This window comes from Macrobrachium rosenbergii, chromosome 2 (assembly GCF_040412425.1).
Source record: "Macrobrachium rosenbergii isolate ZJJX-2024 chromosome 2, ASM4041242v1, whole genome shotgun sequence".
NCBI classification, from domain to species: Eukaryota; Metazoa; Arthropoda; class Malacostraca; order Decapoda; family Palaemonidae; genus Macrobrachium; species Macrobrachium rosenbergii.
The window spans coordinates 86,051,467-86,122,088 of NC_089742.1; the positions used below are offsets into that span (position 1 = coordinate 86,051,467).

The window sequence follows — 70,622 nt, forward strand, 5'->3', positions numbered from 1 at the left end:
TGTAAGAGAAGAAGGCAGTGGAAACAATGTTACATGTATTTTACGATTTTCTGGTAAAAGTGTTTTTTTTGCAGATGGCAATGAACGTATTGTTTGAGAGCACATGGCAATTGCATCATGTTTAAGATTACATTTCTGGTCAAAATGTATTGTCCCGATTGATGACGTCAAAACGTCTTGCTAGAATCTCATATCTCATTCCCAAAATGCCTTAATGATGTAATCTTATTGTTTTCATAACTGGAATCCCTCAGATTTATTCTTTCTAATTTCAGAGACCGTTCAGATTGGTTCCCCTCTCTCTTCGTTTTGAAAAGAGAGGAGTTATTAATGTAAAATTTTATTTGTGGTCACTGGTATTAAGTCTTAGCTTTTGAGATCTGAGTGTAGGAAAAGTGTAATAATTCATTGCGCCCAAATAAAAAGTTTGTTTTGTGAATCTAAAGCAGCTGCAAGTGATTTCACAAAGGTTTTCACAAGCCTGTGTAAGGTAAAGTGAATTTTACTTGTTATTACCATGGTATAATAAGGTGTGTTAAAAGAATTTTTGCTTAAGTGAAATTATTATTGATAAATCTTTTGTGTATTTTTGCATGTTCTTGTGTTTGCAATCTCTTGATTTTTCATATTTTATATATTTGTGATTTAGCATTTATTTGCTTAGCATTTTAAATATTTGTTGATAATTTAACATTGAATACTTAATTTAATTTTCATTTATTAAGATTTTCTTTTCAAATCTTGAGTAATTCTTGATAGTTTAAATTTTGCTTGATTAATTTAATTTAATTAAAGTTTTTGTGATTTAGTTTTGTTTAATAATTTAACTAAAAAATGAATTAAATTTTTGTGTTGTTTTTATGTAATAGTAAATTTTTCAGATTGTGAATTCTAATTATAAATTTTGAATTTAACAATAAATTTTTGTATTAAAATTTTCTAAAAAAGTGTTTTATTTATTGACCACCAGTGAATAGGATTAACTGTGTGCATAGGGCAAAGTGATAAACATTTTTTTTTCCCTTTAGTTTAGCTGAAGTGAATTAAGACCAGGGCAACAGTTAAAGTTGTTTGATGGAGTGATGCTCTTTTACTTTAGTATATTTATTGTTTAATTGTTGATACCTCACACTAGTCTTGATAAACTTAATTTGATTTTTCATGTGATTAATGAGTTTTTTAATGGGATCATTGTTACCTTTTGTTATGAGAGTTCAGGTATCTGGCTGAAGTGAGGTAAATTTTCGAAATCTGTGATTAGTTGTGTAATAACCAGGTACTTGGCAAAAAGGTTTAGACAATATATATTATATATATATATATATATATATATATATATATATATATATATATATATATATATATATATATATATATATATATATATATATATATATATATATATATATATATATATATATTTAAAGTTTTCAATTGTAGAAAATTTAATTTTTAACTTGGAGACAATTTTTATACCAAATTGAAGCTATCAAGAAGCACCCTCTTTATGACTGTCATGAAAAATTAATAAACTGCATTCTGTTTATTAATAACCAGTGAATAATATTTACAATTAACAGGTTTTATATTGTGAGAGGAGAGAGAGAGAGAGAGAGAGAGAGAGAGAAAGAGAGAGAGAGAGAGAGAGAGAGAGAGAGAGAGAGAGAGAGAGAGAGCGGGGCGGGGGGCCATCGATCATGTTACTCACACATTACTGATTATACTCAAAGTCTAGTATGCAATGTCTGTTGTTTATCTGTGAATTGCCTGATAAGTTTCAGTCGATAAGGCAGCCGGCAACATAGTGCACCGTAACCCGTCGCCAGATGATGACTCGAGTGAAAGGCGTGCCAAGATTCGTCACCGAGAAAAATCGATACTGCATCCAGATTTTGAGAGAAAAGATAGCGTTGCCATACATTGAGAATTTAGAAGGTAAGCAATAATAGACTGGAATATAAGTCCACATTGAAATGAAAAGAGAGTAACTGAAAAACTGAGAAAGTGGTTGTCTTCATATGTTATTGTCTTAGGTTCAGATCACTCGTGTGACATCACCTCAGCAAATGTGATTTTGTGCTGCTTTCAAAGGCACGTATTATCTGTAAGATTCTTCAGTCACATTTTTCATGTTGGAGAATACTATTCGTTAAACACCACAAGAAATATGTTTGCCATTAGACGAATAACAGATGTAATAAGCTCAAAACTAGACAATTTAGAATTATTTTGGCATTTGCTAAAAATTCTACACTCAAAATGTTTCAGATCTTTATCATGAGGATCCATCAAGATTTAGGCAAACTTTTCTCCTTATTGTATAGTGATAGATATACTGAAAACTAATTATACAACCGTCTATGCCATAAGCAAATAATGATATCCAAGTGTTAGTTTACTCTCTTATAATAAAGGCTCAAAATACTAAAATAAGATATTGTTGTAATTTTCACGATTTGAGAATTGTAATGATATGCTTTGTGACTGTATCAAATAACAGTAGTGATAATAATAATAACATAAACAACTAACGCAATCATGGAACTGACCGTGCCACGAACACGTCTCAGACGTTTTGATAAGAAAAAAAAAAAAACACGAGTGTCGCACGGAGCGTATCCAAACATCGCATACGTCTACGGGACTCCATTTTGTATCCAACTTCGAAGTTCGAGTTATACATCAGTAAAGGTATTCAGGGTCGACTTTCGGAGATGAATATACAAGAATAACAGCAATGACAATATAACTCCACATCCACTGTACAGCATTTTTAGTCCTCTGTAAAAGAAAACTATTGTGCCGGCTTTGTCTGTCCGTCCGCCCTAAGATCTTAAAAACTACTGAGGCTAGAGGGCTGCAAATTGGTATGTAGATCATCCACCCCCCCTCATCAAACATACCAAATTACAGCCCTCTAGCCTCAGTAGTGTTTATTTTATTTAAGGTTAAGTTAGACATAATTGTACTTCTTACAGCGCTATAGGTGCCAATAACGTAGGCCACCACCGGACCGTGGCTGAGTTTCATGGGCCGCGGCCAAGAGTTTTATGGGCCGTGGCTCAGGCCAACACCGGACAGAAAACTCAATCGCGCTGAAGAAATTTCGGCGTAGTTTTTACTTGTTATTTTATTGTGGTTAACGTTGGAAGTCTGTAGGTATTTGAGGCAATATTTAGAGTTTCCGTCATCGACCCCGTCCTAGCCTCTCTCATAACCGGTCCCTATAGAAGCAAACAGAATGAAGATACCTTGTTTAGAGATTTGCAACGGTACGTAATGTCCCAAAGGACGGAAAATATAGTATAGTTGAAGATATCTGTGCAATGATATTGGCCTGTTTTCCGCAAATTTTCTCACTATAACAATCTTTTTTCTTTCTTAAATACTGGTTGTAGCGATAGAGTAATGCTTTGGGAAAATGATTCGTTGTCGCCTCTTCTATTACATAGAAATGGCACATGCGGAGCTGAAATGAGTGTCCAACGCATCACCCTTTGTATTGTTTACTCGCTTTCAAGAAGAGAGAGAGAGAGAGAGAGAGAGAGAGAGAGAGAGAGAGAGAGAGAGAGAGAGAGAGAGAGAGAAATTTCTCGGGAAGTTTAGAAAAATCCGGAAAGGCCTGAGAGTCTAGGTGTTGGGCAATATGCACTGTAACTGTGTTTGGATAATTTTTCAAGTATGGGCAATTTCAGGACAGTTTTCAGACCATATAGCCTGCTACGACACCTAATCACAGAAGTATGTTTTCTGATATTATTTAATATTTTGCTGCTTCTCAAATCTTAACCAGTTTGAAGGACTTTTTATATTTAGCTGCATTTACTGCAGAATTTTTTGTACTTTGACAAAAATAATTTAAAATGAGTCGTTAGCCGTTAGGAAGCTAATTCTAATCCTTTAATTGCATTGGCAAGTTTCTAAAATTTCAACTGACCGTGTTGTGTTCTCGCTGAAAAAGTAGACGTATGCGATGTTTGGATACGCTCCCTAAGACACTCCTGTTTTTTTTTTTTTTGTTATCAAAACGCCTGAGACGTGTTCATAGCACGGTCAGTTCCATGATTGCATTAGTTGTTTATTGTTATTATTATTATCACTACTGTTATTTGATACAGTTACAAAGCATATCATTGCGATTCTCAAATCGTGAAAATGACATCATCTTATTTTAGTATTTTGAGCCTTTATTATAAGAGTAAACTAACACTTAGATATCATTATTTGCTTATAGCATAGACGGTTGTATAATTCCGGTTGAGAGAGAGAGAGAGAGAGAGAGAGAGAGAGAGAGAGAGAGAGAGAGAGAGAGAGAGAGAGCAGTCGAAACATAGCATACGAAGAGATTACTGTCAGCCTCATAAATGGATGAGCCACGTGGCGTCGATTCTTATCTCGCATTTATCGAAACCTCTGCGGCCAACCGGAAATTCTTGATATTTCTTCTTCCTCGAACGCGCATTTCCATGTATATACATATTTTTTGTTAACTCAAACAACATTGATATATATATATATATATATATATATATATATATATATATATATATATATATATATATATATATATATATATATATATATATATATATATTTTGTCAAGGATTTTTCCATTTTCCTCCCTCATAGTTAATTGCCATTTAATTGATTTCTAATAAAATCCATCATCTCAATTAACTGATAGTCAATCCAATATGGCGGAACCAAGATGTTTTCCTACTTATTTTTAACCCAGGACGCATTCCATTCTAGCCTTTAGGAAATGCCTGGGCCTGTTACACAATAGATCCCCTCCTTCAACCCCCCTGCTACCAGCACACACCTAGATTTCCCCCCTTCTGGGGTAGTGTTTTTGAGTTCAGCTCAGAGAGGTTATAGGTATTAGGGACGCAAACTGCCAAAGGGAAGCTAGGATCTTAAGCTTTAACCTTCTAATCTATAAGACCATTTTCCCTTGGATTCCCGACTGGCGGCAGACTATTCTTTCAGAGACACCTGGATGCACAAATACTGCAGCCTGCATCATTTTGAAACAGAAGGGGAGAGACTTCCTAACTGGACTCCCAGGCCGACGTCTGTTCCCTGTTCTCTGGGAGCTGATCAGTGATGACTCAAATGGCCACTGACGCTGTATTCAGAGCTCAAACATATGTCTAAGATAAAGTCTGAGAGTTAGCCTGCGCCAGTAACCACTGTCCCCCTTTTCAGTCTATTTAATCCTTTCTTAGTGCATCTCCAAGACTTTCACATTCTCATTTCTACTCAGGCGTTCCCTTTGTATAAGCCGCGCCATCCCCACTCATCCTTTAAAGCACATTTGTTCAGTATCCTCATAACCTGCAATCAAGTCCTCCCTTTAAAGTGTTAAATTGGGCTAACTAAGATTTAGAAGGTAAGATTGTTCATTGTGCTTTGTTTAGTAACAAGGGAGATTTCATTTGCCCCTACGTGTTTGTACTAACTCCGTAACTCTCTTCCAGGAGACGGCATAGCCTGCCCAGTTCGCAAATCTATGCCAAGATACCCTTTACTGACTGCCATCCAAATTTTGCAACTATTCCTGGTCACAGCCTGATTGCAAGAATCCGTTGCCCACACAGAAATCATCTTGATGAACTAATTTCCATTGTCCTGGAATTTACCCCTTTCATTGTATTGTTGCCTGTGAATTGATGCATTTTGGCCCTACAGAGTTACTTGCTTTCATGTGAACTGCTGCATCTGTGGCCCCTCATACTTGCATTACGTGTCTTTAAATTACTGCATTTATAATTTATCATATGTGATTTATGTGTCTGTAAATTGTTACATTTTGGTCTCGCATACATGCCCCGTTTTCTGTAAATAAACCCATTTAAATGTAAAAGAATTCTAATTCCAAATTGGCGACCTTAAGTATCTGGGTAAATCAATGAAAACTTTAAGGTAAGTTCCAAGAACATTCCTTTTGTTTATAATCGGGGACCCTCCTTGGCTGCTAAGGCAGTCCCTAATAATAAAATATTCAAAATCCCGTCTCCCAAGGACCCCGTTTATGACAATATATATATATATATATATATATATATATATATATATATATATATATATATATATATATATATATATATATATATATATGTATATATATATATTTATATATATGTTTGTATATATATATATATATATATATATATATATATATATATATATATATATATATATATATATATATATATATATACAAACAAGTGTTCATCAAGTGTTACAGTGACTTGAAAAATGATAATGATCTGCATATTACGAAGGCTGATAAATCCCAGGTTCTGGTGATAATGGATAAAGATGAGTATGTTAGAAAAATGTGTAATCTTTTGTCAGATAATGTAACTTACTCAGAACTACGAAAAAATCCCCTAGCGACTGTTAATAGTAACTTTAATAAGAAATTAAAAATTGTCTTAAAAGGAAATGATGCTCTAATCAAACAGTTTTCTTCGCAGTGTGCAACTTTACCGTATATGTATGGTCTTATTAAAACACAAGTTTGGTAATCCTGTCCGCCCAATAATCAGTTCTGTTGGTAGCGTTTCATATAAACTGTCTAAATGGTTGGTTCGGATTCTCACGCCTATTGTCGGAAACATATCGCAATCGCATATAAAGAATACAGATTTTGTTGAAAAAATTAGTAATTCTCGCATAAATTACGACTTTAAAATGGTCAGTTTTGATGTAACTTCTTTATTTACCAATGTCCCAGTTGACGATTTATTGACCTTTTTAGCTGACGAATTAACAGGGCATGATTTACCTTTAGCTTCTGACAAAATTTTAGAATTGATAAAATTATGTGTTAAGGATTGCAAGTTTGTTTTTAACGGAAATTATTACCTTCAAAAGTTTGGGATGGCTATGGAAATCCTTTCCCCAGTTCTTAGCAACCTATATATGGAGTTTTTGAAGTAAAAATATTGCCTGCTATTTTGCCTTAGGGGTTCTTTGGTTTCGATACGTTGATGACATATTCTGTGTTTGGCCCATGTGCGAAAATTTGAACAGTTTTTGGACAAGGTAAATCATTTGGTCCCTTCTATTAAATTCACCGTTGAAGAGGAAAATAATTGTTCATTACCATTTTTAGATGTTTTGGTTCATAGAAGGGATAGAAGTTTTGTGTTTGATGTTTACAGGAAACCTACCAACGTCTGTTCTTATGTCCACTATTATTCAGATCACCACGTTAATGTAAAACTCTCAGTTTTTTGTAGCATGTTTTTAAGGGCATTAAGGATATGCAGCCCGGAATTATTAGACTCGGAATTTTGTAAAATTTACGACGTAGGAATTATGTTAAAATACCCAAATTTTTTAATCGACAAATCTTTATAGAAAGCTAGAAACATTTTTTATTCCAATAACAATAGGGAGCCTTTGGTGAGAGAAAATATTTTGACACTTCCATATAACGTAAATCTTTGTTTCATTAAAAAATTAATGAAAATTTTCAAGATAACTGTCGTTTACAAGAATTCAGGGACACCTCAGAATATCATTGTTCATAACTCCCCAAAAATTAATGGCTGTATTTACACGATTCCTTGTGCTGGGTGTAGTAATAAATACCTTGGTCAAACTGGTAAAGAACTAGATTATCATCTAAAACAGCATCGTTACGCAGTTCGAACAGGCCAATTGACAAGTGCTTTATTTGTACATATGAATGATTTTAACCATTGTATAGACTGGAAAAATTCATCCGAGATAATTTTTGTAACCACATTGTTTAGAGAAATATAATTGAATCTGCCTTTATTAAGCATTTTAACAATCAACTTATGAATATTAGTTCAGGTCTTTTAAATTAGATAGTTACCTTGTTCATAAAATTGTATTGAAGTACAATGTTACCTTTTAGCATTAGCCTGTTCTAACTGTAGTTTCAGTTCTTGAAGTATTTTTAAAGTATTTTTGTTTGGTATGTGACAATTTGACTTCAAACTAGTGATTGCATTCAGTAATGATATTTAGCTTGTTAGTGGCTTTGATCTTTGTTTTGTGAAGTTTTCTTGTTTATGTCTCTATTTATTTATTTTACTTTGTACCCCAAAGAAGTGTCGCAATAAAGCGCTTGGTACCTGGTCTTTAATTTTCACCTTTCAACGTATATACTTGTCACGTGCAGTTTGGTGACTTATTGCTGATATGTATATATACTGTATATATATATGTATATATATATAATATATATATATTTTTACGTTTTTTGGTTTTATGAGACAGGTAGCAACAATTTAAGGTAATTTAGCCTTGTGATTCTGACTTCGTGGGTATGGGAAAACGTAAAAAAGAGGAAAACAAAGAGAATTTCATATGAGCATAGGGCTCTTGTTACTGAGGGAAATATTACGTAAAACACGTGGGCAAATTTAAAGTAGTGTATTTACATTGATATTGTTCATTTGAGATTACTATCCTGAAGGAGATCCCTACTGGATTGAATGAAACTGGGGATTCCAGACACATAGAAGCTTCCCAGAAACAGGATCCCTCTGAAATAGATATGCACATTATACGCCAGTTTGATCAAAGAAGTAATAAAGAATTAATACTTTGCACGGACATTAGACAAGGGAGATTTCTGGCTTTCTCTTTTTTCTTGTTTATGTCTCAGTCCGTGGATGACTTATTTATTTAGTTTCTTTTTAGGGCTTTGTGGGGACTCCTCGAAACTCCAAGCAATGGGCGTGTGGACTCGAGGCAGGCCAGCGGTGGAGAGAACACTGGAAAGCGAGGAAAAGCGTGGTTAGGTACATCTGTGTTCGTTTCCATATTCTTCCAGCCCGTGTGTGTTCGACCTGTGGTTTCGCTTTTTATCCCCTCCTATGGGGCAGGGGTGCGTCCAACACAGATGCTTTGACTCACCTGCTGCAGGGGAGTTTTTAGGAGAAACACCAAGCCAGATTACTTTTTGCCTCGAAGGAAAGATCTTTATCAAAAATGCCTTTAATCTTTTAAACCCCTGATATGTATAAATATACTGTATAATCATAATAATATATATATATATATATATATATATATATATATATATATATATATATATATATATATATATATATATATATATATATATATTGTTTGAGTTAAAAAAACAATATGTATATACATGGAAATGCGCGTTCGAGGAAGAAGAAATATCAAGAATTTCCGGTTGGCCGCAGAGGTTTCGATAAATGCGAGATAAGAATCGACGCCACGTAGCTCATCCATTTATGAGGCTGACAGTAATCTCTTTGTATGCTATGTTTCGACTGCCGTCTCTCTCTCTCTCTCTCTCTCTCTCTCTCTCTCTCTCTCTCTCAAACGGAATTATACAACCATCAATGCTTTAAGCAAATAATGATATCTAAGTGTTAGTTTACTCTCTTATAATAAAGGCTCAAAATACTAAAATAAGATGTTGTCATTTTCACAATTTGAGAATCGTAATGATATGCTTTGTAACAGTATCAAATAACAATAGTGATAATAATAATAACAATAAACAACTAATGCAATCATGGAACTGACCGTGCTATGAACACGTCTCAGGCGCTTTGATAACAAAAAAAAAAAAAAAAAAAACAGGAGTGTCTTAGGGAGCGTATCCAAACATCGCATACGTCTACTTTTTCAACGAGAACACAACACTGTCAGTTGAAATTTTAGAAACTTGCCAATGCAATTAAAGGATTAGAATGAACTTCCTAACGGCTACGACTCATTGTAAATGATAATATTTATATGTATATATGTATTTCTTTACATATACGTTATATATATATATATATATATATATATATATATATATATATATGTATAGATATATATATATATATAGATTATATATATAGATATAGATATTACATATATAGATAATATATATATATGTATATATATATATAGATAGATAGATATTACATATATGTAGATAATATATATATATATATATATATATATATAATACATATATATATATACATATATATATATATATATATATATATATATATATATATATATATATATATATATATATATATAGACATTATATATACATATATAGACATTATATATACATATATATATATAATATATACATATATATAGATAATGCATATATATGTATACATACATATATATATATATATATATGTGTAGTATGGATATATGTGTATATATATATATATATATATATATATATATATATACATACACAGTATATATGTTTATGTATACATGTATGTATATACTGTATATGTATATGTATATATGTGTGTATATATATATATATATATATATATATATATATATAGTATATGTGTACATATATATACTGTGTATATATATATATATATATATATATATATATATATATATATATATATATATATATATATATATATATATATATATATATATATATATATATATATATATATATATATAGCGAAGTTGAAGGCAGTTGCTATAAAACCCAATAGACAACGGCAAGCACGGCGGGGCCTGGGGGTGGGAAGGACAATTCCTCGTTCCTTTCAAAATGCTCATTCAGCTGATGTTTCAAGACTTAATAGTCCCATTTTCAAAGCTATAAAATAAAAAAAACAAACATTAAAAACATAATTAGGTTAAAAACTGAAAAGTTAAAAAAATGCAAAAGTTGAAGTACGATAGGAAGGAACAAAGTTTATGAAAGAGTGATGAAGGCAAAGGCCGAGTGACAATCAGGGTCCGGTTCGGCTTCAACGGAAACTCACGAGACGTATAAAGGTGTTGACGTGGACTGAGTATTTAGTTGGGGAACAAGCTGCTTCATGAGAAATGATTCCAAAATTGCTAGTTGGTGGTCATTCGGAGCTCTGCCTACGATTTTAAAATCTTTGTAGCTGATATCATTTTGCATTTCTTTGCGTGATCTCAATGAGAGAGTCTAATCTCACCTTTAGCAACCTACGGGTGGAGCCAACGTACTTCCCCAGGTTACATCTGGGGCAATTAAACAAGTAAATGACTCCTGAGGTCATCAAAGGGTGAAAACCCTTTATATTTGAATGGAGGTCTAATTGTCATTGGATTACAAAGTATTAATTTCAATTCAATATCTGGCAGAAGTTTGACTATTCTCTGCCGTAAGTCTCGGCAGAAGTTTTTATCATAAATTAGCGAAATATTTGTATACAAAGGTAGTTTGAGTACCGTTGGTTTTTCAAGTTTTGGATGGAAAATATTATTTAGGAATTTGTAAAGATGTTTGTAAATAAGCTTAGATAGGAAACAGTTATTAATAAAGTACTGATGGAGATAAAGAATTTCATTATGAAAACTGTTCCAGTCAGATGTTAAGATAAAAGCCCCGGAAGCGGGTAGACAAAGAGTTAAGCTTAAAAAAAATGACTACAAAAATTAGAACCCGGAGCAGTAAGTTTTCTTTCAAAAAACCGCAGTATTAAAATTATCATCACGTCTAAAACCCATTACATCTAAGAAGGGCAGTTTGTTTTCATTTTCATATTCAATCGTAAACTTGATATTTGGATGCATATTAACCCTCTCACCCCCGCCGTATATGGCAATTTGGGAAGCCTTACCCCCGAACTATTTTGGATTGCAAACGCATTTTGTAATATTTTTTTCAAATCGCGGTGGCGGACTTAATTTTCGTCAGAAAGAGGTCAGGTTGGTAGCGTTCTTTTGTAAAATGACGGAATTTTACGATGCAGGCATAAAAAATAAAAAAAAAAACTTGTGTAAATAGCCTTTATCATTTGGTGAACTTTGCCGATAACGAAAATTTTTTCTTTTATCGTATATATTGAGATATAGCACCAAGGCTACATAACACAGGAATTTCATATCTTACCATTGCATAGAGCAATTATTTAGCTACAAAACGGTATATGTAACTTTGTATTTAGATGTAATGAAACAGAAAAAAATGGGATAAGTAAGATTATCGAAAGCAAAATTTTCTTTAGCGGGAGTAGTGCAAACCAGCGATCGCAAAAGTTTTTTTTCAAATCCTCACCATCCGGTTATTTTTTGAGTAATTTGGGTGACTTTGCTGTCATTAGGAAGCTAAATGATTGTTAATGACTGGGTAAGCATTAAAAATGGCATATGAGATGTTTAAATGCCCTTGCATTGAGAGGGAAGATAAAAAAAAGAAAAAAAAGCGAATAAACGTACAATAATTGACTGTAGTAAGTAAGATGTTGCACAAACATTTGAATATAATTCTGTTGTAAAGCTCAAGTCATTAGCTTTAAAATAGTATAAAAACTTTGGTAATTACGAGAAAAAGTGGAGAAAAAAATTGTCAAGCGCACGTATATTAAAAGTCAAGTTTAGCCGCTGGCTTGGCCAAAAACACGCAAAGTAGAAATTTTTTTAAATCCTTACCATACGGTTATTTTACGAGTAAGTTGGGTGATATTGCTGTCATTGTGAAGGTAAATGATTATAAATTACTGGGTGAACATCAAAAATGGACTATGAGATGTCCAAATGACCCTTGCATTGAGAGGGAAGATAAAAAAAAAGAAAAAAAAGCGAATAAACGTAAAATAATTGACTGTAGAAAGTAAGATGTTGCGCAAACACATCTGAATATAATTTTGTTGTAAAGCCCAAGTCTTTAGCTTTACAACAGTATAAAAACTTTGATAATTACGAGAAAATAAAGTGGAGAAAAATATTGTCAAGCGTACGTATATGAAAAGTCAAGTTTAGCCGCAGGCGTGGCTGAAAACACGCTATGTAGAAATTTTTTTCAAATCCTTACCACAAGGTTATTTTTCCAGTAATACGGGTGATTTTTCTGTCATTGTGAAGGTAAAATATTGTAAATTACTAGGTGAGCATAAAAAATGGCCTGTGAGATGTCTAAATGCCCTTGCATTGAGAGGGAAGATAAAAAAAAGAAAAAGCGAATAAACGTAAAATAATTGACTGTAGTAAGTAAGATGCTACACAAACACATTTGAATACATTTTTGTTGTAAAGCCCAAATCTTTAGCTTTACAATCATATAAAAACATTGGTAATTACAAGAAAAAGTGGAGAAAAAATCTGTAACCGCACCCACCCGTTACTCAATTTGAAATTGTGGCGGGCTAACACAAAAACCCAAAAAACACAAAAATAAAAAACATACACACTTACCTTGCACTTCAGACTCAGGACGAGGCTCGGCTGCTGGGAGGTAGATGAGGCTGTCGTAATAACCACAATCGCAAACAACCATAAACATAACACGGAAATATAAAAAAAAATAAAAAGGAAATAGAACCATATGCACACAATAAAATAGCACACCAACAAGAAAAACTAACAACTCTCGGAAAAACATACAAAAAACTGTCCAACACGAAACCACTGACTGGCACTAGCTCTGACTAAAGACTGACCCCGATTACACAACACTCAGGCGAAGACAAACGGACACGCAGTCACACCCAAACAAACGACCAACTCCCGAACAGCCGAATGACTCGTCAACAATTACGCTCTCTCTCTCTCTCTCTCTCAACTTAGGTTTCATCTCTCTCTCTCTCTCTCTCTCTCTCTCTGTCGAAACCTATTAACTTACGAAACTCTCTCTCTCAAATATAATTTGTGTAATGGCTAGTTACTCATGCATAACTATAGAACACGTAAGCGTACGTGGTTGGGGGTTAAAGGGTGAGTTTTGCTACACGTACAGTTACGTGCTTTGGTGGCGAGAGGGTTAATAGTGAATTCGAGGAATTCACCTGCTCGATCTTTGTTCCTAAACAGCAGAAAGGTTTCATCGACATATTTACTGTAGAAAAGGGGGTGGCAAGACAGTGGGCAGTCATCTAGCAAACGCTCCTCCAGGGAGCACATAAATATATTTGCAAAAGTAGGGCCCAATGGAGATCCCATAGCCATATCATCAACCTGAATGTAGGCTTTTCCATTAAAAACAAAGGCTGTGTCCAGCACAGCTAACTGCAACAGCTTTTTAAAATCCGTGATGTTAAAATTATTAAAAATAGTATCTGGGTTAGTAAAAATTCGATCTAAAATTATCTCGATTACTTCTTCCACAGGGACATTGGTAGAGTGATTCAACATCCATACTAACCATGAAAAGTTCTGAGTCCTGGGGCAAAATCCTCTCTTTGAAGTTATCAGTATTTTTAATGCCATAATTATTAGTTGTTAGGGGTGCTAAAAGTGGAACAAGAAATTTAGCCAGTTTGTAATTGGGAGGGTCATATAAGGTGAGTATAGGTCTCATTGGGATACCTTCTTTATGAATTTTAGGTAGTCCGCACATCACTCCGCAGGAAGCACCTGTGCTATATAAAGAAAGGTATTAACGCTAATAATATTTCGATCTATCAAATACTTCAGAAATCGGTTTATTCGATCCTCGACTCCAAAGATAGTGGAATATTGAGGTTCTCCTATTTTTTGAAATTCCGTTTCATCTCCCAAGATATTTTCCATTTTCTTTACATATTCTTGTTTTTTTAAGATTACCCTACCTTTTCCTTTGTCTGGTTTAGTTATTATCAATTCATCATGTTTACTCAGTTCTTTGAGAATATTTAAATAATTTTTGGAAAAGAATGGAGTTCATCTTGCAGTTAAATTGTTGTAAGTTTTTTGGGCTTAGCCTTGTATTTGAGTGCATAAGTTTGCCACGTCGGTGTCGAGGCGGAGATTAAGTAACCTTAAGAACAGTGCCTCTGTAAAGTCACCACATCGGCGCCAGCGTAGTGTTTCGGCGGCGCCATTAATTAAGTCTCCGCTGAGCATGTTTTCTTTGGTGATTTCCCATTTTCTTCAAACTCAATTAGTCACGCCTAAAATGTGCCAGGTCACGCATTTTTAATCATTTTTACTTTATGCGTATTTATACAAATGTCACATTGTGTATCACATGTTTCTTCATTCACAGGCATCAAGACTGTATCCATATTGTAGTTCTGTATGTTTTGTATTGTAATTTGTACTCGTTCACTGCATATTATTGTATATTGTTTCGACCTCAGGTCACAGTCAATTCCATTGTCTCGCGGGCGGCGTCAGTCGGCCGCTATATAAACTGCCTGGGTCTGTAATAAAGTAGCAGTAACTTTTACCTGCTCGTTTCTTTGACACCTTACAGTGGTGACCCCGGAGTATCCCGGAGCCATTAGCGGACTGACACGGCGACCTAGTCTTGGCTCCAGGATTTCTCCAAAACGCTCTTAGCGGCCTAAACACGGCGCTGTAACCAGCGTTTGAGCGTGCTGACTCGTCGGCGTACCCCACCAGCGTCACTAGTGGAACCACACGGCGCATGAAAGTGCATACTGACGCGAGTACCCCACTCCAGTAAGGGGTCAAAGAAGCGAGCATGGACGCGGATATCCCCTCCTTCATGCAGTTAAACGCGGACCCCGCGGACTCGGAGGATTACCTACCTCCCATCACACACGCGCCCGCCCCTGCATCGAGGCCCTCCCGCAACTCCACACCAGCGCCCCGAACACACGACGGCCGGGCAACACAATTGCGGGCTGCCCTCACCGTAAAGCTGCCGCCGTTTACGCAGGGGAACCCATCGATGTGGCTGCGCAGGGTGGAAAGCCACTTCAGAATCGCGGACCTGACGGACGAAATCCTACAGGCCGACACAGTGCTCAACGCCCTTCCGAGGACATGTACAGAAAACTCATCTCGCGAGTACCGAAACACACACCCTCACATTCAGCACCTCAAAAAAGTTCCTCCTCGAAGCTTGCTCCCTGCCCATCGCCGAGCGGGCCGCCCGTGCTATCGACCTTGCCATAAACCCACGCCACGACCTCAATTCAAGAGACGCTTGGAGCATGGTTGTAGATCTCCTGTCACTACCAGACTTGGGTGGCACAAAGAAGCGGCAGGAGATAAGCTTCGCATGGGAAATCTACTTCGCCAACTCCTCCCGGAGGTACGCAACCAGATCGCTCACCCCTACACCATGCCTATCGAGGACCTCATAGAGAGACGGCGCAACATCTCACAGACTCCGTCAAAGCTTCAGAGCGGCTAAAACCGGCCACACAGCCGGTCAGCTCCGTCCAGCCTGAAGAGGATGTAGAGCAGCCCGTCAACGCCATCGCCAACAGACGTCCACCGAACCACAGCAGATGGAGGTCCCCGGGCTTCTGTCGCTACCACAAGTGGTTCGGAAAGGACGCCCGAAACTGCCTGCCGCCCTGCTCGTTCGCCCGTTCAAAAAACAGGGGTGGCGGCGGCCAGCAGGACAGGCCGCCATGGCAGCCGAAAAACCCAGGGCCTCAAAAACAGTAGGTTTTTACATCCGCGACACCGTCTCCGGCAGGATGATGCTGGTCGACACAGGGGCCTTTAAATCGGTCTTCCCAGCATCCAGAGAGGACCGCAACCAGACACCAGACCCGGCCGCTTTCCTGACGGCCGCCAACGGAACCCCCATCCTCTCCTACGGCACCAGGCTCCTGTCGATCTCCATCCTTGGCCAGAGTTACTCCTGGGACTTCATCGTCGCGGACGTAGGAACCCCACTCCTGGGGGCCGATTTTCTGGCGCACTTCAGCCTGCTAGTCAACGTGGGGCGCAAGCGCCTCCTCGATACCGACTCCTGCCGGTCTCTCCCGTTAACAGCGGGACCCAGACCCACCATCAGCGCCGTCGCCCCCCACCAGTATGCACACCTACTGTCGGAGTTCCCTGAGGTATTTAAGCCCGAGCTTCGCCAAGTCCCCGGGTCCCCAGCCATGCACGGCATATACCACCATATAGCGACTAAAGGGCCCCGACACATGCGAAGTTCCGCAGGCTTCCCCCTCAGCGCCTTCAGGAGGCGAAAAAAGCATTCGCGGAGATGGAGCGGATGGGCATCTGCAGGAAAGCCTCCAGTCCATGGGCCTCCCCCCTCCACATGGTGCAGAAACCGGACGGCTCCTGGAGACCCTGTGGCGACTACAGGCGGCTCAACATTGCAACAGAGCCCGACCACTACCCTCTACCCAACATGCAGGACCTCACGGCCTCCTTTCACGGGGCCAAAATATTCACTAAATTGGACCTTCTTAAATCTTATTTCCAGGTACCTGTTGCGCCAGAGGACATACCAAAGACAGCCATCATCACGCCCTTCGGGTCCTATGTGTTCGCCTTCTCCACCTTCGGGCTGAGGAACGCCGGGGCCACCTTCCAGCAGCTCATGGACAGCATCCTGGGGGACCTAAAGTTCTGCGTCTGCTACGTCGACGACATTCTCATATTTTCCAGGTCTCACAGCGAACACCAGAGACACATCAGGGCAGTCCTCCAGCGCCTCCAAGAGAACGGCCTCGTCGTCCGTTTCGACAAGTGTACCTTCGGCGTCCAGAAAGCAGAATTCCTGGGTCACGAGGTGTCTCCGACAGGCGTCCGCCCTCTTACATCGAAAGTAGCAGCCGTAGCCAAGTTCCCGACACCCACCTCCATCAAGGCCGTCCAGGAGTTCCTTGGGATGGTAAACTTCTACAGGCGGTTCATCCCCGGGATCGCGCACACCACGCCCCCCCTGACGGAAGTCCTAAAAGGCCAACCGAAGTCCCTGTCTTGGGGACCCAGCCAGCAGCAGGCCTTTTCCCTGGCGAAGGCCGCCCTCGCCAAGGCAACCGCCTTGGCACACCAGGATCCCAAGGCCCCCCTCCAGCTGACGTCAGACTCCAGTAACGTCGCCTGCGGTGCTGTTCTGGAGCAAATCATCAACGGCGCCCCCCAGCCCATCGCCTTCTTCAGCAAGAAGTTCAATCCCGCAGAGACCCACTATAGCACCTTCGACAGGGAACTCTGTGCGATGTACCGCGCAGTTCAGCACTTCAAGTTCCTCCTGGAGGGGACGCCCTTCACAATCTTCACAGACCATCAACCACTGGTTCACGCCTTCACGAAGCAGGGGGACGCATGGTCTTCCAGACAGCAGCGCCACCTCTCAGCCATAGCCGAATTTACCTGTTCCGTCAGGTACCTCCCCGGCAAGAAAAATCCCGTAGCAGACGCCCTCTCCAGAGTCGAGTTGAACGCAGTGCAGCTTGGGGTAGATTACCAGGACCTTGCCAGAGAACAGGCCGCTGACCCAGAAACCCCAGCATACCGCACCGCCATCACATCCCTCAAGTGGCGGGACGTGACCCTCGCCCCCGAAGGCCCCAGCCTGCTCTGCGACATCAGCATAGGTCAGCCCCGCCCTTTGGTTCCAGCCTCATGCCGCCGCCAGGTATTCGACATAATTCACGGCCTCTCACACCCCTCCGGCAGGACCACGGCCAAACTGCTTTCAAAAAAGTTCGTCTGGCACGGGGTGCAAAGGACGCCACGGCCTGGGCAAAACAGTGCCTGCAGTGCCAGACCAGTAAGGTGGGTCGTCACACGCAGTCGGGGTAGGCGAGTTCCCACAGCCAGGGCGCCGTCTCGGCCACATCCACATCGACGTCGTCGGGCCCCTTCCCCATCAGGCGGCTCCAGATACCTCCTGACGGTGGTTGACCGTTCGACGAGGTGGCCCGGCCACACCCATGCAAGAAGCCACCGCCAGCGTGTGCGCCAAGGCCCTGCTCTCCAGTTGGGTTAGCCGCCAAGCGTCCCGGACCACATCACAACCGACAGGGGCCCCGCTTTCCTCTCCGAGTTGTGGTCTGCCTGGCTCAACTGCTGGGAACCACGCACCACACCACCACAGCGTACAACCCAGCGGCCAACGGCCTGGTAGAACAGTTCCACAGGTCCCTAAAGTCATCCCTCATGGCCCGCTGCACCGCCGAGGACTGGAAACATCAGCTGCCGTGGGTCCTCCTCGGGTTGAGAACCGCCCCAGAGCCGACGGCACCCCATCTGCAGCTGAACAAACCTATGGGGAACCACTCGTGGTGCCGGGAGAGCTCGTGATGGATGAACGCCACTCCCCATCTCTGCAGAGGCTCCGCGACGTGGCGGCAAGTTCGCCCCCTTGCAGGCGCTCATACATCGACAAAGCAACCACCTTCATGCCGCCACAGCTGTCATCCGCCACCCACGTCTTCGTCAGAGTCGACGCCGTCCGTCCACCACTAACCAAGCCCTACAGGGGACCCTTCCGCATGCTGGAACGAAACAGCAAGGTGTTCCAGCTGGCACTCCTGGCAAGGACGACTGGGTTTCAATAGACCGCTTTAAGCCCACCTTTCTGTCGGAGAGTCCCGACAGCGATGCAGCACCCCTTCCGCCCAACCGCACTCCAGCACGCCCTCACCCCCGCAGGCGCGGCTGCCCCAGGAAGGGACCGCCCAACCAGCAGCCTCACAGGCGGGAGACCCCTCCGTTATCTTCAAGGAGCCGCGGCACCCTTCAGCGTCCCAGCAGATGCAGGGATTAGTCAGACGCGTCCCTCGTCTTGGGGGGGGAGTATTTGTAAAGTCACCACATCGGCGCCAGCGTAGTGTTTCGGCGGCGCCATTAATTAAGTCTCCGCTGAGCATGTTTTCTTTGATGATTTCCCATTTTCTTCAAACTCAATTAGTCACGCCTAAAACGTGCCAGGTCACGCATTTTTAATCATTTTTACTTTATGCGTATTTATACAAATGTCACACATTGTGTATCACATGTTTCTTCATTCACAGGCATCAAGACTGTATCCATATTGTAGTTCTGTATGTTTTGTATTGTAATTTGTACTCGTTCACTGCATATTATTGTATATTGTTTCGACCTCAGGTCACAGTCAATTCCATTGTCTCTCGCGGGCCGGCGTCAGTCGGCCGCTATATAAACTGCCTGGGTCTGTAATAAAGTAGCAGTAACTTTTACCTGCTCGTTTCTTTGACACCTTACACCTCCAAATCATGAGGGCTTAAAGCAAGAAAGACCAAAATTCAAACCTAATGAAAGCAGGAACTCCCCTCTATTACACAGCTTGTAATTAAACAGATTAATTGCTGTTTAAGGGAGAAAACTAGGAATAAAACTGTTTTTAATCTGTCCAATTGCAAGCTGTGTAAAAGAGAGGAGTTCCTGCTTTCATTGGGTTTGAATTTTGGTCTTTCTTGCTTTAAGCCCTCATATAATCTATTTTATGGTTCTATTAACATCACGGATTTTAAAAAGCTGTTGCAGTCAGCTGTGCTGGACACAGCCTTTGTTTTTAATGGAAAAACCTACATTCAGGTTAATGGTATGGCTATGGGATCTCCATTGGGCCCTGCTTTTGCAAATATATTTATGTGCTCCCTGGAGGAGCGTTTGCTAGATGACTGCCCACTGTCTTGCCACCCCCTTTTCTACAGTAGATATGTCGATGACACCTTTCTTCCGTTTAGGAACAAAGATCGGGCAGGTGAATTCCTCGAATTCACTGACAATATGCATCCAAATATCAAGTTTACGATTGAATATGAAAATGAAAACAAGCTGCCCTTCTTAGATGTAATGGTTTTTAGACGTGATGATAATTTTAATACTGCGGTTTTTAGAAAGAAAATTGTTGCTGGTCCGGGGTTCTAATTTTTATAGTAATTTCTTTTAAGCTTAACTCTTTGTCTACCCCCTTCCACAGGGCTTCTAACTTAACATCTGACTGGAACAGTTTTCATAATGAAATTCTATATCTCCATCAGTACTTTATTAATAACTGTTTCCCATCTAAGCTTATTTACAAACATCTTTACAAATTCCTAAATAATATTTTCCATCCAAAACTTGAAATACCAACGGTACTCAAATTACCTTTGTATACAAATATTTCGCTAATTTATGATAAAAACTTCTGCCGAGACTTACGGCAGAGAATAGTCAAACTTCTACCAGATACTGAATTGAAATTAATACTTTGTAACCCAATGGCAATTAGACCTCTATTCAAATATAAAGGGTTTTCACCCTTTGATGACCTCAGGAGCCATTTACTTGTTTAATTGCCCCAGATGTAACCTGGGGAAGTACGTCGGCTAAACCCGTAGGTTGCTAAAGGTGAGATTTGACTCTCATCGAGATCACACAAACAAATGCAAATATAATATTAACTACAAAGATTTTAAAATTATAGGCAAAGCTCCGAATGACCACCAACTAGCAATTTTGGAATCACTTCTCATGAAGCAGCTTGTTCCCCAACTAAATACTCAGTCCACGTCAACACCTTTATACGTCTCGTGAGTTTCCATTGAAGCCGAACCGGACCCTGATTGTCACTCGGCCTTTGCCTTCATCACTCTTTCATAAACTTTGTTTCTTCCTATTGTACTTCAATTTTTGTTATTTTTTATGTTAAAACTTTTCTGTTTTTAACATGAGTCTGTTTTTAATGTTTGTTCTTTTATTTTATAGCTTTGAAAATGGGACTGATAAATCTTGAAGCGTCAGCTGAATGAAGTACTTTGAAAGGAATGAGGAATTGTACTTCCCCGATGCTTGCCACTATATATATATATATATATATATATATATATATATATATATATATATATATATATATATATATATATATATATATACATATATATATATATATATATATATATATATATATATATATATATATATAAATAAATTTCTGACTCACGTCGAGGATCGAACCCAGGTCTCTCAGGTGGAAAGCAAGGCGTTACCCACTGGGCCATACAAGTCTAAAAAGAAGTTGGAACCTGAGAGCAACTGCACCAAAGGAATTACCTGGGCAAGCTAACTGCTTGCATACCAGTGAAGTTTTCCCCAACTTCCCGACTCAGCAATGACCCAATAGACAACATTTCATTCGAATTATCCCTTCTGAGTGAATAAGATAGAAATCATCAACACACAAAATCACGTGTCGATCCCGACGTGAGTCAGAAATTTATTTCTGTTCCACACGTGATTGTGTGTTGATGATTTCTATCTTATTCACTCAGAAGGATAATTCGAATGAAATGTTGTCTATTGGGTCATTACTGAGTCGGGAAGTTGGGGAAAACCGCTGGTATGCAAGCAGTTAGCTTGCCCAGGTAATTCTTGGGTGCAGTTGCTCTCAGGTTCCAACTTCTTTAGACTTGTATGGCCCAGTGGGTAACGCCTTGCTTTCCACCTGAGAGACCTGGGTTCGATCCCGACGTGAGTCAGAAATTTATTTCTGTTCCACACGTGATTGTGTGTTGATGATTTCTATCTTATTCACTCAGAAGGGATAATTCGAATGAAATGTTGTCTATTGGGTCATTGCTGAGTCGGGAAGTTGGGGAAAACTCGCTGATATGCAAGCAGTTAGCTTGCCCAGGTAATTCCTTGGGTGCAGTTGCTCTCAGGTTCCAACTTCTTTTAGACTTGTATGGCCCAGTGGGTAACGCCCTTGCTTTCCACCTGAGAGACCTGGGTTCGATCCCGACGTGAGTCAGAAATTTATTTCTGTTCCACACGTGATTGTGTGTTGATGATTTCTATCTTATTCACTCAGAAGGATAATTCGAATGAAATGTTGTCTATTGGGTCATTGCTGAGTCGGGAAGTTGGGGAAAACTCGCTGGTATGCAAGCAGTTAGCTTGCCCAGGTAATTCCTTGGGTGCAGTTGCTCTCAGGTTCCAACTTCTTTTAGACTTGTATGGCCCAGTGGGTAACGCCCTTGCTTTCCACCTGAGAGACCTGGGTTCGATCCCGACGTGAGTCAGAAATTTATTTCTGTTCCACACGTGATTGTGTGTTGATGATTTCTATATATATATATATATATATATATATATATATATATATATATATATATATATATATTTCTTCTTCTTCTTTTAACATGCTTTTTTCCCATTTGTATGGGGTAAGCACGATGCCTTCTTTTTGAAGGACTTTGATTTGGCTTTGGGGTAGACTTAGTAGTCTCGATCGGCTGCCCTGCCTGTCATCGCTTAGACCCCGGTAGCGTATGTACACTCGGCAAGAAAAGTGAAGATACAGTTTTCTTTAGATTTCGTTCGTCGAATTTTTATTTTTTTCTTACAGAAAACACATGATCTCGGTAAATTTACTCTAGAATATGAAAATACAATGCAAATTATATCATATATGTTAAATCTGCAAAACAAAAACATTCAGATACTTAAAAACACCAAGCATGTCCGAAGTAATCAGAATTTCTCAGATGACTTCGTTCATAGAGATCTAAAAGATAGTGTGTGAATATCTCGGTGTAGTACTCTTTATCAGAACGGCAATATTTACTCGTTTTCCGTTATGGACAGGCTTATTATTGCATCATCATACGAGGTAATGATAATTTCTTTAATTTTCACACATTCATATTTGTATTTCACGGTGTTAAAAGTCAGCTGGAATTAATGGAAGTAAATGTTGCGACAGCTACGGTAAGTTGACCAAATCTATTTAAATCTGCAAGTGCGTTCTCTATGATGTGTGGAGCACTTCAGCGGGAAAACACAAGTAACTGGATGTTTCTTGACGTTGCCCGTTCTCTCTGCGTTGCCATAGTTTCTCTCTCTCTCTCTCTCTCTTCTCTCTCTCTCTCTCTCTCTCCATCGCTAAAACATACTATACAAATATAGTATCGCTCAATCTCTAAAAAAAAAAAAAAATAATGAAATGAGTAGCTCTACATATAGGCCTAGGCTTACACAACAGCAACTCTCTCTCTCTCTCGCTAAAACATACTATACAAATATAGTATCGCTCAATCTCTCAAAAAAAAATAATGAAATGAGTAGCTCTACATATAGGCCTAGGCTTACACAACAGCAACTCTCTCTCTCTCTCTCTCTCTCTCTCTCTCTCATCGTAACATTGCATTCGTTCCTTTATTGTTCACCACGTTGCTCAAATTTAACTCTTGATTTCACTATGGAAGATCGCGTTTCCGATTATGCAAGCATTCCGTTCATTGTGGTGTCATAAATTCATTTGTATAAGGTTAATTGGTAGGTTACGTCGAAAAATGTTTATTTTGCTCAGAACTGTCGCTGCAAATTACAACTTGAACGAATACTGTAAAGCTTACTACTGCATTTAAGTATCAATGATGTCAGAATCGTAGCCTAGAATATGATTGAAAGTTATAGGAGGTCAAGCAAAAAACCAACACACTAAGACAGAAGCTCCTCCCCTTTCTAAAGTTGCCAGATGTCGCATTATTGAGCAATATACTGTATGTCCGAAGATTTAAAAAAACTGTATCTTCACTTTCCTTGCCGAGTGTACATGTATTGTACCAGTACTGCACCATCGCCCTTTCTCCCAGCAGCGAGATGTTGCGCGGTTAGGTCGACAGTCGAGACGTGTACATATATATATATATATATATATTATATGTTATATATATATATATATATATATATATATTATATATATATATATATATATATATATATATATATATATATATATATATATATATATATATATATATATATATATATATATATATATATATTATACAGGTATATACACACACACACACACACATATATATATATATATATATATATATATATATATATAATGTATGTATATATGTACATATACATATATATATATATATATATATATATATATATATATATATATATATATATATATATATATATATATATACTGTATATATATATTCATATATATATAAATTTGTATATATACATGCACATATACACTGTATATATATATATATATATATATATATATATATATATATATATATATACATATATACATATATGTATATATATATATATATACATATGACTATTTAAGAGATTCATATACAATCAGAAAGCTACAAACGTCCTTTAATATCCAATTCACTCTACCTCGGAACTAATATATTTTCATATATGTTACCGAAGGGGAATTTTTAGTTGATAATAAGTCCACCGTCCCGTGGGGTCGAACCAGCGACGGACGAGGAATCAGGACTACAGTGACACACTAACCAGTCGGCCACAAGAGAGGGTATAAGTGAATACCATCTCCCATCAACCCACCCGTCGAACTCAGGTGTTTTGCGTTTGAGACGATATCCAACCACCTCTGCCATGTTGACCGTGTAGTGCGTTTGTCGCACGTAGCCATATTATGACTATTTATCACATCACCGTGATTCATATACAATCAGAAAGCTACAAACGTCCTTTAATATCCAATTCACTCTACCTCGGAAGTAATATATTTTCATATATGTTACCGAAGGGAATTTTAGTTGATAATAAGTCCACCGTCCGTGGGGTCGAACCAGCGACCGACGAGGAATCAGGACTACAGTGACACACTAACCAGTCGGCCACAAGAGAGGGTATAAGTGAATACCATCTCCCATCAACCCACCCGTCGAACTCAGGTGTTTTGCGTTTGGAGACGATATCCACCCACCTCTGCCATGTTGACCGTGTAGTGCGTTTGTCGCGACGTAGCCATATTATGACTATTTATCACATCACCGTGATTCATATACAATCAGAAAGCTACAAACGTCCTTTAATATCCAATTCACTCTACCTCGGAAGTAATATATTTTCATATATGTTACCGAAGGGGAATTTTAGTTGATAATAAGTCCACCGTCCCGTGGGGTCGAACCAGCGACGACGAGGAATCAGGACTACAGTGACACACTAACCAGTCGGCCACAGAGAGGGTATAAGTGAATACCATCTCCCATCAACCCACCCGTCGAACTCAGGTGTTTTGCGTTTGGAGACGATATCCAACCACCTCTGCCATGTTGACCGTGTAGTGCGTTTGTCGCACGTAGCCATATTATGACTATTTATCACATCACCGTGATTCATATACAATCAGAAAGCTACAAACGTCCCTTAATATCCAATTCACTCTACCTCGGAAGTAATATATTTTCATATATGTTACCGAAGGGGAATTTTTAGTTGATAATAAGTCCACCGTCCCGTGGGGTCGAACCAGCGACGGACGAGGAATCAGGACTACAGTGACACACTAACCAGTCGGCCACAAGAGAGGGTATAAGTGAATACCATCTCCCATCAACCCACCCGTCGAACTCAGGTGTTTTGCGTTTGGAGACGATATCCACCCACCTCTGCCATGTTGACCGTGTAGTGCGTTTGTCGCACGTAGCCATATTATGACTATTTATCACATCACTGTGATTCATATACAATCAGAAAGCTACAAACGTCCTTTAATATCCAATTCACTCTACCCGGAAGTAATATATTTTCATATATGTTACCGAAGGGGAATTTTAGTTGATAATAAGTCCACCGTCCCGTGGGGTCGAACCAGCGACGGACGAGGAATCAGGACTACAGTGACACACTAACCAGTCGGCCACAAGAGAGGGTATAAGTGATTACCATCTCCCATCAACCCACCCGTCGAACTCAGGTGTTTTTGCGTTTGGAGACGATATCCACCCACCTCTGCCATGTTGACCGTGTAGTGCGTTTGTCGCACGTAGCCATATTATGACTATTTATCACATCACCGTGATTCATATACAATCAGAAAGCTACAAACGTCCTTTAATATCCAATTCACTCTACCTCGGAAGTAATATATTTTCATATATGTTACCGAAGGGGAATTTTTAGTTGATAATAAGTCCACCGTCCCGTGGGGTCGAACCAGCGACGGACGAGGAATCAGGACTACAGTGACACACTAACCAGTCGGCCACAAGAGAGGGTATAAGTGATTACCATCTCCCATCAACCCACCCGTCGAACTCAGGTGTTTTGCGTTTGGAGACGATATCCACCCACCTCTGCCATGTTGACCGTGTAGTGCGTTTGTCGCCGCCGCCATATTATGACTATTTATCACATCACCGTGATTCATATACAATCAGAAAGCTACAAACGTCCTTTAATATCCAATTCACTCTACCTCGGAAGTAATATATTTTCATATATGTTACCGAAGGGGAATTTTTAGTTGATAATAAGTCCACCGTCACGTGGGGTCGAACCAGCGACGGACGAGGAATCAGGACTACAGTGACACACTAACCAGTCGGCCACAAGAGAGGGTATAAGTGAATACCATCTCCCATCAACCCACCCGTCGAACTCAGGTGTTTTGCGTTTGGAGACGATATCCACCCACCTCTGCCATGTTGACCGTGTAGTGCGTTTGTCGCACGTAGCCATATTATGACTATTTATCACATCACCGTGATTCATATACAATCAGAAAGCTACAAACGTCCTTTAATATCCAATTCACTCTACCTCGGAAGTAATATATTTTCATATATGTTACCGAAGGGGAATTTTTAGTTGATAATAAGTCCACCGTCCCGTGGGGTCGAACCAGCGACGGACGAGGAATCATTACTACAGTGACACACTAACCAGTCGGCCACAAGAGAGGGTATAAGTGAATACCATCTCCCATCAACCCACCCGTCGAACTCAGGTGTTTTGCGTTTGGAGGCGATATCCACCCACCTCTGCCATGTTGACCGTGTAGTGCGTTTGTCGACGTAGCCATATTATGACTATTTATCACATCACCGTGATTCATATACAATCAGAAAGCTACAAACGTCCTTTAATATCCAATTCACTCTACCTCGGAAGTAAAATATTTTCATATATGTTACCGAAGGGGAATTTTTAGTTGATAATAAGTCCACCGTCCGTGGGGTCGAACCAGCGACGGACGAGGAATCAGGACTACAGTGACACACTAACCAGTCGGCCACAAGAGGGTATAAGTGAATACCATCTCCCATCAACCCACCCGTCGAACTCAGGTGTTTTGCGTTTGGAGACGATATCCAACCACCTCTGCCATGTTGACCGTGTAGTGCGTTTGTCGCACGTAGCCATATTATGACTATTTATCACATCACCGTGATTCATATACAATCAGAAAGCTACAAACGTCCTTTAATATCCAATTCACTCTACCTCGGAAGTAATATATTTTCATATATGTTACCGAAGGAATTTTAGTTGATAATAAGTCCACCGTCCCGTGGGGTCGAACCAGCGACCGACGAGGAATCAGGACTACAGTGACACACTAACCAGTCGGCCACAAGAGAGGGTATAAGTGAATACCATCTCCCATCAACCCACCCGTCGAACTCAGGTGTTTTGCGTTTGGAGACGATATCCACCCACCTCTGCCATGTTGACCGTGTAGTGCGTTTTGTCGCACGTAGCCATATTATGACTATTTATCACATCACCGTGATTCATATACAATCAGAAAGCTACAAACGTCCTTTAATATCCAATTCACTCTACCTCGAAGTAATATATTTTCATATATGTTACCGAAGGGGAATTTTAGTTGATAATAAGTCCACCGTCCGTGCAAGTCGAACCAGCGACCGACGAGGAATCAGGACTACAGTGACACACTAACCAGTCGGCCACAAGAGAGGGTATAAGTGAATACCATCTCCCATCAACCCACCCGTCGAACTCAGGTGTTTTTGCGTTTGGAGACGATATCCAACCACCTCTGCCATGTTGACCGTGTAGTGCGTTTGTCGCATCGTAGCCATATTATGACTATTTATCACATCACCGTGATTCATATACAATCAGAAAGCTACAAACGTCCCCTTAATATCCAATTCACTCTACCTCGGAAGTAATATATTTTCATATATGTTACCGAAGGGAATTTTAGTTGATAATAAGTCCACCGTCCCGTGGGGTCGAACCAGCGACGGACGAGGAATCAGGACTACAGTGACACACTAACCAGTCGGCCACAAGAGAGGGTATAAGTGAATACCATCTCCCATCAACCCACCCGTCGAACTCAGGTGTTTTGCGTTTGGAGACGATATCCACCCACCTCTGCCATGTTGACCGTGTAGTGCGTTTGTCGCACGTAGCCATATTATGACTATTTATCACATCACTGTGATTCATATACAATCAGAAAGCTACAAACGTCCTTTAATATCCAATTCACTCTACCTCGGAAGTAATATATTTTCATATATGTTACCGAAGGGGAATTTTTAGTTGATAATAAGTCCACCGTCCCGTGGGGTCGAACCAGCGACGGACGAGGAATCAGGACTACAGTGACACACTAACCAGTCGGCCACAAGAGAGGGTATAAGTGATTACCATCTCCCATCAACCCACCCGTCGAACTCAGGTGTTTTGCGTTTTGGAGACGATATCCACCCACCTCTGCCATGTTGACCGTGTAGTGCGTTTGTCGACGTAGCCATATTATGACTATTTATCACATCACCGTGATTCATATACAATCGAAAGCTACAAACGTCCTTTAATATCAATTCACTCTACCTCGGAAGTAATATATTTTCATATATGTTACCGAAGGGAATTTTTAGTTGATAATAAGTCCACCGTCCCGTGGGGTCGAACCAGCGACGGACGAGGAATCAGGACTACAGTGACACACTAACCAGTCGGCCACAAGAGAGGGTATAAGTGATTACCATCTCCCATCAACCCACCCGTCGAACTCAGGTGTTTTGCGTTTGGAGACGATATCCACCCACCTCTGCCATGTTGACCGTGTAGTGCGTTTGTCGCACGTCGCCATATTATGACTATTTATCACATCACCGTGATTCATATACAATCAGAAAGCTACAAACGTCCTTTAATATCCAATTCACTCTACCTAGGAAGTAATATATTTTCATATATGTTACCGAAGGGGGAATTTTAGTTGATAATAAGTCCACCGTCGCGTGGGGTCGAACCAGCGACGGACGAGGAATCAGGACTACAGTGACACACTAACCAGTCGGCCACAGAGAGGGTATAAGTGAATACCATCTCCCATCAACCCACCCGTTGAACTCAGGTGTTTTGCGTTTGGAGACGATATCCACCCACCTCTGCCATGTTGACCGTGTAGTGCGTTTGTCGCACGTAGCCATATTATGACTATTTATCACATCACCGTGATTCATATACAATCGAAAGCTACAAACGTCCTTTAATATCCAATTCACTCTACCTCGGAAGTAATATATTTTCATATATGTTACCGAAGGAATTTTAGTTGATAATAAGTCCACCGTCCGTGGGGTCGAACTAGCGACGGACGAGGAATCAGGACTACAGTGACACACTAACCAGTCGGCCACAAGAGAGGGTATAAGTGAATACCATCTCCCATCAACCCACCCGTCGAACTCAGGTGTTTTGCGTTTGGAGGCGATATCCACCCACCTCTGCCATGTTGACCGTGTAGTGCGTTTGTCGCACGTAGCCATATTATGACTATTTATCACATCACCGTGATTCATATACAATCGAAAGCTACAAACGTCCTTTAATATCAATTCACTCTACCTCGAGTAAAATATTTTCATATATGTTACCGAAGAATTTTTAGTTGATAATAAGTCCACCGTCCGTGGGGTCGAACCAGCGACGGACGAGGAATCAGGACTACAGTGACACACTAACCAGTCGGCCACAAGAGAGGGTATAAGTGAATACCATCTCCCATCAACCCACCCGTCGAACTCAGGTGTTTTGCGTTTGGAGCGATATCCACCACCTCTGCCATGTTGACCGTGTAGTGCGTTTGTACGTAGCCATATTATGACTGTTTATCACATCACCGTGATTCATATACAATCAGAAAGCTACAAACGTCCTTTAATATCCAATTCACTCTACCTCGGAAGTAATATATTTTCATATATGTTACCGAAGGGGAATTTTAGTTGATAATAAGTCCACCGTCCCGTGGGGTCGAACCAGCGACGGACGAGGAATCAGGACTACAGTGACACACTAACCAGTCGGCCACAAGAGAGGGTATAAGTGAATACCATCTCCCATCAACCCACCCGTCGAACTCAGGTGTTTTTGCGTTTGCGATATCCACCCACCTCTGCCATGTTGACCGTGTAGTGCGTTTGTGACGTAGCCATATTATGACTATTTATCACATCACCGTGATTCATATACAATCAGAAAGCTACAAACGTCCTTTAATATCCAATTCACTCTACCTCGAAGTAATATATTTTCATATATGTTACCGAAGGGAAATTTTAGTAGATAATAAGTCCACTACACGGTCAACATGGCAGAGGTGGGTGGATATCGTCTCCAAACGCAAAACACCTGAGTTCGACGGGTGGGTTGATGGGAGATGGTATTCACTTATACCCTCTCTTGTGGCCGACTGGTTAGTGTGTCACTGTAGTAATGATTCCTCGTCCGTCGCTGGTTCGACCCACGGGACGGTGGACTTATTATCAACTAAAAATTCCCCTTCGGTAACATATATGAAAATATATTACTTCGAGGTAGAGTGAATTGGATATTAAAGGACGTTTGTAGCTTTCTGATTGTATATGAATCACGGTGATGTGATAAATAGTCATAATATGGCTACGTGCGACAAACGCACTACACGGTCAACATGGCAGAGGTGGGTGGATATCGTCTCCAAACGCAAAAACACCTGAGTTCGACGGGTGGGTTGATGGGAGATGGTATTCACTTATACCCTCTCTTGTGGCCGACTGGTTAGTGTGTCACTGTAGTCCTGATTCTCGTCCGTCGCTGGTTCGACCCACGGGACGGTGGACTTATTATCAACTAAAATTCCCTTCGGTAACATATATGAAAATATATTACTTCCGAGGTAGAGTGAATTGGATATTAAAGGACGTTTGTAGCTTTCTGATTGTATATGAATCACGGTGATGTGATAAACAGTCATAATATGGCTACGTGCGACAAACGCACTACACGGTCAACATGGCAGAGGTGGGTGGATATCGTCTCCAAACGCAAAACACCTGAGTTCGACGGGTGGGTTGATGGGAGATGGTATTCACTTATACCCTCTCTTGTGGCCGACTGGTTAGTGTGTCACTGTAGTCCTGATTCCTCGTCCGTCGCTGGTTCGACCCCACGGACGGTGGACTTATTATCAACTAAAAATTCCCTTCGTAAATATATATGAAAATATATTACTTCCGAGGTAGAGTGAATTGATATTAAAGGACGTTTGTAGCTTTCTGATTGTATATGAATCACGGTGATGTGATAAACAGTCATAATATGGCTACGTGCGACAAACGCACAACACGGTCAACATGGCAGAGGTGGGTGGATATCGTCTCCAAACGCCAAAACACCTGAGTTCGACGGGTGGGTTGATGGGAGATGGTATTCACTTATACCCTCTCTTGTGGCCGACTGGTTAGTGTGTCACTGTAGTCCTGATTCCTCGTCCGTCGCTGGTTCGACCCACGGACGGTGGACTTATTATCAACTAAAAATTCCCCTTCGGTAACATATATGAAAATATTTTTACTTCGAGGTAGAGTGAATTGGATATTAAAGGACGTTTGTAGCTTTCTGATTGTAAATGAATCACGGTGATGTGATAAATAGTCATAATATGGCTACGTGCGACAAACGCACTACACGGTCAACATGGCAGAGGTGGGTGGATATCGTCTCCCAAACGCAAAACACCTGAGTTCGACGGGTGGGTTGATGGGAGATGGTATTCACTTATACCCCCCTTGTGGCCGACTGGTTAGTGTGTCACTGTAGTCCTGATTCCTCGTCCATCGCTGGTTCGACCCCACGGACGGTGGACTTATTATCAACTAAAAATTCCCCTTGTAACATATATGAAAATATATTACTTCCGAGGTAGAGTGAATTGGATATTAAAGGACGTTTGTAGCTTTCTGATTGTATATGAATCACGGTGATGTGATAAATAGTCATAATATGGCTACGTGCGACAAACGCACTACACGGTCAACATGGCAGAGGTTGGTGGATATCGTCTCCAAACGCAAAACACCTGAGTTCGACGGGTGGGTTGATGGGAGATGGTATTCACTTATACCCTCTCTTGTGGCCGACTGGTTAGTGTGTCACTGTAGTCCTGATTCCTCGTCCGTCGCTGGTTCGACCAATGGACGGTGGACTTATTATCAACTAAAAATTCCCCTTGGTAACATATATGAAAATATATTACTTCCGAGGTAGAGTGAATTGGATATTAAAGGACGTTTGTTGAAATATATACATATATATATATATATATATATATATATATATATATATATATATTTATATTTTTTTATAAATATTACTGCTGTTCGCCCTCGTAACATTTGGCGGTAATAATATCAGCCTGACCAAGACAGGGAAAAGCCGTTGTCCGCATTAGGAGCGTCTTCAGTTCAAAACTTGAATGTCCGTTGGAGAAAGGATTAGGTAGCATTTAGGCATTTAACCCCATAGGAGAAATTTCCATATTCAACTTTAGAAAGGTGGTCCTAAAGTTCTTTTTTCCTTTCTACCTGTCTCTCTTGGCGAATGTTTTTAACAGAGAGTAGACGCCTAAGGCATGACTGTAGGCCTGTTTGACCCAGGCCCGGTCAGCGAACGGGAGAGAGAAACCAGCTGCCGAGTCCAGCAGACGTCTGGGAGGTGGCTCTGTCACCGCCTTTGTCTATTATTTTATTAGTGAATGGTGAAGCACGAAACACTACCCGGAACTTCCGAACGTCCGTTGTATGCGCGACAACGCTTCGTCCTAAGGTAAAGTCTGTGATTTGTTCAAAACTTTGTCCATTCTTTTATCCTCTTTTCTGTATTTCCCAATCTTTCTTTGTTTCATTCTCCAGCCACCAATTAGGGTAATCGCTGGTACGAAGTCTAGATTAAGCCAAATTATTATATTGTTTAGCGTTAGCCGAATTATCCCAGTAAGTCTTGGGAATTTATGCAAGCAAGTCATTTTTAATACTCTGGTATTCGTTATGCCTAGCTCTCATTGTTTGGGGAGAACTGTGGCGTCTTTGTATTTAATACCATCTTAACAAGTAGAGATTTTTCCGCGTCCGCAGTTGGTGACGTTTATCATAAAGTCTTTATTCCTTGAATATTCTTTGTTAAGGTTAATTACCCTTAACTGGCGACCTTTGATTAATTAACGTCTGTCTTTGAGGTTAACTCATGGCTTCAAGGGACAGGTTACGTGTGTTCTTGGCATGCAGGGCTGTGAAACTTTACGTAAATTAAACAATAACTGATCAGCCAAGACATGCACTTAACATATATATATATATATATATATATATATATATATATATATATATATATATATATATATATATATATATATATATATATATATATATATATATATATATATATATATATATATATATATATATATATGTAACAGGTCACGAAGGTGACCTTTGAAAAAGAAGGGTTTTTCAAAGACGTGAGATCATATGACAGAAGACAGCATGTAATAATATGCTTGAGTGTCGTTCGCATACCACAAGAAGTCAATGTTCGCAGAAAACTCTTGCTGGCAAAACACGTGGCATGGAAATGCGATTTTAGCTTAGAACATTCTAGAAGGTGATCCGGTTACAGATCCGGATTTGAAGAGAATATCACTGCGTTTTTCCACTGGTTGAGTGTGTAGGGACGTGTGCGACCAAGTACCTTGTGACGCCTTGGTTTACAGAAGGCGTGTCTTCTCGTACATTGAACTCGAGCGATGTCACGAGAGTGTGTTCATATGTGTGTTGCAAAACCCATATAATGGAAGTTTTACATCGAATGAGTGGGCAACACGATCCGTTCTGGGTATAATTAACATGTGGACTGTCCAAAAGGGAAGCACACAGATGGAGTCTGTGTTCCAGAGGACTTTCGTGAAGTGAGTACAACTCATAAAACATTTTAGATTTTTCTTACAGACTCTGGAGAAAGACTTTATCCCTGTTGCAGTGAAATCTTGCTTTTCTGCATTTTTATTTTACATTTTCTGGTTTTTAATATAACGCTTGTCTCTTACAGGTATTCTTTTTTTCCCATGTTCCTCTTCAAAATAGGAAGTGGTGTGACATTTAATCATATATGAAATGACTTTTATAATGTATTGAGTGACCTTTTAAGATTTGGATGACAGATGAGTTATTTCTGTATTTCCTTAAATAATCGGGTGTCGATGTCTGGACCTTATTCAGTAGATTTTCATAGATATGTGTGAGTCATTCGATTTCACTCTTTCGTAGCTTATTTGAAGTTATTTCCGTTATTTCTGTCAATAAAGTTTAGTTTTATAACTCAGTGTCTCATTCCAGTAGGCCTTGTAATTTAGTTAGGTGAAATGAATAACTTATGATGTGAAGATGAGAGATCAACTGACACAACAAGTCGGCTCTCGCTACCAAATATATCTCGGGAAAAGCGTGATACCAACCTCTGTTCTTAAAGCAGAGAATTAAATAAAACCAACCTCTGTTCTTAAAGCAGAGAATTAAATAAAACATAGGCCTATATAAAATAAATAGGCCTATAACATATATATATATATATATATATGTATATATATATATATATATATATATATATATATATATATATATATATATATATATATATATATATATATATATATATATATATATATATATATATATATATATATATATATATACATATATATTATATATATATACACATATATAATTTATATATATATATATATATATATATATATATATATATATATATATATAATTACGATTTCACCTGGGAAATTTTTCTAGTATCTGACTGCTGTTGATTCAAATAATCGTAAAAAACAAAGAAAAGGGGGAAATATAACTGAGCTGAGGGATCTATTTACAAGGCAGTTTAAGTAAACACGTTAGGGTAAGTTTAAGACTACGTATATTTACATTAAATGAACAATCGGAAGATAAAATGAACTAAGCAGGTAGATAAGACATGAGATTAATTATAACTAGGAGTACTTAAAGGTATATCCGTCACTGTGACGATGCTGATAATGGGCATTGTGGGCTCATGACAGGCAAGGCACAATAAAGGGAGAATTCCATGGCACAGTAAAATATGCACAGTAAAATATGCACAGGACAAGGCGGTGCACGGAGTGTACCAGGAGGCCTTGAACACACGATTTTATGTAATTACTCAAACACTGGACTTTACGTAACACTGCACTAACAAGGCAAGGTTAACGTGAAATATTGGCACTTGGAAATCAAAAAGGAAGTTTTCTACGAGACTTAAAACAGTGTGACTGAATGAAAAGAACCTTTGCAACAGGTCACTTTACCTTATAGAAGAGATGGCTTCAGCGTGGGTGAGGGCAGCAGAGGAGGGCTTAAGGGCTTCAATGGTAAGAATACTAAGGCCCCACAAGGTGGGACCACATGGTAAGGGCATGGTGCTCTGAAGGAGGTGGGAATGCAAAGGGAAGGCTGGCGACTTGCTCGCTTCCAGATATGTCTCTAAATTATCGCTCCTTTGGTCAGGCTTTTTAAGACCTTGGGTCAGGTATTATGATGCATCCCTGTGCAGATGGGGTTAGTGTTGTTCCTCTATTCGTGTGCATCATTTGAATAGGGGTCACTGCATGGTGAGTCAATTCCAGGTGTTTGCCTCTCTCTCTCTTAATCCGCATTGCCAGCTCTATTCTGCCTTTGACCAGACTTAATCTCCTCAAACCCTCGTGTTCTGAAACAAAGGCTTCCCACAGTCACATGTTCAAAAAGAGAAAGTGGGAGAGGTAAACAGAGTGCAATTAACAGGTTTTAAGGAGGGGTCAATATTCCTTTCACCCTTCCTTGTCAGGCAGTGCTAAGCAATACATTGTATTTTTACTTATCAGCTTTAAATTGATCTTTTGGTAGCTTGGATGCTTAGGAAGATGTAGCAACTCCCCGCTCAAGTTGACATCTCGCACCTTCACTCGGGTGCAAATGTCTACCAAACCAAGGATTCAGCTGAAAAATGATTTACATTACTCTGCTTTTCTTCTAAATGGCACTCATGTATTTTTTATTAACCTAAACTTCTATGCTACACATGAGATATTTGAAAAACTTACTTGACAAAGCATTCAACATTTTACGTTACTTGTACAGTGAAAGAAAAAGGTTTTAACATTAAATTATTGTTACTCTTAAACTGGTGTTTGTTAAGGAACTATGAGTAAATTATCGTAATTATTGAAATACAATAAACCATAGGCTACTGTTATTCTAGAACACTGTTACAAATATGAGAAAAGGTATCGTGAATATTAAAATAAGTAAGTGATTTCCTTGAGGTAAGTCTTAAAATAGTCATGCACTGAACTTTTAGTAGTAATTATTACAGTCAAAGGGAATAATAAAGAAGACAAATGACAGATTCCAGAATGAGTAATGATTGTCCAAGAAAACTGATGATTAATATGTCGAAATTGCGCTTTAGCCTATGAAAATAGCTTAGGTTCATTCTTTAGTCCAGTGGGTTTCAAAGTAGTCAAAGGACACGGCTCCTCTGGCAGGATTATCTGCCAACATCTATGGTAATGGCACTGTGCCAAGTTGGCACTTAGAATGACAATACTTAAAGGCTTTGGCATATACGATTTTAAAACGTATCATGCTTTTATTGGCATGAGAGGGAAGTCATAGGACTCATGAATTTGAAATGTCTGTCAATTTGCACTTTGCATTGGCAGAGTGGAAAGTAAAGTAAAATTTGTGCCTTGGTAAGGCGTGAAATAAATGTGAGGGGTACGCAAAGGGAAAAAGAGGAAATAACAAAAGGAAAATGTTAAAGGAAGAGAATAAAGTACAGGATTGTAAGGAATAGGAACAGGCGAAGCATCGGGCAGTCTTTCTGGATAGAGGTGCCAAAGAATTTTGTAGGAAAAAGGGGTGGCACTGCGCCAGATTTGCACTGGTGCCAGGAGAGCTCAGCAGCTCTCATTAGGCTGCCTGACGTTACCTACGCCCATGATTTTCTGCCACAGACCATTTTTAGGTTGATGGTTTTTCTTGGTAGGGGGGATAGGTCGAATTGAGCCTTACCTTACCTTAACCTTACAGTTCGTTCGGGTTGCCCCAGGTCCCTCAGTGTGAGGAACCTCTGATGTCTACCAGAGAATTGCTAATGCATCTTCCGGTATATTTTGCATCTTCCAATCTTGGATGGTCTGGGATGCTGCTTAGATATTTGTCGAGCTTATTCTTAAACACATCTACACTCACTCCTGATATGCTCCTCAGATGAGCTGGTAATGCATTGAATAGACGCTGCATTATTGATGCTGGTGCATAGTGGATTAATGTCCTGTGTGCTTTCCTTAGTTTTCCTGGTATAGTTTTGGGCACTGTTAATCTACCTCTGCTTGCTCTTTCTGATATTTTTAGCTCCATGGTGTTTTTGGTAATTCCTTCTATCTGTTTCCATGCCTGTATTATCATGTAGCATTCTCTTTCCTTTCGAGACTATATATCTTTAAGAATTGTAGTCTTTCCCAGTAGTCAAGGTCCTTAACTTCTTCTATTCCAGCTGTAAAGGACCTTTATACACTCTCTATTTGTGCAATATCCTTTCGGTAGTGTGGGTACCATATCATATTGCAATACTCAAGTGGACTACATACATACGTTTTATAAAGCATCATCATGTGTTCGGCTTTTCTTGTTTTGAAGTGCCGGAACAATGATCAAATAGCAATACTATTGGCCAAATGCAAAGCAAAGATGGGAATGTTGTTCCGGCACTTCAGTGTGTATATGCACTTGCTTAGATGTGTACATTCCACTTTATGCATATACATTATACAGTATATCGTGGAGTTGAAACTACATCAATTAAAAGCTACTCTATTACCAACAGATATGGGTAGAAAACAATTTGCATCAAAATGTAAGAAATTAATATGTAGTCCTAATCTCTCAATGATATTAACATTTGACATGCAGGATTATGAAGAATTAATACCCTAATATCGGAACTGGCTGCATAAGTCTGTGCTTCATTTCAATTAATGTGGTCAATGTGGGATCGCTTATGTAGGCCATCACCAATTGAAAAGAAAAGAAAGGAAGATGCTTGTGTAGGCTATTTAGGCTGTGCTTGGTAAAAAAAAGATAAGATGCACAGACAAAATGATTCAAGATCTTCATAACTTAATATATCATTTATCGGAAATATCAGTTGCATACTTCACAGCTTCAGGGACTCAAATCTGTGGTGTCATGATTCATGCAAGAAAACTCAGCATTACCGAATGGAGTCAAATCTGTACTGGTAATCATTTGGACTGTTAACTACAGCAAAATCCACCTAGTTTTGCAGCTAAGCCCCACCAACTGCACGCCAGTGATTGGCTAGCTCTCGAAGGGGGAATGACGTCACACTAGTTAACAGTCCAAATGGTTGAGTGGGTGGGTGGGTGAGCGACCCAACATATCTGTGGAGCAATAACGGTAAAAGATACAGCTGTGATACTTAGTTTTTCTGAAAACTCGTATTATGGAGGGCTGCCTTTCGAGGTTTGTTTGTTGAAATAACGAAATTTAAAGTTACAGTATACCATTCAAATTAGCCACCAAAATTCAGATTTCCTGATTCCCAGGTATAGACTGCTCACAACATTAGAAGAGACGCCGTTTTCTTAATGTGTGTGAATAACAAATGGTGTTAGGAGAAGCTGGCTGACTTACTCTCAGTTATCTATCTCTCTGTCTATATAATACTAAAACTCTAAAACATATGTTTGTTTGTTTGTTTGCACACTGGAGTGCATGATCAAGTGTTAATTTAGCTGTGTGCTCCCCTCCCCTTCCCTCTTCCCCTCCCCTCCCTTCCCTCTTCCTGCCCCCTCCCCTTCCCTCTTCCCTCCCCTTCCCTCTTCCATCCCCTCCTCTTCCCCTTCCTCCCCTTCCCTCCCATCCCTCCTCTTCCATCCCCTCCTTCCCTCTTCCATCCCCTCCCTCTTCCATCCTCCCCTCCTCCCCACCCACTTCCCTCCCATTCCCTCTTCCCTCCCCTTCCATCGTCCATCCTCCCTTCCTCTTCCCTCCCCTTCCCTCCTCCATCCACTCCCCCTTCTCCACCCCTCCCCAGCACAAGATGAAGTGTTAATTTAGCTGTGTCATCCCCCTCTCCTCCCTCTTCCATCCCTCTCCCCCTTCCCTTTCCCTCCCCCTCCCTCTTCCACCTCCCTTGCCCTTCCCTTTCCCTCCCCTCCCCGAGCATAAGGTCAAGTGTTAATTTAGCTGTGTCCTCCCTCTCCCCTTCCCTCTTCCTTCCCCCCTCCCCTCTCCTCCTCATCCCCTTCCCCTCACTTTTCATCTTCTCTCCCCTTCCCTCTTCCATCCGCTCCCCTCACCCTTCCCCCTTCCTCCTCTACTTCCACTCACCTTCCCTCTCCTCCCCCTTCCCCTCACCTTTCGCTTCCCCTCCACTTCCTTCCCCTTCCCTTCTACTTCCCCCCTCCCCTTTTCCTCCCTCTCCCCTTCACTCTTCCATCCCCCTTCCCCAGCCCCTCTCCTCCTACTCCTCCTTCCACCTTCCCTCCCCTTCCCCCTCCCCTACCCTTCACTCCTCTCTCCCCTCCCTTCCCTCCTTACCCTCCTACTCCCCCTTCCCCTCCCTTCCCTCTTCCCCCCATCCCCTTAAATGGGGCTGGTAGTGCTATAGACTTTTGCTGACTATTATTAGTAGGGTTAATTTACCTGTGGGTATGGGTATAGGTATGGCACGGATATGGGTATGGGTATGGTATGGATATGAGTATGGTATAGGAATGGTATGGTATCGATATGGGTATGAGTATGGTAGGGATATGGGTATGGGTATGGGTATGGGCATTGGTATGGAAATGGGCACTGGTATGGGTATGGTACAAGTATGGGTAGGGGTATGGTATGGCACAGATATGGGTATGGGTATGGGTAACAGTATGGATGGTATGGGTATGGGTATAGGTATGGGTATGGGGTAGGGTGTAGGATCAGGGGCGTCTTTTAGGGGGGGCAACTGCCCCAGCCTCAACTTGCCCCCCCTCATCCCACCAAGCCCCAAGAAGTAACAGCAGCTGGTTTTCCATTATTCCTACCGAAATTCAAATGTGTCATCACATTAAGTTATATCTTTCTATCTGTCTATCTATTTTGTGTGCTTCAAAAAGCACATAAAATAGCTTAAAGTAAAAAAAACCCCAGGTGATCAGGCTCGCTTCGCTGGCCAAACCGCCTTTGCCCCCCCCCATCAAAAATCTGAAATGACACCCCTGCGCAGGACTTTACTCTGCAACCTGATAAATTATGATGAAAGTGAAAAATAGAAGTAGGAATCTTTTTTCAATCAGTATAGAAGCGAGTACCATTATAATACACATATTGAATAGGCTTCATTTGGACGAACCACCTCTGATGGCGTGAAAATTATGCAAGAGCGTCTGATTCCAGTATCACCCAACACTGACCCAGCCCATATTCGCTGTATTATTCTCGACGAGAAGAAAGTAGAAGAAGAACCAAAAAAATATTACCCACAAAGAAGCATTGTGTTTATATGATCGCACACTTTTGAGTGATACATTTGCTATATGTCTTCAAACTGTATTGCCTGAAGAAGTGCCAGCGTGTATCTCTTCAGGTATGGTTAGCGTTGTGCGTATTATAATGGCACTCGCTTTCTATACTAATTGAGAAAAGACTCCTGCTTTTCGCTTTCATCATAATTTATCAGGTTGCGGAGTAAAGCCCTATGCCCTACCCCTCCTTTGTATCCTCAGACCTCCATAATTATCTGTCTCTTGTGGCTGGGCGTTACTACCCCTTTTGTGGTTTCATCACTTTTTTGCCGGTGATTGATATTAGGCCCAGCAACATAGGCTGGTCTTTTACAATAAAGCCAAGCTAATCAATAAGAGTTCTTATTTATTTCACAAGTCGTCTGCATGAATATAAGGAATGAAATTAAAAATAGCATTATTTTATTTCCATGCTCTCAGATGAGTGTTTCATCGTTTAACAGCGTCACCCCAAGTACGAAAAAATTCTTCGAAAACTGAGCATTTGTTTGTCCTGACCATCGAAAGCAACAAGACTTTAGATATAATAAAATATTATAATAAAAAATATAAGTGAATTATTCAGTCAAGTCAAAAGCATTAATTTTAATGATGACGACTCATATAACAGCGTTTTTGACAGAACAACTTCCATTTTTTGTATTAAATGAAAACGACAACATTGCCTAAGTTTCCATTTAATGTTTAGAACATGTTTAGGATTCAGTCGACATATTCTTTTGTAGCTCATTGTACCAAAGCATGACACAAGTTCCTATTGCTTCTCTTAGATACATGATAAGAACATAGTACACATCAAGGTCAATGAAATTACCAGATTAATTTTATGTTGTGGCAAATCACACTGGAAGGTTCTGGTGCGGTCTAAATCTTCTAAACTTTGACGACCTCGTGTTCTTTAGTGAGAAGGCAGATAAAGATGGACTTTATGAAAAAATACCAAAACTGAGGTTGAACAAGTGTTCTAAAACTACTTTTATTGATTTGACCATCAGTTCATTTCATGCTTTCTGGAGTTGGCAACATATTAGGTATAGGCGTACCACTATGAGCCTACGAACATCCATATAGAGTGAGAACTGGTTATATATAAGTACAACATCATATTTGACTTATCACTTACCGTGCCGTGATGCCATACAAACTGCTGTATACATGTCAGTCAGTGTGTTCTTTGATAAAAGAAGACAATATTACTACAAAATCGAGCCTGTCAAACGACCGAACAGGAGCGTCTGAAACCTTCCCCAGTGATCTACGAGACACTTATTCCTGGACTACTGAACTTTCTGGAGCAGTGTTTGTATCCCATGCTAGTCGGTGGAAGGTTTGTGGTACAGTTCCATAAGCATGTACGGAAAAGTCAAGTGTATGGGCTTCCATGCTGCTCAGAAAATACTTCCTAACCTAAAAATAAGAGAATTTTGGAAGAGGTGATACTTGGCCATGAACCGGTGTTTTGAGTAGGTGTGTCTGGTACCAGACAAATGTTATTTCAGTGACTGTCGCTAGTCCATCTTTCGGAGTACATTGTACATATTGGTACGTCATTCTTTTCGTGCACAATGCTTTACCCATTGATTGATTTATGAGGTCGATTCCATTCGCAAGACAAAGGTGCTTTTATATTTTGGCAACATTCTTCAACGTGCTCAGAGCTGAACGTTAACATGAATGTGGTATTCATTAAAATCATATCACTTTTGTTATATATGTAGATAGTAATCATTTTTCATATAATCTGAATTACTTCCATTGTAACGAATGCGTGTGTTATCTCAAATTTAAATTAACCGGTCTTTTGACTCTGCGAAACTTGAAGCTGTGAACTTGTCAGGTGGGAAACTTATAACCATCAAAATTTTGTTTCTTCATTCGACTACCCATATCAAATGCCTTCAGGATTCTTGTGAGTTTCACTTAAATGGCACAAATAGGATTGTACCATAGCTTGATCTTATTATAAGTGAAAAAAAAACTCGAAGAAACTCCTTGCTTATCTTTCGCTCACAGGAGATTTTTCATGATGATGAACGTTTTTGTTCAGGAATTATAAAACTCTAATCATCAGATTGTTTGATTTCCGCGAACTGGCGCACCAACTATAAAAAAAGACATAATTTTAAGTATATTATTTTAGAATCATACATACAACCTCTTTCCTTATAGATGGCTTTACTTCATAACTTTTTATAGGGCCTTTTGAAATATCTGAAACAGAGAATTTTGTCCACATGATGAGATTCGCCTGGCCTTGGATTTTACATTGAAGTGGACTAGCCGCATTGTAGCTCCTCTCATTTAGCCCTAATGCGGAATGAAGCAAACCACAAGAGCATGAAAAATCAACGTAGATGATTAAGCTATTAGAATTATAAATGATTTAACTCATGAACCCACACACAATGCTTCCAACTGAGATTAATATGACAAAATTTGTGTATATATATACTGTATATAATATATATATATATATATATATATATATATATATATATATATATATATATATATATATATATATATATATATATATATATATATATATATATATATATATATATATATATATATATATATATATACACCTTTAATGCCCATTTCTTCACTAAAATGGACAAAAAGAAATATGGAAGACTTTGCCTTTACTTATTACGTTATTTTCCTTACACATATGCATGTAACACACACACACACACACACACACACACACACACACACATATATATATATATATATATATATATATATATATATATATATATATATATATATGTGTGTATATATATAAAATCTTTATTTCAGCTCAGGGCAATATACATGGAATATACAAATTAGAGACAATACAATACACACAATCTAGATACACGAGATAAAATGATGAAAATGACAATCGGCAATATCTACACAGTTGCTGAAGTAGTAGTAAAAATAGTTTTCATAATAATGGTAATGACAATAATAAAATTGAGAATAACAGCAAAAATATTAAATATGATAACAAATAAAAAACAGATTGCATAAAATTAATTTCCAGCTAGGGATCTCAGGTGATTACAGAAGCTAAATACGAAAAGTAAAAAAAAAAAACAAATCTAAATAATAATAATAATAATAACAGATTCTGCAGATGACACTTAATAACTCGGAAAAATAGGGAATAAGTATATCAGGCCACCCTTGTGTGAAAAAATATAGTCATTTGTGGAACAGACACCTCATTATCCCATCTTTCTCACATTTTAGATCTTCTTGCCTCACTGCTTAGGATGCATTGGATAAGAAAATTGCTGCTGTTTCCCATTCGGATGATCAGACTGGACATCGTTCGCCTAACAATGATTTTTAAATTATCCAGGCGGTTTTCAATGAGCATCTGTGTAGCAGAGTGGTAGCAAGTGTGTTGGTGAGGCGTTCAGAATGTCATTGTGAACAACGGTGATACGTCTCATGGCCTCTCGGGTATACAGTAGGTCATCCAAAGGGAACACCCATATATGCTGTAGCAGTACAAACATTACGTACACACACACACACACACACACATGTAAGTAAGGAAAAATAATGTAGGGGTAAAGGTATAGTTTTTCTTATTTCTTTAACATCCATTGTAGAGAAGAAATAAACTCACAATATTTCTTGCAGTTATTGGAAATGACAATGCTGAATAACAAGAGACTTAAATTCTTGCCACACGTGACCATTTCTCTTGGTTTGGTTTATGTAATTCTGAATGAAGCAATCTTGAAGGAACACCAGTCAGAACCACAGTCATGCAGGTTAACTTTTGACTTGGATATCTGCCCCTGCAAAAGGACCATTGAGGCACCTCTTACTCATCCTTGTCCATGGAATACAATTTCTCGTCAAAAGGCTCTTGAGATTTAAAGAAAATTTATGGGAAATCAACATGTAGCAGCTGGGCAACTCTCAGAGGACCTAACCAAAAGGTAAGTTGGCTGTTGGCACAAATATAATTTGTGTAATGCGTATCATCAGATCATTGCATGATCCTCAGTTATTTACGCAATTTTCTTATTCAATCTTTCTTTTCTTCCATTTGCAAAAGTTATTGGTACAGTTGTCCAGATTCCTTCCCAATAAAATTATTGTTTGTTCCTACACAAATACAAACCTTCATTCTTAACATAGGCTTTAGCTTGGAATGCGAGCAGGAACAGCCATTCAACTTTCAGACAAGGTCGTTAAGTACCGATGTTAAGGGGGAAGCCCTGCCTACTAGTTGGTTTGCACTCAACTTTGCTTTCAGCTGCTGTCATGCGAAGTCGTTGGCTACGCTTCACTGCCCGACTGCAGTTTACTTTTTGTGCTTTTTCTTTTGTTGATATTGAAATATATTGTTTGACAGTTGCTTTTCATTGTACAAACCCTTCAATCACTTAAGCCTACTGTGGAGAGGAAACCTCAAGTACTTAGATGCTATCCAGGGAAGGACAGGCCCTGTAACCAGTTCCTCTCCTTTATCAAGGTTGATCATCATACCTTATTTGTATCATGCCAGAGGCATGAATGTAACCAAAACAGCCCATGTTCAGAATGCAGGTCTGGCCTTCTGAGCAATGGGTGACATTTGCTGGAAGGAGGAAGAGAGAGAAGAAAGTTTCATTGGTGTCACTCCACCAGTGACACCAAAGATTTTCTTTGGTTCTGTCTTACCTCCAACCAAACTTTCGCCAAAGGAGGAATATCCCCTTCGCCTACTCCTATTGCTATGTTGGCAGAGAGCTGTCGAGAGGGAAGATGACCAGCTCAGTTCCCCTCCAATAGTCTCTTTTCACTCATAGGAGGAGTTGTCCTTGGGTGGACACTCGTTTTCAGGGCGTGGGGAGGCTGCCTCACCTAACCCGACTTTTGCTGCAGGTACTGTGGAGGCAGAGGTGCTTAGGAAGCTCTGGCCCTCCATAGGGCTCTTGGGGAAGCCAAGTGAGTCTTTCTTGATTGATCATTTGAAGTCTGTGAAAGGCCTTCCAGTAACTGCTTTGACCATAACTGTGACAGCTTCTACATTTACAGCATCCACCGGCTGTAGGATTGCCCCCACATCTTTGGCTACTCCACACATGGCTTCGATGATGTGCCCAAGGTGCTTCCATCTACTTCATCATTACATGATGTCCCCCTCCACACACTGCTGTCTAAGGCTGCCCTTGGCAAGAAGTCAAAGAAGAGGAGAAGAAAGTCATTGTTGTTGTTTCGTCTTTGTTGAGTGCTATTGCCTTTTCCCCTTTCTCTTCCAAAGCTAGCAAACAGAGGAAGAAGAGGGCTGCCTCACCTGCAAACGGGAAGTCTTTTAGAGCTTCCAGCAGCCAGCCCTCACCCGAAGAGAAAGCTACCGGGTCTCTCACCAGCAGTACTGAGAGTACTGCCACTCCCATTGCCAAGAACACAAGAGCAACCTCTGCCCAGGGTTCTCTGTACCCCAGGTGTACCAGTACTGGTCCTAGCAGCTCACCTACACTGGCTGACAAGGGTCCCTGGTCTGTGGATCCAGGCCCGGCTGCCAACATGGCATAACAAAAGAAGGTGAGCAAAGAGCACACAGGTGCTCCCTCACTTCCTTCCCGCTCTTCAATGACAGTGGCCCAGGAGTCCCAGGATGGTGACCCAGCCTGGTCACCCAGGCAAGGCAAGAGTAGGTTCCCTACTAAAGCTTCTAAGAAGGATGGCGCGTGCTCATTAGACAGCCCTGCCCACATGAGTGGGACTGCTCTCCTTAACCTGCCCATGGCCTCACTCACCTGTTGGGACCTCAGTCTTCAACAGGATGGGCAAGGCTGCTTGCAATCCCTCACCTTTCGCCTCCACCTCTGGGGGTTTTCAGGGAGCTGGACAGGCCCAGGGCTTGGGACCAGGACCATTCTCACTCCCATCCCAGCCTGTCCATAGAAGCATATGTTCTGGGTTCAGTCCTTGGACTGGACAGGATGTATGCTTGAGTGGTTGAGAGATTACCAAGGGGCTCTGAGTGTGACTTGGAAGGACCAGGACTTGGAAGGACCTGAGTTTCCTGTGCCCCAGGACTCAGACTCCCCAAAGTTGCAGAGGCATTTCATAGAGATCATTAAGATGATACGGCATTATAATGATCTCAAGGAAGAGACCTTGGCTTTTCCTGTTGACCATTCTTCAGCCATTGAGTCTTTTTGGGGACCCCAGAAGGAACCCTGGGTTTTGATCAGCTTGCCTTGGTCTAGAATTGCTGATGGGATTTTGGACCAGGTGAATTATCTTGTTTCTGAGCAAGATATTTCACTTTAGTCTATCTGGCCATGCAAGACACTTCCTCTGCCTCTAGTTCACCAGAGGAAATACTTTGTTCCATTGGAGAGCCCACCGCTAACCAAACAGGTTAACCCGGACCTGACCCGTCTGTGTCATGATCTGTTGCTGGAGTGGCTCCATGCAGAGGGAGCCTCCTTCTCACAGGCGGAGGCAGCAGCACTGGAATCGACTGCCAAGGACTCAGCTTTTAGGAGAATGATGATGTCAGGAGGTAGGGGCATTACCTACCCCACCCACCAGACAGCAAACCTGTGGGTGAACCTTGTTTTGAAGAGGAGAGATGCAGTACTGCCTCAAATCTCTAGGTTCGTTGGGTCCGAGTCGACATTGGCACTCAGGAACAGACTGGTCCTGGGGTTCACCTACCTCTTTGCTATACGAGAGGTGGAGGGCATGGTGGACAATCTTGTTCACGAGGCAGTGGCCAAGACATCTGGGTCTTCATGTGCACTGCCAGACTTTCTCAGCCTCTCGTAGAGGAACCCAGGCTTCTTATGCCCCAGTAGCAAAAGGCATGCTGTCGTGTCCCTTTTTGGCCATTCTTCCTTTCCAGGAAGGGGGCAAGGACAAGAAGCAGGTGGAAGACTCTCAGGGTGAAAGTCCTACCCACTTGCTGGTGATGGTGGGGGGATGCTTGTCGAACCATTGGGCAACATGGCAGTGATATGGAGCAAAGACCTGAGTAGTAGATGTCTTTTGGATAGGGTATCTACTACCCTTCAAGTATTCATCACCCCTCACCCTCAATCTGGTCCTGTTCCAGACATATGGTACGTTCCCATCTTACAGACGGATCTCATCCTTTGGGAAGAGGTAAATGTGATGCTCAGGAAAGGCTCTGTGGAAGTTGTAAAGGATCGGTCTCCAGGGTTTTACAGTCGCTTGTTCCTGTGGAGAAGGCAACAGGCAGCTGGAGGCCAGTCATCGATGTCTTTCCTCTGAACCGGTTCATTCGCCATGCCTGGTTCAAGATGGAAATGGTTCAGTCAATTCTTGATTTCATCAGAGAGAGCGACTTCACGTTTCAGTGGACTTGAAGGATGCGTATTTTCAAATACCCATCCATTGGTCCTCTAGCAAGTACTTCAGCTTTACTCTTGTTGGGGGGGGTGGTATTCCAGTCCAGGACACTTTGTTTAGGGCTCTCAACTACTCCCCAAGTGTTAACTTGCAAGTTCGGACTGATCTCAGCTTGGGCTCATTCACATGGGATATGCCTATTGAGGTACCTGAATGATTGGCTGGTCCTGGTGCTTCAGTTGCTTCAGGACAGAGACCATCTTCTCAAGTTTTGCCCCTACCTAGGGGCTACGATCAACTTTGAGAAGTCAGATCTCATGCCCAAGCAGAGGGGAAAGTATTTGGGCATGCTGATAGGTATGGCAGCAGCCAGAGTCTTCTCTTCAGACTCACATATCAGCAAGTTCACAGAGGCAGCCTGGAAGTTCCTGTCTTAACAGGGGTAACCTGCTCGGCAGTGGCAAGTCGTTCCTGGTCACCTGTCGTCTTTGGAAAAGCTGGTCCCTGATGGGAAGCTTCACATCTGATCCCTTCAGTTGAGGATGAAGAAGTTTTGGTCTCCAGCAAGGGACCCTCCTTTCTCTCCTATCCCTCTGTGGGAGGAAATCAGGAGAGATCTAGCTTGGTGACCAGACAACAGGAACCTCTTAATAGGAGTGCTGCTGGGCACTCCCCCTCCCAAGACGCTTCTGTTTTCAGATTCATCAACCGAGGGATGGGGCGCACACCTGGAAGAGTTATTACTTTAAGGTGTGTGGGACCAGAATGACAGACACCTCCACACCAACATCCTGGAACTCAAGGCAGCCGTTTTTAGCTGTACAAAAGTTTTAGGACCAATTGATAGGGTACTCTGTGGTGTTGATGAGAAACAACACCATAGTGGTGGCATATGTCAACAAGGAGGGAGGACTAGTTTCCTTTCAGCTGGATGAATTGGTGGTGCAGTTACATGAGTGGGTGATAGTGCATTCAGTAAAGCTGTCATCCAGGTACAATCTGGGGTCCCAGAATATGGTGGCAGATAAGCTCAGTTGTCAGATTCAGGTGATGGAAACAAAATGTCCCTACACCAGGACGTTGCAGAGAGGCCCTTCATTCTAAGGGGAGTTCCAATCATAGACCTTTTCACAACCTGGTACAAGAAGTTACTGGTGTTCTACTCATTTGTGGTGGACCTATGGGCTGCAATGGAGGATGCATTCCAGTACCCATGGGACAGCTTAGATGAGTATGCCTTCCCTCCATTCTGCCTAATTCGTCAAGTGATCAAAGGGTCATGATCATCACATATCCCAGGTTGACTCTGATGACTCTCAAGTGGCCACATGCCGAGAGGCATCTGGACCTGCTGGCTTTCTTATCCAAGGCCCTGAGAGAGATTTTCCCATAGCACAACCTTCTGTACCACCCACATGTAGAGAGGTATCACTAGGAAGTGGAAGCGCTGGCGCTTTATGCCTGGAGACTGTCTCCCACGAATGAGAAGGTTTTCTTGATGTGCAGCAAAGAAGATATCTGGATGCCTGCAAAAATCCTCTGTATCTGTGTATCAGGAGAAAAGATTCATCTTCTATGCATCTCTCTGGCCAGAGCTTCTCTTCAGCAGGTAGAGGTCTTTCTTCTCTTTCTTCGCCAAGAGAAGCTTCTCTTAGTTTCAGCCATAAAGGGCTATAGAGCTGCTCTTGGCCAAGTCCTTTGGTTGAAGGGGGATAGATGTCTCGTCCCCATGGGAGATCTCCATGCTTCTGAGAAGCTTCAAAAAGTCTTGCCCATCCAGGGGACTCAGACCCCCTGAGTGGGACGTGTCTCCCATCTTGAGGAGCCTGACTCGAACTCTGTATGAGATGTTGCAAGAGTCATCAGACAATGATCTGACCCTCAAGGCTGTTTTCTTGCTTGCCTAGTCTTTAGCAAAAAGAGCAAGTGAGCTTCATGGCCTTTCCTTTGATGTTAAGCGCTCGGGGGCATCAGGATCTGTTATGCTTGAGTTTATCCCAGAATTTGTGGTGAAGACTCAGGATCCTTTGGTCCCTGACACCAGATTTAAGTTCTTTTTGATCCCCTACCTAGAGGACTTTGTAGGTAATGATCTGTATGAGATGCTACATTGTCCAGTTACGGTGCTGCTGGCACCACCTTAAGAGAACTTGGCAGCTCAGGCCTGAGTGTCTACACCTCTTCATTAGTACTGGTTCGACTAAGAAAGAGGTGTCCAAGAACACAATTTCCTTCTGCTTTTGTGAGACGCTCAAGTAAGCGTACTCTTCATCTGGTGAGGTAGACGGGAGTTTGGTATGGACGAGAGCTCACAAAGTTAGGGGGCATTGCCCCATTCCTTGCATTCCGGAAGAACCTGCCAGTTTTTTACCTAGATGCTGTGACATCAGTATCCATAATCATTCAGTCATTCAACCTGTTGGTTCAAGAGGTATTTCAAGCAGGTGTGTAGTCCCACCAGACCACATTCACCTCGTTCTACCTTCCAGTCATTGCCCACAGGTCCCTGGACATGTTTTCCTTGGGTCCTGTGGTGGTTGCCCAACATGTTGTGTAGCTCATCCAGTTCCCCAAAGGGAATGGGTAGCATCTTGTCTAAGATGTTCAGTAAGTGAGAGAGAATGTGTATGAGTGACTGGTCTCCTCCTTTTTCTCTTTTACCTTCCTCTCTTGTAGGGAGAGAGACAGGTAGCGAACTGTCACTTGCTGGACACACGAGTTATGTGAGTGCACGATAGGGGTACCCTGTCTTTCATCTTTTTGTAGATTGATTAGATGTATGTCCCCCTCCCCCTTCTCTCTTGACAAGGTGAGAGAGGGATAGACAATGAAACAAACCTTTTGGTTTTTATTGGCAAGTATTAAACCCGTTGGTTTTTATTAGCAAGTTTTAAACCCGTTGGTTTTTATTAGCAAGTTTCTTTGTCTCCAACACTTTTGAGTTCATCCAAGCCTTCTTCAAGGTAATGATACAAACACATTACTTTAAGCCAAGAAGTCTAGCACTTGCAACATCCCATACATTCAACAAGCTAAAGGTGCGGGATTCCTTCTTCATCTCTTCCAGACCAGGAAAGTATTCCTGGGTGGATAGAACCAACCAATCAGTTCAGAGATTTGCCCAAACTCTCCCTATCAATGGTTATAGATAAGTAGGAACAAACTGCAAATTTTTTAAAATAATTTGAATTTTTCATAACATACAAACCTGAAGGTCTTTACATTCACTTCCCACCTCAGCCTCCCCTCATTCTGGTATCTGGGCCAAAAGGCAAAGCAGAGTGCAGACAACTAGTGGGCTACACTTTCCCCCTACCATTGGTAGTTAACATCCTTGTCTGAAAGTTAAACAGCCTTTCCAGCTCCCGTTCGCAAGCTAAATCCTATGCAAAGAACTTCAGGTTTGTATGCTAGGAAATACACAAATTACTTTAAAAATTCGCTATTTTATTTATATTTTAGCTTGCCTCCCCTCATTCTGGTACCTGGGCTAAAAGACAAAGCAGAGTGCAGACAACTAGTGGGCTACACTTCCCCCCTACCATCGGTAGTTAACATCCTTGTCTGAAAGTTAAACAGCCTTTCCAGTTCCCATTCATAAGCTAAATCCTATGCAAAGAACTTCAGGTTTGTATGCTAGGAAATACCCAAATTACTTTAAAAATTCGCTATTTTATTTATATTTTCATTTAAAGTGTTCCAACTAATTTGTCATCTCCTATTCTTGTAACTTTCAGTCAGCACAAGTAGACAAATAAGATATTTAATTTTAAAGTTGTCTGAAATTAAAACTACCTGGGCATATCCATTTGTAGGTAGTAAGCTACTCTGTTTATGGTACCTTTCCAAGTGACTACTACAGTGGACTTGAAATTCTTATTCCTGAAGTAACAAAAACTTACCCTGGCTGGAGTGTCCGAGTTTACCATCATCTTAACATGTCAGACTTAGCCTTCACGAACTGGATGTGTAAGTTAGCATGCAAGTACCCACATCTGGATCTGTGTCATACAGACTACCTACCAGGTTGGTTAATACTGTTTTCACTTTGGGATGAATGCTTTCATCAGTCGTTAGATTTCATGATGGGAATTGATAGTTTTAGTAGATTTCTACAACCAAGACAATCAACTGACAGCAGGTCTGGAGGTGTATTTATCTTAATTTTAAAACTCCAAAGCTTTTTTTAATATTATGAATGGTATGTTTCCCGTTTATATGAGAAAAATTGGATTAAAGCATCATAACATTTATTATTTAGTACAAAAGGTCAGTTGTTTCTGGGCATATATCATTCATTACAAGATATACAGTATATCTGTTTGTTGATGTAACTCTCAGTACCATTCATCGAACCGTTCATGACAATGAATCATTGAAAGTAAAACTAGCAATGGGAGGCACTGAAAATCTTAAATAATTTATCTAAAAATATAATTTATTGAAGTTTAAGTCTCCTTACATAACACCCTACCTCTTGTTTACCTCTGCTGCTTTTGCATGAGAGAAGGGGAAAAGTTAAATTGATAGTGAGCAGTAGTAGTCCACCTGTGATTTGATTTTTATGTGAAGTATTATACTCTGAAAACCCCTCACTGCAAATAAGTTTTGTGAATAAATTGCACTCAGAATTTGATACCTGAAACAGTGGTACAAAATTACTAGAAAAGGAATGCAAAGTTCATGGTGGGCATCAGGATACGACAAAATGGTAACTGGCAGCCTGCAGCATGCCTGGTTGTTGTGGAGAATAGATATTATTATCACCTGCTTAGTTGATAACCATTATAGTACATGCAGTAATTGGGATGGAGAAGGTAGACATACTATGTAGAACTTTCCAGGCCTACTAGCATAGCAACAGTGGCTTTGCACATGTGATATAAGAATGTGTGAGTCATGTCTACCTACACGTTGTCCAGGAGCTTGCAGGAGCAATAAACTTAATGACAGGGTTTACATGAAGAGAACACCATACTCTGTTCATATTTAGTATCCTTATAGGTTATTACGAACATTCAAATATGCCAGAATTCTATACTAAAGATGAATTAATTTCCATAAGTCTCTTTGGCCTTTTATTCTAATCATTTAATATTCTTTCTGTCATGTATTTCATAGAGGCATGGTAAATTAGTGAGAGGTTATAATTACTTGATCTTTTTTCAGTTCTAGGTAACATAAGTAAAGCAACAGGTCGAGCATGGAGGTTCTCTGTGATGGGGGATCCATTAGTGAACTGGTACGTGGTCCGGGACACAGACTCCCCCATACTGCAGAGGGAAGTGGATGCTGTCAAGATGTGGCTCTCATCTGGCACTGTTAGTCAGCAGAATATTTTCACCCATAATCAAGTTACTGAGAAATTATACCTGAAATTAACCCCAATCTTTGGCTTGCCATAAAAAATATAGAAGGATAGGTGTTACTGATGAAATGATATTGAATATTTCCCTCCCCTCAAAATTTGTTGGCCACATTTAGTGTCATAAAAATAATTTTTTTAGCTGGATCCTGAATGATATCTATCATGACAGTCCATAATCTTAACAGTGTTTTCATGTGATGCGAGACCATCCATATCATGGCGTTCCAATGCTGGGCGGAACTTGGGGCGGCTGCGGCATGTGGCATGAAAAAGAAGTTTGTTCTATAAGGGACACGATTTTGGAAACCTCTCTTTCCGTTCGAGCAGACCAGTCTGGAGTCTCGGTAAATAACAGCATTATTTATTTAAGGCAATGATAGAGTCTTTAAACTACGAAGTGGTAACGAAGCTGACATTAGGCCATCCAGTGCAAATCCAAAATGATGTAATAATTATACTTCCATACGAATCCTTGATTAGTTTTAAAAACAAACTGTACATTTTTTCTGTACTGTTGATTACTAGGAAAATACATTTTTTTTCTGCGTTAATATTAGTTAGTGATTCAGTTCTTTGTTTCCAGAACAAACTTTGGCCATTAGCGAAGAAGAACGTGACAGTTCATGATTCATACACTTGCACGCACTTTCCTGGATCGCAGCCGTTTCCTTCACAGAGAGTTAACTTCACTTACGTTGGAGAGAAATCTCTCATGAAAGCGTTTAAAAGAAAGAGTCTTAAAGAATGTCCATCGAAATGTCGTCCATTGGAACACCCCAGCTGGTTATATTGTTGAACATCATTTTTGTATTTATGTTGTGTGGAAAAACAATGAAGATAATTTTAACCAATGTTATCAAGGCAGAGTCCCTGAAAGTGCCACGCTTCTACTGTATGTGCGGTATAAAGAGGTTTTAAATTTGCCACATATATAGACGTAGCATTCTATTGGACTGACAGTGTTTTATACTAGAAACTTGGACTACAATTTGTAAATAAAATAAATCTTGCATAAAAAATAGAATTGTCCTGTCTTTAAAATGTATTATCAATAGAAATTTAGTAATTATTCTTTGATTTAGTACAGTTCAATTACACGGGGGTACACGGCTGCGTGAATGATAGGCCTACACAGTCATTTTCAGGAACACACTGGGCTGTATGCACAATGAACAATCAGAAGAGTTAAATGGGATACATATGTGTTTTTTTTAGCATTTCTATAATTTTACCATGCTATATTTGCGATAAACTTCCAAGTGTTGAACAGATAGTTTTGTCTTGATATATCTGATATATCTGCTATGAATCTGAAACCTTGCATTCCTTTATGGTACTTCCCCATCTGTATTTTCTTGCTTTGATGCCAGAAATGTTTTTTTGGTCACAATTTGCTCACTGATATATTATCCGTCTCTAATATACATATATTATTTCTTGTACTTTTTACTTATTCTAAGCAAATATTTATTATATTGATTTTCCATGTCCCTCAGGTGACTTGTAACCAGAATTGTTTACTGCAGCATCAAAAATACTTTTGTTTACAGATGGCATTTGGCTGTTTTCCGCACAGAAAATTGTGTACAGGCGAGTATAACTCTCAGTAATGTTATCTACAGTACTTTTAAATCCTTCCAGTCGCCAGTATCGCTATTTGTTTTTAATTCTTTAATGATCATTCTATAATTACTACAATAATTGCATAATACTCTTAACTTTCTGATACTCATTTTTCTAAATTTGCGTTGAATAACGGTATCAGCCATAACATGAAGATATTCAATGCACTCAGAACTCCATAGGAAGCAATTATTCTGTAGCAGACGCACCAGTCTGTCCATGTACACAATAAACAGTATTCAACTCTGTGAAAATCCTTGTTGAACACCAATTGAGGCATCTATCACTCCAGCATGCGGGATGTGTTTTGTACAAGTGTGCATCACTTTATTTGCTGTTCACATTCTATTATCACAGCTGCTCTCTCTAATATGTTTATCATTTTGTTCCATAATAAAATGCCACATTCTACTGTAGAATGCAGTTGAATATCAAGTTAAACGTTAAAGTTCTCTTTTGTTCTACATATCTTTTTTCTAGCTACAAATCTTGGATTTCTGTGTGTTACACTAAGCAAATAATTAGGGATCATTATTTATATCCCCAAAAATTGGGAGTGACATTTTGTTGCCTCATTTAAATGATAGTTTAAGCTTATTAACACAACATGATATGGGACACCTTGGATTTACAACTACAATATTCAACAATACCAGAATAAAAAGTAACCTATTCCCTGATAGCAAACCACCACCGGGGGCGTGGCGGCACATGGCACGTGCCCCCCCCATGAAAAATAATGACAAAATAATAATATTGACGATTTATACACTTATACATATATGTATATATATACATATATATCGACGGGGTAACGAGGGAAAGCACAGAGCATTTTCATGACTTATTGTGCCGACGTTTCACAAACCATCTCGGTTGCATTTTCAAGGCTGTAAAAATTTTGAACACCATTTTACTCGTAATGACTCTTAGAATATTTCGACAAAATATATAGATTTACTACATTGACATCTTCAGTAAAAGTAAAATATAGCAGAATAGTGAAATTTAAAAAACAAATCAGAATACAAAGATGTAGGAAAAAAAACTTTAAAAATTTAAAAAACTTAAAAAATGTAAAAAAGACGTAAAATAATCTTGACATCACTGGTTACATCAATATATTTAAAGTGAGACAAAATAAAATTAGTAAAAAACCAGCAGTAAAAAAACGAAAAAATTAAAGGTCAAAATAAAATTAATACTGCTAAAAGAAGAAACATAAAAGCGCAAAAACACTACGGAGTAAAACACCCACCCAGCGGGCAGTATCAAAGAGAAACTAAACAGAAGAACCTTCAGAGACCGAGAAACGAAAGACGAAGTGCAATGGGCCATTACGTAATGTACAATTGGATGGAGGAATTCTGCGAGTTTAACGACGGAACTAGCTTTTTTATCATTATGGACTCTAAGACATGAAATTCGTTTTCATTTTGTATGTGTCCTATGATTTGGAAATCTTTGGCCTCTATGTGTGTTTTACAGATCTTTGAGTGATTCCGAATATTTGATTGTTCTGGATTGGACAGTCTACTCCCTGTCCCAAAACTTACTCCTCTATGAGAGTCCAAGCGTACTTTTAGTAGCCTTTTTGTACATCCAACATAGGTCCCTCGACTACATCTAGGGCAAATATATTTGTATACAACGTTGGATATAAACATTGGACTCAGCTTGTCTTTGTATATGAACAGAGAACCAATGGTGACTGGGTTCTTAGGAATAAGTTTCAAGTTTAGGGCTGGTAGTTCCTTATGTATTATATCAATTAGCTTTTTTCTGAAATTGTCATCATGAAGAAACGGAAAACTCGCATACATTTTTAATTTGGGAACAGTGCTGATAGAGATAGGAGGTACCATTTTCCGGTAGAGTATTTTATTTAAGTACCTGAGAAAGAGTTTACGAGGAAAACAATTGTTTTCAAAATAAATACCTAATTTAATGATTTCGTCGTGGAACCCAGTCACCATTGGTTCTCTTTGATATTGCCCGCTGGGTGGGTGTTTTACTCCGTAGTGTTTTTGCGCTTTTATGTTTCTTCTTTTAGCAGTATTAATTTTATTTTGACCTTTAATTTTTTTTTTTTTTACTGCTGGTTTTTACTAATTTTATTTTGTCTCACTTTAAATATATTGATGTAACCAGTGATGTCAAGGTTATTTTACATCTTTTACATTTTTAAGTTTTTAAATTTTTAAAGTTTTTTTTTCTACATCTTTGTATTCTGATTTGTTTTTTAAATTTCACTATTCTGCTATATTTTACTTTTACTGAAGATGTCAATGTAGTAAATCTATATATTTTGTCGAAATATTCTAAGAGTCATTATGAGTAATATGGTGTTCAAAATTTTTACAGCCTTGAAAATGCAACCGAGATGGTTTGTGAAACGTCGGCACAATAAATCATGAAAATGCTCTGTGCTTTCCCTCGTTACCCCGTCGATGTGGTTTTGAGCAGTGGCTCCTGTTGTGATTACATATATATATATATATATATATATATATATATATATATATATATATATATATATATATATATATATATATATATATATATATATATATATATATATATATATATATATATATATATATATGTATATATATGTGTATGTATAATATGAAAATTGGGGGGCACCCATGAAACTTTTCTCATATCCCTGCAATAGTGTTAAAATTTCTGTTTGTATAATTTATTACTTTTTAATTCTCGATTCAATATGCAATCATCTAGCACCGGAATATAGGGTAAATTCCTGTGTATTTGCTATAAATATCATCCATGTTTTCTGTGCTCTCTGGATTCAGCAGAATCTCAAAATGATTCTTGTATAACTCTCCTTTGGTTGATAATCTCAACCACTTGATGAAAGCCTGAATTGATCAGAAATCCGCCTCTACATTGCTAACATTCTTTAAGGTTGGATGAGGAATGTTTTGTATACTAGAGTTGAATAACTCTGCATCAATTTCTTTATTATTTATACATTTTCTCAGGAGTGACTGCTGAACAGGCCATAACAACTACTGTGCTGGTACTTTTTAGCATCAAAGTAACCAATATTGATACATGGCTGGATGTACTGTCTGTGGGGTTGAATAAATCTAGTAAGTCCACCAATTAACGAACTGAATACCACACAGAACTTAGCCAATGCAGCACCATCAAAATGATAAAGTAGCTCACATGCGGTTGATGTATCCCTAAGATTAATGATAATTGTTTCTAAAACATGTTAAATATAAGTGGGAATGTTGAGCTACACCCAAAATTTAATAATAGTAGAACAATTTTAAGGTTAAAGGTAAAAATACATTCAAGATAGTTTGTTACAATTAAATTCCATAATATACAAACACTACTAACGAATGTAGGAAGGTAGGAGACAACCTAGGCATTCTCCTCTGGGCAAGATGCCAGTATTGCGCTATTAAGATCAGGCACTGTTTATATATATATATATATATATATATATATATATATATATATATATATATATATATATATATATATATATATATATATATATATATATATATATATATATATATATATATATATATATATATATATATATATATATATATATATATATATATATATATATATATATATATATATTTAGGACATGAGTGCCATGAGAGTTCGGTGGTTCTAGAACTACCTGGACCTTCTGTGCTCCCTACCCCTCTTCTTCTTTGAGTTCCTTCGAACTTTAGACTGAGAAGGCCCTTTGGCCAGATCCATGGGTTTTGTGTCAACTGGCGAAACAGGCACTGAGCCGACTATTGCCTTGGCTGCTGCAACAACCAGGACAGCAGTGGTGCCAACTAGTTCTGACCAGAGTTTCCCAAACTTTTTCAGGCTGGACAGATATGTTGCGAGCATTATTATTTTTTGGGGTGGTTTGCTTCAAATTGAAAGAACAATATTAAACCTCCACATCGGTGCCATCAGTCTTAACACGTTCGGGACTCGCCCCCAACCGCCCCCTTTTGCCTCAAAGAAGATCGTCCACCAGAGTGGATGTAGGAACCACTGTGAGGTTTGCAGGTTGCAGGACCAGATCGTCCTCATGGATGGGTTGCAGGTTGAGACCCTCATGCTGGTGGCCCAAGCTTCCGCTGCAGTCAGGGGAATCCGGAAAAGACCCTACTGAACTTCGGGCTGGCTCTTGGCTGGACACTGGTAGTGGGGCCAGACTGGTGGACGAGAGGGAAACTGGATTGAGGTCTCCTGAAGAGAGTTCAACAGTGTGCTCTGGCACTGACACTAAGGCAGGCTCAAGCGTAGGATTTGGAGGGGAGGCGTAAGCAGCATCAGGGCCAAGAGTGCTGAATGTCCCTTTGGGTATGTGTTGCAAAGTGCCAGAATCTGACTCTGGCTTAGGCTCAAATGGCCATACTGGGAGGAGCACTCTACTGGCCAGGTGTAGGCACTGGCTGTGTCTCAACGGCAGGGCTGGAATGAACATCAGCACCTGGCGGAGACTTGCAGAGGGCAGGACCCATGGGAGGCCCAGAGAGGGACTGTGAAGGGGGGTCCTGTCCTAGGAGGTCATAGCCTCCCGGAATATTATTGACTACTCCAGTCGTATAAATCCTACTTTTATGGGGCCTGGTGACCCTCAATCGGACAGTTGGGAGTGTTAGCTTCCAATCATCGATGCCTTCAACAGTTACGGGGTTGTTGTATTCCATTGGGTACCTTGTCTTACCTTATAAGGGAGATTTGAGTGCCAGTGTCCTCAAATGCAGAGACCTGTTGAGCGCGGTAACGACCTCGAACAGGTGCAACAAAAATAGGTCCCTCAGCTGGGATTTCTAAAGAGGGTGAATAAGTGGCTGCCAGAGCAACGACGGCGGCAGTTTTCTTTCCAAGGCCATCCCTGAAAATTTTTTTTTTCTTTTATTGATTAGACAACAATCTTTACACTTCTATAATATGCACTATTTACAAAGTATTCACAAAGTATTTACAAATTCATCTGTAAAAAAGATGTTCATTTTACAGCATCTTGATAAGACGTATTTGGAAAATTTAAGTTTATATCTAATAATATTTATTATACAATTTACATTTAAGTTATCATCTCTACTTGCCCAAACCGCATTAACATATTCAATAACTAGCAAGGACATTGTGTTGTTTTGTTTTTTAGTTCTTAGTTGAAAGTCTAACATTCAGGTTTTAATTGGTTGGTCACATTTAACATCAACAATTTTTTTCCAAAAGATCCTTAAACCAACTCCACACTGGCTTGATGAATGAACAAAAATACATCACATGCAAATGGTTCTCTATCTCTCCACATTTATCACTTAAGTCGTCTGATTTGATATTCAACATCTTGAGTCTCTCTTTTATAGCCAAAGTTTCATATAAGAAACGGTACATGAGTACTTTTTTTTGTAAGAATCAATAAATTTAAGGTTCAGATTTGACCAAACTTGACACCAGTTAAACAAGGGATACCTCTCCTCAACAATAGGTTTATGGGGAGGTTTCAGGACTCTATGCACATGCTTAGCTTTAACTTTAGGGAATCCACTTAAATTACAGCTTTTCATGACTGTTTCAGTTATTTGCTGATAATACGGCGTTAACGTATTTGAACCAGAATAGCAACCTTCAACAACCAACACATCACCTATCTTATTTTTACTGTAATACAAAGTCAGGGGGTATCCGTACACTTCTAATGTTACTATATTCATAAAAATGCTTGAGAGTATAGCAGCCGCTTTGTAGTATACATTGATTACACCAATACCACCTTCTGTTTTATCTAGGTAAAACGTTTCACGCTTGATCGGCTGGTACATTCCGTTCCAGATGTACCTGAACACCTCTCATTTTTGATAATGGAAAAGTATGACTCATGTATCACACTTTACTTAAAATCATAGTATTAATGATGATGGCTTTTTGATACAATGACAAAAGTCTGTTAGATAGTAGACGAATTCTCACACTCATTTTACTGATAACATTTCCCCAATTTATTTTTACAGTATCTTCATAGTCATTGCAAAAATAGACGCCTAATATAGTAACTTCATTTCTAGATTCCAACCAGGCTAAAGGCCAGACATTTCTATTCTTCCAGGCTCCAAGACCCATTATACAAGTTTTATTTCGATTCAGCTCAGCGCCTGTGGCCAATTCAAATTTCTTGATGACACGATCTGTCTCCACAATACTTTCATCATTGCCAACAATAACTGAGCTGTCATCTGCATATCCAACAATGGTAGCTTTAAGTCTATTCGGTAACTTTATTGAAGTTGATTGCTCTGTATAATGGTTCTTGGAAAATGACATACATAATCATAGACATTGGACAACCTTGTCTTACTGACCGTTTTACATTAAAATAGTCACTTACAATACCATTTATACAAAGAGCACTATTGCAGTCAGTGTACAACATTTTAATCTTATTAACAAATTGTTTAGAGAACCCTAACTTAGTCATTATTCTCAGAAGTAGTTTTATACAAACCCTGCCAAAAGCTTTACTCCAATCTAAACTAATAATAGCATCTTTCTTTTTATGTTCGTTAACATAATAAATGACATCTCTTATAAATGTATTGCTGTGTATTATTGATCTACCTTTCACAGAGCAGAATTGTTCTTTAGATATAATACTAGATAAAACACCTTTCATACGATTAGCCAGTAATTTAGCGATACATTTATAATCAATGTTTAGTAACGAGATTGGTCTCCAATTTTTTAGCTCATTTACATCAGTATTTTTCGGAACGACCTTTATTACTCCTTTACGTTGCCTTTTACCAAGTTTGTTTTCAGTCAATACAAATTTTGCTACCATAGTAAACTCATTTTTTATGATCGGCCACACCTTCAAGTAAAACTCTAATGCTGGGCCATCTTCTCCAGGAGTCTTACCTTTATTCATTGCTCTAAAAGTCTCCCATATTTCTACCTCAGAAATCTCCTAATTTAACATTTCATTTTCCGCATCACCAATATCTTTATCGACAAATTGCAAGAAGTAATCTTGGAAACTAGGGTCTGTATTTGCTTCAGAGAAGAGGGCTTCGTAATAAGATTTAACATAATGAATAATGGTCTGTGAATATATTATCGAGTATTCCACTCTCCGTATTTAACACTCGCATGGCTTTCTTTACGGCTCTTACTTTTTCCTTACTCAATAAATGAAGTGAGATTTTTTCACTCTTTAATCTATCATCAACTCTCATTCGAACTTTTATTCCCTCACATATATCTTCTTTTATTGCTTTTATCCTGCCTTTAATCTCTTTGATACCAGCTAGGGTTACATCGTTACATGAGTTTTTACCACTTGCGCTTTTTAAAATGCTTTGTAAAAAGTTGAGTGTCCCGTATTTCTCCCGAGCTGCTTGTTTCGATAGCTTGACAAATAATGCTTTAATCTTACTCTTTACAAACTCGTCCCACCAGATCAATATGTTATCAAACGCACTAATTTGAGACTTCAGACAATTCCACAGTATTTTAAAATTCTCCATAAAATCGTCCCTCTCTAACAATGCGCAATAGAGCATCCAATACCCCTTACCATTCTTTACTTCATTATTTATAATTATCTTTGCCATTACCATATTATGGTCAGTCATCGACGAGGGTATATTCTCACACAACTGTATATCATTATGCAAATTTTTAACATCAATTCGATCGAGTCTCGATGCATAATTTTTTCTGAAATATGTGTACAAAGGCATATTATTGGTGGAGAACCAAGCATCTTTCAGTGACAGCTGTTTTACTAAACTACATAAAGCCTTCGAGACGGTCGTCTCCTTACCAGTACTTACATCCCGAGCTGACACAACACAATTGAAGTCTCCTGCCATGATGAGGTTTGACATATTATTTCTCAGGTAATATAAGATGTCATTATAAAACAAATTCTCTTTTTCCCTTTTCCTGTTATTCCTTGACGGGGCGTAAACATTTAACAAAATTAGCACTTCTCCCAAGTATTTTACTCATACATAAAGTACATGTCCTTCTTCGTCTTTTTCTGTTGATAATATTTCGATATTTGAGTTTCTGTTGAACAAAAGGCACGTCCCTCCCTTGAAACAATCAGGTTCATTTATTATGATATCAAAGTAATCTTCTAGATACCTAATCCTCGATTTATCTCTAACATTATGTTCTTGTAAAAAAAAAACATCCAACTTACATTCCATTGCCAGCATTTTTACCTGTATCTGTTTACTTACGTCGTTCAACCCACATATATCAATTGTAGCAAAAACTAGAGCCATGTGAATGTTAAGGCTTCCATTATGGTCAATCTATGCGACATCATTCGAATGACTTTCCATTTTTGCGTGCTTAACCAAGTGTGATCCAGTATCTTTATCCTCCTCACTGCTGTAATCAGTTTTATGTCTCTTTACATGAACATTTTCACTATCATCTACGACGAGACCATCCAGAGAACCTTGTAGTATGTATGTTAATTGAGAATAATGCGTAAGAGGGTTCAAAGCAGAAGCTTCATCCAATCTAGCATCCAGCATTTCTACATCCACATCCTGATCGCTTGGACTGTAAACCGTTTCGCTGCCATCATTTTCCGTCTCTCTTGGAGAATCTCTTGCTCTGAAAGGTTTATCATTTTGGTCTGCAAATCGCTGTCTTTGGTTCGTCCCAGCTGGCAACCCTTGGACGGTCATTATCCTTCAACAGGTCGTTGTTCAGCATTTTTGGCGAACTTAACGACGACATGCTACATTCATTTTCAGATTTGTTGTCTGTCATCCTCAGAGGAATTACTTCGGTGTCCATAATCTTGACATTTTCCTCTTGTGTCATTTCCGTTTCTATATTTCCATTCCTTTCTATATCACTCATTTCTGCCTTTCTATCTCCTGCTGCACGTTCATCATGTTTTACTTGGATGTTACTTTGGATTTCACCATTTTCTTTGTTAGTATTTACTTCGGTAGTTTTTTCACTCTTCTTGTGAATCAGCTGATAAGATATCCTTGGCACCTGTTTTGTTACTGTTAGTTTCTTCTGCTACTTTCTGCGATACTGTTGACGTGATGTCCTGCTGCAACCTTTCGTTTTCGTCACTGTTATTTTCTTCCATTTTCTCTGCTTCATGTTCCACTTCCGTGTCTTCAGCTATTGCTTTCCTTCCTGCGGCTACTAAATCTGGAAAATCTTCACTGCTGAAAACATTTGTCCTTTCTAAATACTCGGTTTCACAGTTTCTTGCTTCATGAGCTTCAGACCCACATTGAAAGCAGGTTGTGCGTTGCCCGCTATACATATAACAACTGAATCTGAAATCCGTTTACTGTCACTTTCGAAGGATATTCCGCTTTATATTGACCTTAGCCGTACGGACTCCGCTGAGCGTACCCTGAAAGGGGTCGTGGTTATATCTATTGTGCCTGATACTTTCAACGACGCCCTATTTATTCAAGATATTAATCAGGACCTCATCATCCATCTCAGGGGGCAATCACATATTGACACATAGGTATGCGCTACACTTTCATTTGTTATTTTCACTTTTATTGCATCATTCACACCGAATGACATCACCTTTCCATCGTTGTCATCAACAAATTTCTGGAATACATTTTCTGTTCCGAATTTAATAATGATCCTATCTCTCAAATGCTGTACTACAGTAATGTTTTTTAACTCAAGATGCATCCTATTAAACAACAGCTTCCCAACATCATCCTGTGTAGGTTTATTTACAGTTAGGAACACTAAACCCACCGAATTTACTCTCCTTAGCGTAGAATGGAAAGGCATCTTGGAGATCCCAAACTCACCGTGAGTGGGGTAATAGAGGTGGGGTGGGTGGAGGGCGACGGTTTGCCACCTGGCGGTACACCCTGAGGCTAATCGCCTCAGGGCATAAAGAATTGCCGGCCAGAGATTTCGCTGGATTTGGCCAGTATGTTTTTGGTAAAAAATACCACTTGCTATCTGCTAAACTCTTACAGAGCTACACTGCTTGATTCAGTACATGGTCACACGTTAATGGATCCCGAAATAACTCACAAATCGCTTCAGAGAACAGCTGAAAAGGCCTAATATACGGAGACAAAAATGCAGCGACTCTCCTTAGCAGTTCCAACCTAGCTCCTCCTTATCCCTGAAATTCGTGGAATGCCCGTATTTCTGACAAGTGTGGCAATAAACCTGGCTATAATCTTTATCAGGAGCGGTTATAGTATGGGTAGGCTGAGAGTTCTGATCAGAGGGGGGTGGGGGTTGGCATGGCTCCCCATTTACCCTTGCCCTGGCTTCCAAATGCCCTATTTTCTTACAATAAGTACATACAGGTGGGCTGGAGGGGTACCCAGTCTTTGGTCAGACAGACAAGGGTGTGGGGCCAGAAAGAACTACAGGTATTGTTTGAGTTGCGATAATTTGCCTTGCGATAATCCGGTTTTGCGACGGGGTTAGCAATTAATACTGATACGACAATATTTGACAATGTTTTTAAATTTCGCGGTCGACGTGCATACAATCAGACAGTGAGAGACCAAAATTTACAATAGACTAACCTCTCCTTTGTCTCTTTATCCCATCTTTTAATTAAACAAGTTGAAAAAGTAAAAGAAAATGATAAAAGTATTGTTACTAACGTTATACCCTTTGCGTCAATGCGCACAGCCATAAACAACCGAACGAAAAACAGCCGTTTTGCTTGCATTTCAACCATCGTACTAAACTAAACAATTACCATAGTTATTTTACAAATGACGTTGAGTAGAAAAGGGCTGATATATTTTTACATTATACCTTTATTCGCTATGGAGAAAAGATCGGCAAGAAAATACACACGTACAACTAAATTTAAGCTACAAGTTGTAGCTGAAGCTGAGAAAACAATGTTCAAGCCGCTAATGTCTATAAATTATCGTGCATGGGCAACATGGATGAAACTTCGGTATACTTTAATATGTCGTCAAACTCAACTTTACATAAAATTGAGAAGAAAAAGTATTTTAATCAAAACTATTGGGCATGAAAGAACACATTTTACTGTTGTTTTCACGCCGATAAAAGATAAATACGTAAAGCTCGTGTTATGATAAATCATAAAGCATGCTGCCAAAGCCATCTATTAACGAAAAAATAACTAAATTTAGTTCACAACGAGATGTATTTAAGTCATAACTCGACTTAAAAACACTTCTGTAACGTAAAATAACCTTGTCCCATATAAATGGAGTATCTAGAGATTCATTTACGCTAACTAGCAACAAGAAAATTCGCTCTGAATTTAGTTAAGTACAGCAAAATAAACGTGCCTCATAATCGTCATCAGCTGATTTCCAAACCAAAACATTAATAGCTATGTTTGTATTTTATAGTAAAATAATATGAGAATACAGAATATTATTGGATACAGTGAAGTGAAGAATGACTTATTTATCAATGGAAAAGATGCATGTTCGTTATGTTTATATTTTATAATTCGATACTAATAAGTTAACATTACATACGCTAATTTTATATTTCATGTATGATGCGACCCCTAAAATCAGCTTCGAAATTAGGTCTTCAAAAGTCGCATGATAGCGAATATATAGGGTAAACTCTTTAAAACTCAAATTTGCTGCTTTTTCATCCCCCTCTTCTTCTGATTTTTAGTTATACGTAGCCATCACCATTCAAGTATGCCGACGACGGCATACTGGAATTATCATAAGTCAGTCTTCATTGAACCTCCAGAATTATCTGATATTAACAATCACTATACTGTATATGTATAGAGTATACTTATAGTGTAGGCTAGGCTTATCGTATATGTATACTATTACCATCGTGTAGGCTGGGCTAATTCTTGTCTTTGTTATTCAAATTCTCTTTGAACTGAATTATCATAAGTCAATCTGCATGAACCTCCTGAATTAGCTGATATTAATAATTACTATAAAGTGTACCATACATGTACAGAGTATACAGTACTGTATAGTGTAGGCTAGGCTATATTCGAGATATGCTTGATCCAACAACCATGGGGTTTTTGGAACCGACCCCATTGCAAGTAAGACAATACCTGTATGTTCCTGTTGGAGGTAGCCTATTGGAGGATGAGTGGTACGTCTCGTAGGCATCAGTCAGTGAAAAGTATTGGCCGTTTCTCCGGGGTCCACTAATTCGCGGTTCTGGATTCGTGGCTTCACCTATCTCCAGATTTTTCTGTGGAATGTATATACCGGTATATACACATCATTCGCGGAAAATTTGCCCGTTTGCGGTATTTTTCATAGAGAAATATCCACTAATTACTGTATTTTCATATAATTTTTGTAACTAAGTGCATTTTTTGTGATAAAACTATTAAAATACTCAGGTATAAGCGTTTTTAGAGTTTTTTTTGGTGTTTGAACTATCAAAATAGGCAGTTATATGCATTTTTAGATGGGTGTCTAGAATTCGCAGATTTGAGCTATTCACGAGGGATTGTGGTACTCGTCCCCCGCGAATACCAGAGGTCAACTGTAATGAGTAGAGCCAAGAGACCTGGGGCATAATTGAGGAAGTCCTCAAGTTGGAGCCGATTCAGTAAGTCCTCGAACTCATTGCTCTTCAAGGCATCGATCCACTGCCACAAGGCTCAGTTCTTTTTGTAGGACCAGCAGGACCAGGTTTGACCAACCTCCTTGGGAAGACCTTGCCATCTTTGCCTCCAACGTTCAGGTGTAATCTCATATGCTGTTACTACAGCCTTCCTGACTGCCTCAAGTTTTCCCTTGTCACCATTTTCCAAGGAATTTAGGGGATCCCATGTGTTTGGCTAGGATCATGGCCTTCTTGGTTTCTGTCGGATTGTACTCAGAGAAGAGGGGTTCCACATGTTCCAGCCATGCCTCTGGCTCTCCATCATTCCAGGGAGGCATGAGGTGGCTGATATTTGAGATAACAGAATGAGCGGAGACCAGGGTGGATGATTGGCTCGGAGTTGGGCCAGTGCCATGGCACTGGCTTGCTTGGGTTGTTTGATTTTGGCTTCCTTCTCCATTAAGGCTATCTCTTTTTTCCTTAGGGCTAGCTCATGCAACCTTTGCGTTTCTTCTTGCTCCTCTCTCTCTCACCCCAATGCTAGTTCATGCTGTCGCTGCTTTTCTTTCTCTTGACGCCCCTTTTCTTTCTCTCCTAACTCATACTGTCACTGCTTTTCTTTTCCTTTCTCCTGTTGCTACTTTCCTTCATTCTTCTCTTTCTCTTTTTGTCTCAGCCTTTCCAGCTCCAATTCATACTCCCTTTCTTCTTCCTTGGTTTACTTAGCAGCAGCTACCTGATCTTGGACCCATTGGGCAGCTGTTCTCCTTTTAACCCCATACTATTCCCTATCTCTGTGAAGGTTTTGTACTTCTTGGCAAATATGTTGCTAATGCTTAGGGCGAAGTCTATCCTCCCCAAGAAATGTTTAAAATTTGAAACTAGGATGGCCACACAAGCAATTGCGTGGAAAAGGAAATGACATTCTGAATTATGCAGAGTGATTGCAAAATAAGGAAATGCCCCTGTGATAAGGATGGCACTGGCACTGATGTGCAAGGTGGTTCCGAAGAACTATTGGCTTGTTCAAAGAACAATGGATAACATGCACACTGATGGTACCAGCTATAGTGCAGAGGTTATAGATTCCAAAGAACGGAGATATAACACACTTCGAGATTAGCACGCAGGTGTGGGTGAGGTCCAAAGAACTAAATAATTCAAAGGCATGTAAGCGCAAGGCTCTTCCAAGGAACACGGTGATTAATTGGTTTGCAAAGGCACAAAATGTGTGGACTGGTTCACGAAGAATGGTTGACTTTTATGAAGAACAGTAGGGTTCTTTATGAAGAACGAGCAGGTTAAGCTTACACAAGGCGATCGATAGGCTAGCCAACATGCAGAGGCTAGTTGCTCTAAGAAAAAATTAAACAATTAAATAAATAGGATGGCCAGCAATGGGCACGAGAATAAGCATTGTTTAAAACATGCAAGTAAGCACGTATGTGCAAGGTTTAGGTTAAATAAGTACAAATAGTACAGCACGTTATGGCTTTAACACATAGGTGCAAGCGATGTGTAAAACACAGTAATTAAAGAGCATTTATGTGCAGGTTTTAGGTTAAGGAAGTACCTGGGTGTTACTGGGTTTGTGGCTTGCACAATTGCAATAGATATATAGGATGTAAAGGCCCAGAATATGGTTGCCTAGTACTTTAAATAGGTTTGCTTACTCGAAGTAGTAATCAGAATTCGCTTGCCTAAGGCTATGAGGTGTAATGCAATATTTTTATTTGTATAGGCGGGCTTGCACTGATGCAATTGATATATCAAAATTAATAAAAGTTTCCCAAGAAGTTGCATAAAGATAAAAGTTCCTCTCAAACAGAAATAGCAAAGGCGCAGTGTGGGAATTAATTAAAAGACTCTATGTGGTCTTGGGTAAGAATTTAATAATTAAAGAATTGCTTTCCTTGCAGTAAAGAGAACGCTATGCTCTAGCATTTAAAGAAACAGCTGAAGGCTGATAAAAGCTACTAGCATTTCTCTTAGACGCTAATAGTAGAAAGAGTTTAAAAGAAAGAGTTCCCTTGCAGTTACAACGATTAAAAGATTTAAAATAGGAGTGATATGACGCAAACACTCTATTTTATTTAAGTACAAGTCTCATGCTAAAGTGACAGTGGACGGACAGACCACAAAATGGCTGCTCCTGTTTGACAGTTTGCAAGGTTGCAAATGATCAGCTGACGGCTGGTCGAATGGAGCTAGCTGGAAACCCAGATTCGGGCAGACAGCTGGTAACAAAATGCACGGATGGACACAAATTTTCTCTCTACTTTCGAGAGGCAGAATGAAATACACGAATCTTTTCTGAGTGAATGATGCACAGACAGATTTAGAAGTTAATTACACTTTGCAAAA

General features: G+C 39.7%; 1 pseudogene; it reads left to right on the forward strand.

Annotated features, from left to right (window-relative positions):
• The first annotated feature begins 1,794 nt into the window (after positions 1–1,794).
• On the forward strand, positions 1,795–56,121 carry LOC136848953 (uncharacterized; annotated as a pseudogene).
• Positions 56,122–70,622: the final 14,501 nt, after the last annotated feature.